The sequence below is a fragment of the Lynx canadensis genome, chromosome A3 (genome assembly GCF_007474595.2).
Source record: "Lynx canadensis isolate LIC74 chromosome A3, mLynCan4.pri.v2, whole genome shotgun sequence".
NCBI classification, from domain to species: domain Eukaryota; kingdom Metazoa; phylum Chordata; class Mammalia; order Carnivora; family Felidae; genus Lynx; species Lynx canadensis.
The window spans coordinates 59,279,791-59,340,738 of NC_044305.1; the positions used below are offsets into that span (position 1 = coordinate 59,279,791).

At 39.6% G+C, this 60,948-nt stretch overlaps 1 long non-coding RNA gene across 1 annotated transcript; it reads left to right on the plus strand.

The window, feature by feature from the left end:
* Positions 1-32,013: 32,013 nt before the first annotated feature.
* Positions 32,014-38,369, plus strand: LOC115510481. Its single transcript, XR_003967736.1, has 2 exons — positions 32,014-33,364; positions 33,598-38,369. It is a non-coding gene; the product is annotated as an uncharacterized LOC115510481 (long non-coding RNA).
* The last annotated feature ends 22,579 nt before the right edge of the window (positions 38,370-60,948 follow it).

A 60,948-nucleotide genomic window follows, 5' to 3' on the forward strand; every position in this document is an offset into this window, starting at 1 on the left:
ATCAGTAAAACAGGATTATGAAGACCAAATAAAATATGGTATGTGAATGTGCTCATAAGATATTATATAATGGTAAAATTCAATTATTTATATTTATATAACCAGGTAAATATAACTATTCAGCACCGGGCACAAATTCAAACAACTTCAAGGGCCAAACAGACCAAGTTAATGTTTGAAGCAGTTACATAATTGGATGTGATGGGGCCTGTGGCCAGTTGGAAACTTTGCAACTTTGCTTTAGTACATTCAAATTCAATGGAAAACAAACAAAATAGAATGAAGAAAGCAAACTCAAATTCCTACTGTCCTGGCTAGACATCACACATCTGCCTGCTCTGTGAGACCCTATTTGGTGACACCCTATTCAGGGATGGAATGTAAAGACCTGGGGTCTAGTTTCATTTCCACCATTGAGGAAATTCTTTTTATTTTATGTTTATTTTAGAGAGAGAGAGGGAGGGTGGGGAGGGGCAGACACAGCATCTGAAGCAGGCTCTAGGCTCTGAGCTGTCAGCACAGAGCCTGATCCAGGGCTTGAACTCATGAATTGTGAGATCATGACCTGAGTTGAAGTTGGATACTTAACCGAATGAGCCACCCAGGCGCCCCTTACCATTGAGGGAATTCTTAACCTCTCCTAGGCTTCATTTTCTCATTTGTAAAATGCAGATGATGTATGCCTTGCTGACCTCCAAGGGCTGCTGTGAGAGGCTTAAGTAGAATCAATGTGAAAGGGACTCAAAAATTATTCAAGCCTGTATAAATGTAAGGAAAATTGTTGTTTCTCAGTTTCTAGAAATCTTAACTTTCAGATGATGATACTTGTTAAGAAGGTTTCATAGATAAACGTTGGAAAAACTCCAAAAGGCCGGCTAGAAAAGTCCCCTTTCTATAGAATGAGCTTGGTAATAGATGTAAACCCATTTAATGTATTTTCTAGACTTGAATTGTTACCTGGATCTTGCCATTATCATTATAGTGAAAAGAACCATTGTCTTGTTTTTCTCACCATTACCTTCTATTAGATATGTGAATTATTATGACAGTAAAATAGGCCTCATAATTCTCACAAACCAGATATGTTATTTATAAGGGCTTTCTGTGGTTTCCTTAACAAATAGAGTCAAAACTGGTACCTTTTTTGGTGCCCTAAGATTAGAAAAAGTGATTTCTGCAGTTTTCTGGCTGAAGTCAATCAAATGCTAATATCTTGAAGTCTCTGTAAGAGGTTCTTTTGGAGCAAGATGTAAACCAGCATCTGTATAAAATTGCCAAATAGACCTTCAGCAGTATTTGTGGCTCAGCCTACCAGTTCTCAGTCAGCAGGATATAGTCCTAGAAACTCATGGTCCTAAGTTTATTGAGGTCCTATTAAGTGTGAAGCACTGTGCCAGCTTGGGAACACAGAAAAAGTAATGTGGTCCCTGTTCCAAAGAAGCATGAAGTCTGGTTGGAGAAGCAGTCTCCATGAAGTAGCTCTAGAATCTGGACTCATAGACTATTAGCTTGTCTCGAAGGAGCCCTGGAGTTCATCTCTTCAGCCATTTCCTTCAGTTTACAGCAGAAAAAAACTGATGCCTATAATTAAATGCTAATATCTGTGGGATAGTCCAGGTGTTCTCAACTCTAGCTGCTTCCCAGAATCACCTGGGTCTACAGACTCTGTGGGGTGGGGAACCAGGAGTTCACACTGAAGTGCAAAAATCCACAGTCCTGGGGGATTCTGGCAGAGCTAGTTTGCTTAGTGGATTTGGGAATGGTACCAGCCAGGTTGTTAGTGGTTTTGGAATTGAGAGTTTAGGGAGTTCATTGAGAGGCCAAGAAAGGGCCTGATGGGGAGTTTGCATGTTCCAGTAATGGGTGGGTAAGATTGAGGTGACCAAGATGTTGGGTGAGGGCATGGCGTTGGGGATTGCAATGACCAAGGTGATGAGCAAGATGTTTTACATCATGAGTCTCTCTTGGATAGCAAGGTGCTGTAGGAGATTTCATACATTTGCTTCGAAAAAGAGCTATGACACGTGCAAGACATCCTGAGTCACTTTTTTGTTTGTTTGTTTGTTTTGGTCAAGGTTTTAAGAACGTATTTGATTACATTACAGGTAACTACAATCCTAAATTCATTGTATTTGACTAAGCATTTTTTTCTAGTTTGTTACAAATATATGGTTAGTATCTTCATTGGCTTTCCCAAATTGTTTTGAGACAGACATTGATAATTTTGTAAGCTCAATTCCTATATTTTTTGGTAATAAAGTATTTAATATGCAGTGTGCTAATAAATATGTCTGGATAAAGAAGTGTACTATAGACAACCAGTAAAAACGCTAACACTTACAAACTATTCTTTGTTGAAAATAATTCTATTTTCTCGAGAAAGTGATATTTGTGATATGTTAAATATTATTAAGATACATGAAGTTGGACACAGTCTTCATAATAAATGTACTTAACCAGTATATATAAGATACCACACAATTTCCTTTTTATAAAATGTCCACTTTATATTTACATATATAGTAATTTCATAGTTATGCATTCTGTATGCATTTTATAATTATGTTGATTCCACTGTCAAAATGAAACAGTTTGTTTTTGTACTGGAACAGTTCTCCCTAGTCTGTGAGTTGGTTGAAGGCAGTAACCACATAGTAATGATTAAGAGCACCGACTCAGAATCAGATGACCTGGGTTCTTATCACCCCGCTTTGTTGCTTGCTAGCTATGGGTAACTATTTTGTCAACTGTGAACTCTGGGAAAAAATAATACCTATCACAAAGGATTGGTGTCAGGACTAAGTGAGTTAATCTGTGTAAAGTGCTTTAAAGTTATTTAGTTAATGCCTCTCATTTTATACATTGAGGAATCAAGGGTTATTCTAAGAACTTGCTCAAGATCATTAAAAAATGAAAACCCAGACCAGAACCCAGACCTACCTGATTCCCAGGCTAGGCAAGAAGGGAAGAAAGTTGCTTCTCTCTGAAGCACTTTCTTCAGTGTTTTGTCACTTGGTCTGGCTCTCTCTCAGTCCCTCTGGCCCTCCCCCCACCCCATGCCAAACTCTCATCTCTCTTAATCCCATTCTTCCTCTCTTAGCCCTGTAAAGCTGTATTCTTACCCTAGAGGTCAGGGAAACCCCAACATCATATGCACATTTTTCTTTTTGTCTTTTCTGAGAAGAGAGCCTACAGCTTTAATTAGGCTCCCCAAAGCATCTGTGACCCCACTTCCTTGAGAGTGGAAGTGGCTCTAGCAGCAGCAGGTTTCCATTATGAGCAGAAGCTGAGGTGGCTGGAGAAGTATAAGAACTGCATTCCTTTGTTAGTGTTTCCAGCTGCAGAGGAAGGAGTGGGTACTAATAGGGATGCTGGGCAGAGCCATTCTGCCAGGCTACAGGGATTTTATCATGAATACACTGTCAAATCTCTTCTTGGCTATGTGAACAAGTAGGAGGCTTGGAGCTCTACAGCCAGAGCATAAAGACAATGCAGGCCATGGTTTGGAAAGCAAGCCCGTAAGAACTCAGCCTACAGGGCCCTCTCTTCCTCTGTCACTTCCTTATGGCATCGTGGGAGTCCAGTGGCTTACATTTGCCTTCATTACAAATGAGCTGATTGACCTGAACTTTCTCACAGTGGTGCATAACTGCTAAAAGAAAAATTCTGCTGTTCTGTGTTTAAAATAAAATTAAGGGACTAATGTTGTGTATAAGGACTTAGGAGTTCAAATGCATTTTGATATTGTAAGAACCATTTTACAAGAATGCATATCACCTTACATGCCAAAGGCTTTTCAAGTTAATTGTAGTTTGAGTTACCCTACAGGTTACGACTCAGTGCTAAAATTGTGACCAAATAGCTTCAAATGTCCCTTTTGCTGTTACAAGGTAGCCCAACATTTTTTCCTTCATTATGCAATATTTAAATGTATCACACAGCAGCTTTACCATAACTGATGGCAACACACTTTTTATAGCAGTGGCAGGATCAAGGACTTTTTAATATAGTCTGGCCAGACACCAAGAGTACAGAAGTGATCCATTTCTTCCCTGGCAGCTAGGTGGAAAACAGGGTATGTTGGGGGCATTTAGTTAAGCATGGCCAGACAGGAGGGCTTTATCAGGATGAAAGTCTTTTGCCAAGTATGTGTGATAATGCCAGGGTTAGCTTGGGACTTTGGACCTGGTCTATATTTAGCATCCAGAAACCACCATGGGGCTGTCATTGGTTAGGAGTTTCCAGTCACAGTTCTTTGTTAAAGTTAGGTATTTAATTCATGTAGGACAGTGGTGCACTGTTTGTTCTAAAGTTTGTTAGTTCACTCATTAATTTATTGATATTTCAACATATCTGTTTTTCCTGACAATAGGTTTACTTCTAGGACATTTTTAGAAGGATCTGAATCATTTTTGATGAGAGAAACTCATAATGAAAACATAAGAGCAAGAAAACATTAGAGAGCTTATAAAGTTTCACAAACCTTCTTAAAGAGCTTTCCAAGGAAACAGTTATTAAACATTACTAAATCAAGGAAAGAAATGTCAATAGGAATTTCTTTATTTAAATGAATTTTCAAAAAACCCCTCACATACACAAGATCTTTCTGTTATGTTACATTTCGTTTCCCCCCCCCCCAGTAGACATATTTATGTCTTACACAAGTTGCCGGTTGACTGGTATGGGAGAGCTGCTGAGCACTGAAAGTCAAATGTGGGCTTAACTTCTGACCATGCCACTCACTACAATCTGTTTTTTTATTTCTGTATCCATAAAGTTGGGGTGATGATTCTGTCCTGTCTACCTCATGGGGTTGTGTAAATATTAAATGAATGAACAGTGCCTTACTCTCAGCACCCAATAAATTATAACTATTTTTCCCCCAAAGATTCTGTGCTTCTGAAGGTGAATCAAAGTTGACTGTGTGGAGGTCCTATTCCTAATCAAAGTTTTCTCTCCTCTCCTTTTGTCTGTGAATTTAGAACATGGGTGGGAGATGGGCCAACAGTAAGAGAGGTGAGAGAGGCAGTGGAGGCCAGTGGAAATTTAGGCAGGTGGAACGAAATGTGAGGACTCAACAGAACTTACCCGTTGGAGGAACTCACTAGGTAAGCAGGTGGTCACTGAAGTTGTGAGGATTTTTTTTTGTTTTTCTAGCTCTGTTTGATGTGGCCACCCAGGGACTTTCCTGTCTCTAGATCTGAATAAAGGGGAGAAAATTGCTTTTAGGCAGAATTTACTTGCTATAATATGGAGACCACCTCATGGCTAGAGAGAAAACAGGCCTCAGAATCAGGATCTTTTCTTGCATAGAAACCTAATCATGCCCCTTCCTGAAGCAGTTTACCTGATTGTACTTGTGGATTGTGGGCTTGACTCACTCTTTCGTTGGCTCTGCCTCCTGCAGTAAACTTAGGCGTATAAGGCCCATTCTTTCTGTGCTTTTGGACTGCCATTCAGGCTGCATTGCTGGTTTCTGCAGGTGTCTGCTGTTACCTGACTTTTTAGCTGTCTGCTCAATCCTCATTATAGCTTCTGGATAACCACTCAATCTGCTCCTAGCCCAGAAAAGGCCCCACCTTTGGTTCCCAGCCTTGTGTTGATCATCACCCTGGGTTTCTGTAGAGCTCTTCCCTTTTGGAGAAGTACAGACTTCAACGTCCAGGCCCTTTGGCAGCCTGGGGCAGGGAGCAGCATTTATGTGTTTTGCTAGAGGAGGAAGTGAGTGACCCAGCTGATAGGATATAGGTTAACCTGAATGATTATCATAGAAAGTTAGCTCTGTACAGTAGGCATTCTATGTCCCACTTGACAAATGGGGTCAGTGTGACTCTGAGGAGTCAAATACATGTGTAAGTGTTGTGGCCAATGAATGGTGGAGTCAGGGTTGCATCCTTGTTCTGTCTGATAGGCAGAGGGTTTTTCTTTTGTTTGTTCCCAGAAGAGGACAATGCCTGCGTGCTCGAAAGTAGAAATTGGCCTGAGAAGCCTCCAAAATGAACTGATTCTTTTTTTTTAAGTTATTTATTTTTAGAGAGAGAGAGGGAGAGAGCAAGAATCCCAAGTAGGCTCTGTGCTTGCAGCGCACAGCCTGATGTGGGACTTAAACTCACAAACCGTGAGATCATGACCTGAACCAAAATCAAGAGTCGGGCACTTAACCGACTGAGCCATCCACGCGCCACCCCCCCCCCCCCAAAATGAACTGGTTCTTAATCTCTATGTATAAATTGGTCATTTAGCCCACACAACACAAATTATTTCCTTCAAGGAGAACATCTGAAGCAAACTGGTTAGAACTTGGTGCGTGACTGTGCTTTTTTTTTTTTTTTTTTTTGCATCATCTTTCCTCCCTCCCTGCTTTCCTCTCTTCCTTTCTTAATTTATGTAGCCAAGATGGTGGGCTTTACTTTTGCCTCTAGTCTCTAGATTTCAGGACAAGAATTTATTGACAAATCTGCATATGGCTTTTTTTCCCCAGCTTTAGCCAAGGCCTTGGATAAAAATGTAAAGGAAAGCCTTCCAGATGAACTATATTAATGTTTTAATTAGAAGTAATATATTCTTCGACACAGCTAAGCAAAATTGTAATAAACATCCATGTAATAGTGTACAAATAGCGATAATGGTTAAGAGCTACTAATAATAATAAAATCCTATCTACATTCTCTCTAGTCATCACAATAACCTACCATAGCAGGGAGAACAGGTGAGGAAACCAAGGCACAGTTGGGCTTATGTGCAATTGTGACATTGGACATAATGTCATTGTACTATGCAATGCTGATTATAAAGCAAAGCAGGTACTCTGTCTCATTTTTCAAAGGATATTGCAGCTCTTGTAACCCTTTTTTTTTAATTGTGATCCTTATTCTTAGTCACTTTCCTGTGTATTAGCACAGAATGTTATATGCTACTTAAGTGATAATGACAAGAGTAACAGTGAAGTGTGTGGTTAGAGCAGGGAAAACTGAAACCAAGATGTTCTGTCTTCATGGCCAGGAACTCAGGAGCACCAGACTCGAGGGAGGCTGACTTCTTACTCTTACAGTGAATCTGGTAGCACCCCATTCACCCAGCACTCAGACACAGCACATGCATCTGTCAGACTAGCCTGATAAGCTTCAGATCAAGGTATGGCGACCACCAAAAGTTTAGATAGTGGTTATGAAGCTGGGGAACTTCAGTTTCTGTTGAAGGGCCAGAGAAAGTACAGTTCACATTGTGGAGTTCTCCCCATTTCTGAGAGTGAAGCAGGGACCAGTCAATTCCAGTTGAATTCAATGCACACTGATTGTGTGTCCATCATAAAGTAAGTGTGACAGGCAAGAAGAAGTGTGTCAGATGGTGGCTGCCCAGGGGAGTTGACAAGTTAGTTGAGAAACTTGAATTCTGCTAGTTTGCTTATTTCTAGTGGGCCTTTTTTTTTTTAGGTTAAGTATACTTTCCTATATACAGTACCTAATGCCATTTGACATAGTATTATTCTCAAGTTTTTATTCTTTCACTGGGAGGTGTTTAGAAGTCCATGTGACTCAGTTCTTTGTGCAGCCGAGTGAGCCTGTTCTCTGTGTTGTCATTTACACCACTGCTTAAAAGCAAGACTTAATGCTGCAGGTGGGAGCAGAGCCTCCTGAGACATTGTTTGATTTGTGCTTCTGGGTCAAGACCAAGTCATATATGTGTACTCTTGTGGACTGGATTCTTTGACTAAATGAAAGATTGAACTAGCAGTCTCTAAGTCTCTTCCCTCTCTTCCCTTTTGATTTTGATTCAAAATAATAAAAACAAACAAGCCTTATAAAAAGCTGTGAGTTTGAAGTGGCAAAAAATCTCTTCAGTGTTTCAGATGGTGTTTGTAGAATCCACAACTTGACATTATATGGGTATTATAGTATCTTCTGCGTTTCAGCGGAAGCTGAGTTCACCTGGCTCCAAGATGTCCATCTCTGGCAATCTAGCACTCCGTCTCAGTGTATGAGCTGACATGCTTTCAGTCGGTTTGGTTTGTCATGGATTTGCTGGCCAATCTGTACTGCTTCCTAGCTGGAATATGCAAAATATGTACATTTTACTAATTGACATTTATTTCAAGGAAAAAATTGCCAAAGGAATCGGGGTGGGGGAAAAGAATGTGTTTCTGTGGGATGGAATTGCTCACAATATAGGCATGAGACAGGAAATTTAGAGAACTGGGTTAGAAAGTCAGCAGAAGTCAGCAGTTGACTGGGTGTCCATGGGAGTTCCTTGAACCCTTCTGAATTCTAGAGGTTTAGCATATTAATTGACTTCTAGTCCAGCTAGCCTTAAGAATTCTGAAATTGTCCAAATAAAGGCAACTGTACCTGGTTAGTGTCTATTAATGGAACAGATAATCCAGAGTTGAAGTAGTAGAGAAAGAGTTTGGAGATTAGCTGGCTGTCCCTGCCAAGCCACTTACCCCAAAATTCCTGGAGTGGATTAGTCAGGAGGGAAGAAGTATATCCTATATTAGTTTCTATTGCTGCTGGAATGGATTACCACAAACTTACTGGTGTAAAACAACACACATTTATTATAGTGCTGAAGGTCTGAAGTCTAAAACAGATGTCAATGGCCTAAAATGAATGTGTCCTTCTGGGGGATCTAGGGGAGAATCTGTTTCCTTGATTTTTCCAACTTTTAGAGGCTTTCCACATTCCTTGACTTGTGGTCCCTTCCTCCATCTTCAAAGCCAGCAATCATCTCACATTGACCTCTGCTTCTCTGACTCTCCTGCCTCCCTCTTATAAGAATCTTTGTGATTAGATTGGGCTTTCTGGGATAATCCAGGATAATCTCCTCAGCTCAAGATCCTTAACTTAATCATACCTACAAAGCCCCTTTTGCCATGTAAGGTAACATATTCACAGGTTCTGGGGATTAGGAGGTGGACATCTTTGGGGGGCCATTATTCTACCTACCGCACATACATAATGTTGATAGCATTGCACTGGCCCAGGAGACCATGCTTCTCTCCCTTGAAAGAGATATTGCTAGCAGATTAAATCATTTTAGCATTCATGAGGGACCTTCAGCTGCACTGCTCCAGCCTCTTGTGCCTCAGCAGGAAGTTTATTAAAAGGAAAAAGGGGAGAAAATGGGAACAGAACTACACAGCTGGGAGGCAGTTTTATCAACTCAAATGGAGTCAACATCAAGGCCTTCATAAGGAGAGTGTGTGATATGCACTGATTCAGTTGTGCAGAGAAAAAGGCAAACAGGTTCCAAGGGTCAGAACCACAGGTATTTGCGACTTGCCTCTTAGGAAATTTGGTGAGATAGTTCAGTTTTAGGTTTGCATTCCACATGGAGGTAACATGTATTTGCTTTTCAGTGGTGAGGCTTTTTCTGGGAAGGTTTTTTTTTTTTTTTTTTTTCTGGGAAGATATCAAATCCTCAGTGGGAAAGAAGTTCCTGCATAGAGTCTGAATGTGACACCAACAGTGTTTATAGTTCTCTACAGCAGAAACCACGATGAATCTGTGTTCTTAGTGTCTCAGGGGTGACATTTTAATTGTCATTGCATTAGATAAGGAGTTATCTCAGTTTGTAGTTACAGACATAATTGAGGACAAGTTAGAGTGTGGGAGAACAAATGAGTGACACTGAAGTCACATCTTTTTCCTCATAAACTCCAGCTACGTTGCATTCATACTCTGATTTGACAGAGACATTCATGTCATCAGAAGGAAATTGTTTGGTTCCCAAAGAATTATATATTTCTCCAGTCCATTTTGACTTTCTGATTGCTTTGATAGAAGCATACTAACCTGCCTCCAAACACTACTTGGTAAGTGGTGAAGAAGCGCTGACTGATGTATTGAAGAAGAATCTGGGCTGTGTTCAGGTATTGGTATGGGCTCTGTAACGGGAGTCCCAGGGCATTCTGGCAGCACAGTGCCTTCAAGGCATAAAGTATCTTACAGAGGAGGGAGCCACAGAGACACTAGCAGCAGGAACAACTGGAATATGATATTCTGTTTCTGCCATCATTTGAAACATCATCAGGTAAATGTATGCTGGGAATTTAGCCAGAACCTCTAGGGAAAAGTGAAAGCTGGAAACATTTATAAAATACCATAGTTTTAGATTTTCCCTAATTATAGTGAAATTTCCTTAGTTATTTCCCAACTTAACAGGGTTTTTTTTTTTTTCATTATAGAAGTAAATGTAATCATTGAAACCACAACAAAAAGGTCTTTATTTTATTTCTTTTTGGTTTATTTATTTTCCTTTATTGAAGTATAACATACATTGTTATATTAGTTTCAGGTGTAGAATATAGTGATTCATCAGTTCTATACATTTCTCAGTGCTCATCACGATAAGTGTATTTTTAATCCCCTTCATCTATTTCACCATCCCCCCCCCCCCACCATTACAGTTTTTTGCTACTATTGTGGTGGTGTCTAGAAATAGGATTCTTCTGATCTGACAATTTCTAGGAAACAGAGGTGCTTATTTTTCAAGCTCTCTCTTGGTTGTGCTCTGTGAAAGGATGTTTTCAGTGAAAAATCTTGAACTGGGGATTCTGAGAAAGAGAAGCAAACATCCTTGGCCATCATTTGTTGCTGTGACTGTGTATTGTTTTCCTTCAGTTCTCAGAACTCTAGTATAAAGACGGAGTACCTGTTTGCTAGAGGGGCATAACTATTGCTCTAAACTTTCTTGTGCTTCTTGTGGACTTGTTTACTGAATGAAGCATTGATCATGGTGTTTCTTTTTTAATGTTTATTTTAGAGAGAGAGAGCACAAGCAGGGGAAGGGCAGAGAGAGAGGGAGACACAGAATCTGAAGCAGGCTTCAGGGTCTAAGCTGTTAGCACAGAGCCTGATGTGGGGCTCGAACCCATGAACTGTGAGATCATGACCTGAGCTGAAGTCAGATGCTCACCGACTGAGCCACGCAGGCACCCCGATCATGGTGTTTCTTAAGAGGGTTTTAGAAGAAGTGGCTTTAGATGTTTACCATATTTTACCTGGGAGCCTTGACATTTAAATTAATGCATGGCCAGCTTCTGTGTGTTTGCTGTTCCCCTAAATGGGTCTGCTGTAAACTTATCTGATCACCCACCAAGAAACATGAGCAGTTAGCTCAAGTTATTCTTTTGAAAGCAAAGGATACTCCCTGGAGCAGAGAACTCTATTCTGTGTTTCCTTTCTAGAGGGGTTGTATTTATAGCTCATTGTCATATAATTAAATGCTCTATTTACTGGCAGGAATTAAGATCCTATAATGGTCCTTTTGAACATTTAAATTAGAATATTTTTTTAACCTATCTAGGCTTCCTGCTGCCTCCCCTTACCTCCCTCTCTACTAGTCCTCCAAGGTGGACTTTAATTTGCCTCCAAGTGGCAGTGACTGTCTCCAAAATATTCCTTAATTTCCCAAGGTCAGAGTTTGTGTTCTCAGGATAAACAAGGCTAACGAGTCCTCCGCTGGGCCTCTGCCCTTTAGTTCTTCCCAGTCATTCCATCTCAGGGAGGATCTGCAGATCCTCATGTTGGACACTAGTAAAAAGCACGCTGCATTTTTCGTACTCTTCTGATTCAGAGTTCAGAGGCAAATTGGGCTTTAACTTTTCACCAGGTAAAGTGAGATAAAGCCATCTGCTACATAAAAGAATACTGTAAACAAGGTGCTGGGATGTGTTAGCCATCTTTGAGAGACTAATCTATTCACAGGCCATTTTCCAAGTCACCTTATCACTTTAGGTTGTGTTGATCCTGTGGTGGATCAGCTGTAAAAACACAGTGTTTAGCAAAAGTGCACATCTAAGTATATGTGGGTACTTGGGAGCTGTGAGCGGTTGGGAATGGGAATACGGGCATGGAGACAGCATGGCTACGGGGGTACAGGAAGGAGAGTGACAAGGATGCAAGAGAGTGAGAGGCAGATGAAGGAGGAACAGACACAGAGGCAGGAGGAGAGCCAGGAGGTGGCAAAGTCCAGAAGCCCAGGAAGTGGGAAATTTCAAGGGTGGGGGTCAACAGAGTCACCAGCTAAGTCAGATCTGGGAAGATTGCATTGGGTTCGGTGGCCATACCTGAAATATTTGAAACACAGGAAACCAGTGCTCAGAATGAGTAAGTGTCTGATCCCTGGCCTGGCCGTGACAGGACCTGGTAGGGGTCTTCCTTCTGGAACTTTCTACCCAGTCACTTTCATATTTACGGGACTGGTACCTCTGATTTGACTCGTTTACAGTGCCCCATTATAGGGGCCACATTTTCTCATGTTTCATAATTTAAGAATTTCTCATTTCATTAGTCTTCTTATTAGGTGTATATCATGGATGGAGTAAAGTGCTACTTGTTGCACAATAAGCTGCTTATTTACAATTTTAAACTTAGATGTAATACTTTAAGTGAGAAAAAAAAAAGATCTGATTTCCATGAAATAGCCATCTGAAAGCTCTTGACATCAACTTTTGAATTGTAGGTGGCAACAATTATTCTTTTAATTTTTAACTTCTGACTGTGATGTATGAACTTGCCTTCGTTTGAGAAAGAGGTCGGTGTCTTATTTATCTGGCTCTGTGTTATATTTTATTTGGCCAAAGAACACATTTTGTTGAGATGCTTGGGTGAACAGAAAATGTGTGGCATGTGTATTAGTTTGTGAGAGCTGTTTTAACAAAGCACCACAGACTGGAAGGCTTTACCAACAGAAATCTATTGTCTCACAGTTCTGCAGGCTGGAACTCTAGACCAAGGTGTTGGCAGAGTAAGTTCCTTCTGAAGACTGTGGAGGAGAAGCTCTTCCTGCCTCTCTCCTAGATTCTTGTGGCTTGCTGGCAATATTTGGTGTTCCTGGGCACGTGGAAAAAATCACACTGATCTCCACTTTCATGCCCACCTGGCAATTTTTCCTTTTCATGAGGCCATCACTCAAAATGGATCAGGGGCCCATTCTACTCCAGGATGACCTCATCTTAGCTAATTACATCTGCAGTGACCCTGTTTCCAAATAAGATTGCATTCTGCGGTACTAGGGTTAGGAACTTCAACCTACAATTTGGGGGGACATAGTTCAACTCGTAACAGACTATATACAGCAAGTAAGATTCTCTGAGTCTGAGGTTGGGGAATCTGTACTCAACATTGGCCTTCAGGTGTAGGACTTTGCCTTATACTTCATTGAAAAATGACATTTCAGAGAAGTCCGACAATAATTTTTTCATATTTAAATCTGCAAATTAATTAGTCAAATCAGTTAATATGCGAACAGAAATAGGGAACAAAAGGACTCAGGTAAAGTAAGAGGGATGGCAGGAAATAGGAAATGAAGACAAAAAGGCAAAGATAAAGAAAATACATACATTTATCTTGATGAGCAGTGAGAAATGTATAGAATTGTTGAATCATTATATTGTACACCTGAAACAGATATAACTAATTATACTTCAATAAGAAAATAAAGAAAATACAGATAAGAGACAGCAATGGTGGTTATGTTGGGAGCATATTTCAGATAAGGTGGGTTCTTAACATTTGTGATGTTAATCCCACACTTAATAAACAAGAAAAACAAAGGTACAGCTATCAGTATTACTTTAGAGTTGTTTTAGTTCATTAATACCTAGTCTGAGGCTACCACTTTCCTGGAGTTGGGGGTCCAGCCTTTACCAATAGGACAGGTCCAGACAGCAAGCCAGGCCTAGCCCAGCTCAGGACTCACCTCTCCACAGCTCCTGTGCTCCAGGGTCCACAGCATATTCCCTTAAAGTCTAAGGGGTCGGGGCGCCTGGGTGGCGCAGTCGGTTAAGCGTCCGACTTCAGCCAGGTCACGATCTCGCGGTCCGCGAGTTCGAGCCCCGCGTCAGGCTCTGGGCTGATGGCTCAGAGCCTGGAGCCTGTTTCCGATTCTGTGTCTCCCTCTCTCTCTGCCCCTCGCCCGCTCATGCTCTGTCTCTCTCTGTCCCAAAAATAAATAACATTGAAAAAAAAAAAAGGCTAAAGGGTCATTTAGAGGACAGCCCTGAGCACATGGACACACGGAGGCCAAAATATCTCATTTTGTGGTTAAAAGAGAGGTGATTTTTCTAGCCATCCTATCCCATAGATTAGAAATCTCCAGTTGTCAGTGACTCTTCCCTTGTTTATATTTAGTAACAGACGTCAGAAGGCATAAAAATACATGATAAATGCTGTTTAGTTGAGCAAGCTGGATTTACAGACTGTACTACCTGCAGATAACCACATCTGCTGTGCAGTATGTGCCTGGAATATATACTCACTGAGACTCTGAAAGGGGGAGGGTGTCTTCACAGGAAAGAGGCAGCTGATTCACAGGCAGAAAAAGGGAAAATAAGACACAATTATGGTTTCTTAAGGTAAGTGCCAACCTATTTACTCCATCATTTGTTATTTATTGACAGTTCTGCTCAAAGCATTTTTAGGGGTGTTCTTTTCAGTTCCTTCTAATGTGCATGCCAACACCAACCCCTTTAAAAGAAGACCCTAATATCGAGCCACCTCATTTGTCCAGTTTAGGCTGGAGTTGAAGATTGGAGGTTTCTTTATTCAGACGAGGGGCCTCGCAGAACCACATTTCCTCTGTCCAGATGTGTTTCAGGGGTGGATAAAGGATACGTGTGTTTTATTGCACTGTGACTGTTTCTTTCAAACCCAAATCCACATTTGTAGACTATGGCATCATGGAGTCACCTCATTCACACATGGTCTAGTGTATATTTCAAAATTCACATTTTGTATACTATTCACATAAAACTTGGAACTTTGAAACCCTCCTATATCTTTTATACTTTCATTACAGTTGACCCTTGAACTGCGCGGGTCTACTTATACATGGATTTCTTCCAATAAATACTGTACAGTACTGTAAATGTATTTTGTCTTCTTTATGATTTTTCAGTAACATTTTCTTTTCTCTAGCTTGATTTTTTTGGTAAGAATACTGTATATAGTACATATAACATACAAGATATGTGTCAATTGACTGTTTATGTTATTGGTGAGGCTTCTGGTCAAGAGTAGGTTATTAATGAAGTTTTGGGGGAATCCAACATAATATGTGGATTTTCAACTGTGTAGGGGACTGGTGCCCCAAACTCCTGTGTTATTCAAGTGTCAACTGTAAAAGATGCCCCAGGCCAGGCTTTTCTCCTGTCAGCCATTTTTATTTTTAAAAGGGTTCTCGGGGCGCCTGGGTGGCGCCGTCGGTTAAGCGTCTGACTTCAGCCAGGTCACGATCTCGCGGTCCGTGAGTTCGAGCCCCGCGTCGGGCTCTGGGCTGATGGCTCAGAGCCTGGAGCCTGTTTCCGATTCTGTGTCTCCCTCTCTCTCTGCCCCTCCCCCGTTCATGCTCTGTCTCTCTCTGTCGCAAAAATAAATAAAAACGTTGAAAAAAAATTAAAAAAAAATAAAATAAAAGGGTTCTCTATTTTATTTTATTTGTTTTTTTTTTAATTTTTTTTTTTTAATTTATTTTTTGAGACAGAGACAGAGCATGAACCGGGAGGGTCAGAGAGAGAGAGGACACAGAATCTGAAGCAGGCTCCAGGCTCTGAGCTGTCAGCACAGAGTCTGACACGGGGCTCGAACTCACGACTGTGAGATCATGATCTGAGCCGAAGTTGGACGCTCAACCGACTGAGCCACCCAGGTGCCCCAAGGGTTCTCTATTTTATATGACATTTCCAGAATTAAAAGCTTTTGCAAACACATGCTTTTTTTTTTCTTTTGGGAATAGGTCTTATACTATTAGACCATTCTTGATAAGAAATTTGTTATTAAATTGCAACATGTTTCAAGTCAAGTGTTTCAATGCTATAACTTAAACAATGTCAATCCTTTAAAAAAATTTTTTTGAACGTTTATTTAGTTTTGAGAAAGAGAGAGACAGAGACAGAGCACGAGAGAGAGAGAGGGAGACTCAGAATCCCAAGCAGGGCCCAGGCTCTGAGCTGTCAGCACAGAGCCTGACGCAGAGCTCATACCCACGAACCATGAAATCATGGCCTGAACCAAAGTTAGACGCCCAACTGACTGAGCCACCCAGGTACCCCAAAATGTCAATTCTTTTCAAAATACTTGAGCACCTATGTTGTGCTAGACAAGAATATGTACTTTCATATGTTACAAAATGTTCATTCTTACTAGTAACTTTAAAACCGAAAACCAGAAACAATATATTCCATTTAAAAAAAAAAAAAAAACCTCATTGGGGAGGCTGGGTGGCTCAGTCGGTTGGGCGTCTGACTTCAGCTCAGGTCATGATCTTGTGGTTCGTGAGTTCAAGCCCCATGTTAGGCTCTGTGCTGACAGCTCGGAGCCTGGAGCCTGCTTCAGATTCTGTGTCTCCCTCTCTCTGCTTCTCTGTCTCTCTCTCTCTCTCAAAAATAAATAAAGCTTAAAAATTAAAAAAAAAAAAAACAACCTCGTTTATTAAAATTAAAAACCATCAAACCCAGGTCATTAGAGATGGCGACTTCCAATACAAAAAGAGTTTACCAAAAACTGTCTTTTGGGAGTAGATCTTAGAGGTGTTATAGATAATTGCTTCATTCAACAAATCTTGATCAAGCATCTCCTATGAGCCTGACACTTGTAATTAAGTGGTGGAAGTGGGCACAGAGAAGTGGAAGGGAGCAGAGAATCCTAGTTGCTGAGGCCAATTAGGAGCAGTCCGAAATGAAGATAACGCATTTCCAAAATTATCATGTGTGGAACAATGTGAAAATATAACTGATGATTAGAATTCAATTGATAACTTTTCAAGAATACATCTGTAGAATAACAATGAACACCGTATAGTAATTCAGGGGAACCAGAGTATGAGCATTAATGAAAGGCAGTGATTCCGTCTCAGTCATGAACAGGAAAGTTGACCCGAGGCAGAAATGACTGCTCCAAAAGTGATATATCTTCTAAAAATGCTCAGATTTCTACTTATAACAATTACACAACAATGATTTCACATCTGTTAGTCAGAGGGTTTTAATCTGCAAAAGGTGAAGTGTTTGACAGTTCCTTGTTCTCACATACAGATGAGCTGCCTGAAGTTTAACCTTTGGATGTGCTTAAGCAACCACGCTTACAGTTTTTTGTACAAAATCACCCAAACAGAAACAGTCCAGTAACTTGCAAACAGGAATACAGAAATCTGGAGACATTTTTTTAATTTGATATAAATGGCTTCAATTACCTCCTTTTTTCTGTCTGGGGGTTATTTTTAACACCTCACCCTAGTGTCTAGAAGCAACTTTACAATTAAAGAATTGAAGCTATTTGTGCAGATATAAATGTCAGAACAGGATAATTCTTCCATTTCAGTGCCTTACAGGTATTTTAAATGGGTGAGTGTGGCTTTTTGATATGGGAGGATAAGAAATGCGGTCTTCTATCTTTACCTGAGTATGCTGGAATAATATGAGTTTTAAACTCCTATATGTAGAGAATTTATATCTTGAGCTTCTAATTGTTGTAAATGAGCAAAATTCATTGGCTTTATATAGTACTGCATCAGTTTTTTAAATTGTAACTTTATGTTAAAATTGATTTTAAGGTGATTTTTGCAAAGGTAAGATGTTTTATTCAACTAATTCAAATTATATTGCATTAGGTTTTGTTCATGTTTGCCTGAAGAACACAGGATGAAAAAACAGACAAGAAAATAGGAGATGGTCAAACACTAACTGTACATAAACCACATGTCCTTATTTTTAATCAGTGAATGCTCTTAAGCTTGATCATGTACTGTGGAGAACACATTTTTTAAAATTTTTTTCAACGTTTATTTAATTGGGGACAGAGAGAGACAGAGCATGAACGGGGGAGGGGCAGAGAGAGAGGGAGACACAGAATCGGAAACAGGCTCCAGGCTCCGAGCCATCAGCCCAGAGCCCGACGCGGGGCTCGAACTCACGGACCGCGAGATCGTGACCTGGCTGAAGTCGGACGCTTAACCGACTGCGCCACCCCTGGCGCCCCCGAGAACACATTTTTTAAAGAGACTCTGGGCATTTACTAGAGATGGGCACCATACTAAGTATTTTACATATGTTATCTTACTAACTATTTCTATGACTCATTTAGACTCATTTAGTCTATTTTACAAATGAAGATGTAGCCTGAAAAGATTTAACAGTGGTCCACAAATTGGTCTGCCAGCAAGTCATGTGGGAACTTTTTAAAAATAGAGATTCCTGGGGGCACCTGGGTGGCTCAGTTGGCTAAGCATCCGACTTTAGCTCAGGTTGTGATCTCGCAGTCTGTGAATTCGAGCCCCGCATCAGGCTCTGTGCTGACAGCTCGGAGCTTGGAGCCTGCTTTGGATTCTGTGTCTCCCTCTCTCTCTACCCTTCCCCCACTTGTGCTCTGTCTCTCTCTGTCTCTTAAAAACAAATGTTAAAAAAAAAATAGATGGCACAAAAACAGACACACAGACCAATGGAATAGAATAGAAACCCCAGAACTAGACCCACAAACGTATGGCCAACTCATCTTTGACAAAGCAGGAAAGAACATCCAATGGAAAAAAGACAGCCTCTTTAACAAATGGTGCTGGGAGAACTGGACAGCAACATGCAGAAGGTTGAAACTAGACCACTTTCTCACACCATTTACAAAAATAAACTCAAAATGGATAAAGGACCTAAATGTGAGACAGGAAACCATCGAACCTTAGAGGAGAAAGCAGGAAAGGACCGCTCTGACCTCAGCCGTAGCAATCTCTTACTCGACACATCCCCAAAGGCAAGGGAATTAAAAGCAAAAGTGAATTACTGGGACCTTATGAAGATAAAAAGCTTCTGCACAGCAAAGGAAACAGCCAACAAAACTAAAAGGCAACCAACGGAATGGGAAAAGATATTTGCAAATGACATATCGGACAAAGGGCTAGTATCTAAAATCTATAAAGAGCTCACCAAACTCCACACCCGAAAAACAAATAACCCAGTGAAGAAATGGGCAGAAAACATGAATAGACACTTCTCTAAAGAAGACATCCAGATGGCCAACAGGCACATGAAAAGATGTTCAGCGTCGCTCCTTATCAGGGAAATACAAATCAAAACCACACTCAGGTATCACCTCACGCCAGTCAGAGTGGCCAAAATGAACCAATCAGGAGACTATAGATGCTGGAGAGGATGTGGAGAAACGGGAACCCTCTTGCACTGTTGGTGGGAATGCAAATTGGTGCAGCCGCTCTGGAAAGCAGTGTGGAGGTTCCTCAGAAAATTAAAAATAGACCTACCCTATGACCCAGCAATAGCACTGCTAGGAATTTATCCAAGGGATACAGGAGTACTGATGCATAGGGGCACTTGTACCCCAATGTTCATAGCAGCACTCTCAACAATAGCCAAATTATGGAAAGAGCCTAAATGTCCATCAACTGATGAATGGATAAAGAAATTGTGGTATATATACACAATGGAATACTACGTGCAATGAGAAAAATGAAATATGGCCTTTTGTAGCAACGTGGATGGAACTGGAGAGTGTGATGCTAAGTGAAATAAGCCATACAGAGAAAGGACCGATACCATATGGTTTCACTCTTATGTGGATCCTGAGAAACTTAGCAGGAACCCATGGGGGAGGGGAAGGAAAAAAAAAAAAAAAAGAGGTTAGAGTGGGAGAGAGCCAAAGCATAAGAGACTGTTGAAAACTGAGAACAACTGAGGGTTGATGGGGGGTGGGAGGGAGGGGAGGGTGGGTGATGGGTATGAGGAGGGCCCCTTTTGTGATGAGCACTGGGTGTTGTTTGGAAACCAATTTGTCAATAAATTTCATATATATAAAAAAAAATAAAGAGTTAATGCTTAAAAAAAAAAAATAGATTCCTAGACCGACTTCTGGTGGGTAGGATTTAGAAGTTCTAGAGTATAGATCTGAGTGTCTTTATGGTTAAACAGTTTCTCCAGTTGATTGTTATGAGCCCCTGCCAGGTTTGGAGGCCATACTTGGTTGGAAGAGCCACCTTGTGTCACACAGTTGTGAAATGATAGTGCTGAGACTGGCACTCAGGTCTGTGTGATTCCAGAGTTGACATAATCTGGAAGTGACCATAATAGGGACCTGAGCAGAGACATTTAAAAACCACTGTTGAGTCCTAAGCATTTGAAAGAACCCTAACTTTCATTTTGTCTGACATCTTACCCAGTATGGAATTCCCCTCCCAACATCCTCTGATGGTGGGCTTCTGAGCCTCTGCGGCAGGCATTTCAGAGATGAGGCTCCAGTTTTTCCAGGCAGGCCCTGCTGTTGCTGGGCAGTTCTGATTATTCTCAAGTTCCACTGAGTTCTGGGCACATATGTTCCTGCCTTTCACTTACTGGATTTGCCCTCTGGAGCTCTCTAGAATAAATCCAGTCCTTCTTTTGCATGAGAGCCTTTGTGCTATTCAAAGAAACACAGCTTCTCCATACTGTGGCTTTCCTACTCCAGGCTCCTGTGTCATGTGCCAAATTCAGATCCCCTCTGAAAAGAGACCACCGCAGCCTCCATCAACAACCATGATATCAACCGTGGAATCTCCGCAGCTCTTGAGGAAGCATGTGCTATGCTGTTGCTCCTAAGTATCACATAATTTTGTAGCTTCCCTAGATTCCAGTTCATTTTCTTTTCCTTTTTTAATACTTAGCTCTTGTCAGAATTAGGAGACTGGGTCATGGTTTATAACACAAATCTAAGTTTTGCTTGTTGAAAAAGATCACTTGCATTCCAAATCAAAGATGTAGAGGAATTAGAAGCATGGGAATTTGGGACAGTAAGAGAGGAGTTAGTTGTGCTGTAGCAGCAGGTGTCTCCATTCCTTGTAGCCCGTGAGCCTGTGGCCCCTCTGCAGCACCAGCCAGCCTTTGCCGGAGGACAGGCTGTTCCTGAACAGCTCCTCCACTGTAGTAAAAGCAAACATATTTTTCTCCTATACTGAACCCTTCAGCCCTTTGTGTTTAAACTATTTCCCATCTTGTTTGAACTATTTTTTCTGGAACAAATATTTACTGTAGGCAGTGTAAATAACAGCTGACACTGTTTGTGTTTGACTTTTCTATGACTCTTCTGGGGCCTTTATTTAGTTAGCAGAGAGTTTGGAGACCTGAATTCATGTCTCTACCTTGTCACCAGTTTATGGCTTGCATGAGTCTTTTAATTTTCTGTGCCAAAGTTCTTTTGTGAAATAGAGTTAATAAGTACCTTTGACCTATCTTGTGGAGAGAGGTGTTAAATGTTGTAGCCATCTAGAGACCTGAGATGTCCAGAGAAATGAGTTCCATAAAACGATGCAATGCTATTGTGAATATTTATTTGCCATTAATATAAATGAAATTATCAGCTTATCAGTGGAATTTAGATTATTTTTCAAGCACGCTGTTTAGTTTTTTTTTTTTTTGTTTTTTTTTTTTTTTTAATTTTTGCTGTTGCTGTTAGTTTAGGACAGGGTGGGTTATCAAAAATATTTACCAGAAAATTTGGCCTTTCAGGGAACAGACTGATCACTCCGAAACAACTCCCTTAATGATCTCAGATGCGCTTGGAGAGGGGTGTGCGAATGTGCATGCATGCACACTCAGATTTTGTGTGCTTGCTCCATTTGTTCTCAGGAAGGAAACAGATGAGAGGTGCTTCCCCCTGCTCATCATCTAGCTCTTTCCTTTTTTTCCCCCCAGCTCTTTCCTAACTGTAGGTTGGACTGGAAGAAGTAAACTTTTTACATCTCCCTTGGGGGCAGGGGATTTAAGGTTATCTGTCTGGCCTTTTGAGCAACACCTTTTTTTTAGCATGTGTGAAAGTATGAGCAGATCTTCAAGTTTGCTAGTTAAGAAGAATAATTATGAGTAGGATGGTTTAGATGAAGATACAAGTCAGTGAATTGCAGTTGCCCAGGATCACGAGTAGTATTTCCTTCAGGGCATAACACTGGAGTTGAAGATGTGAATAAAAGTGGTATCTTCTCCTTTTGTAGAAGCCCTCAGTCTCTTGTCAACTTTTCTGAATATCTGTCCCCAGTTTTCCCCTCTGTAAATGTCAGTTTCGAACCATATTTCCTCTGGCTTTCCTTGCAGAGATACTTGTGGGGGTTAATAGGGACACTAGCAAATGCTTTGAAAATCAGATGGTACTTCAGAAATGATAAACATTGTTTGGTTCTCATTTGGAGTGGGCAGAAAAGATATCTCATTTCTTCAAAGTAATGTAAAGAAGATGGAAGAGAGGATGTTCCTCTTTTGTAGTGATACAAACCACTTTGTTTCGATGCACTAAGGTTGATTTATCATGTGCAAGCTCTATAAGAAATAAAGGGGACCTCACTGGGTCTGCCAGAACCCTTATACCACAGGCATTACAAACACATTCAAGTGTGGCTGACATCTAGTAGCTGTAGGTCTACCATGTGCCAATTAGAATATTTCACTATGCAATAAAAGAGAAGTTATAAAACACATCTAAGAAATGAAAAGTAAGATTAGAAGTGGTGTTTTGGCCCCTTACTCAAGTGGCACAGAGCAGAAGAGAGTATGGAAATCATGCTCAGTCGCTTCTTGTGTTTTTATTCACCACCGGCTTATGCATACTAAGTGTCTGTAGATATTAGATATCACCCCCTCACCCCCAACACTCTGCTCTTGGTTTTAATTCAGTACTATTTTACTGTTAGCAACATATGGAAATTTTAGAATTTAAATTCAAATAATAAAATGAATTAAAATCATAATCAATTGGTGTCTTTGTTGGCTTTTCTGCTATAAGACAGATTGCAGAGATTTTTCTATTTTGTTCCTCTCAAGAGATACTATGGACCCCCCGAAATACCTGGAGGTGGTTTAAAAAATTTTTTTTAACCACAAGTGAACTGCTGTTTGGCAACATTGACTACAACTGTGCTTCTTGGGAATTTCGCCACTCTATAATGGCTTCTTCATTTCTTTTCTTGCTTAACTAGTGTATATAATCACTGATTATAAGTGTGAGCTATAATAATGTCAGCTGTCTGCTGGTATGATTGGAGAGCGTATTATGAAATGAAGTTAATTTTCTATCTTCTTTTCTTGGAAACTCTTTTACACTTAATTTGAGCAGATAAGTGACATAAAAGACCAAGCCACTTGAAGATAATGCATTTAGAAATTGCTGATTGATGAGCTTATGCTTATCTAATTTTGTTTTTAAAAAGATCCTAATATATCTTTTGAGAATAGATTTTTTGAATGGAAGAACAAAAGTACTCTAGCATAGGTGGATAACATACCAGTAAAAGGAACATTGAAGGGCTCGACTGTGTTTTTCTCTGTCCAAAAATTATCTTAATATTAATCCTGGAAAATTCATGTTTTAGTTATGGTTGTCAGTGGTGGAAAATATTATTTAGCTTAATAATTTTAATTAAAATAAATGTTTGTGTTTTAAGCAAAACAGTCTACGTTGTAATAGGATAATAGCAACATTTTATGCATCTCTTTCTTTGTGGATTTTCTTTTGGAGATAATGATCTTTTGGGCTGTTTTCCATAAATATGCATATCATACTTGTGTTTCCCTTTAATGCATGCATGAGTAAGAAGCACTGAATTTGATTAACTTTATTAACCATAAATAATGAAGTGTACTCTTTTATGTTAACCCTTATTTATTGTGTATCAGCCTTTAGACATTTGGCTATCTGGACAAGCAATCATTTATATCCTTTTAAAAAATATTTATTGCTTCTTTGACTAATTGCTTCTTATGCGACTTAAGCCTTTGCAGTGGTACCATTTGTTAAAACACAGCCAGAAGCAGGCAGAGCAGTGTCATTTTTCAAAATTTAGTGTCATTTTTATAGACAAATAACACTTGTAAATGATGGATAATAGCTAGCAGGATGCTGCATGGTATAAAATGTGCAATGAATTATATTTTTCTGGGAGCTAGAAGGTTAACTTGCCTATGAACTAATTGAAGAGCTTTATGGTAAATGCAAAATGCTGTATGCACATTATCGGCAAGACTTAAACCAGCTGAAAAAGGGATTTCCTTCCTTGGGTGTTATTCATTATCTCATCCCCTTTCCTGGCTAGCTGGGTGTAGGAGAACATCTAATCATAAGGCATCTATAGAATTTATAAAAGAGCATAGCATAGATACTTTTCAGAGCGATTGGCAGATTAATACTTTGCACATTAGAAATGGGAGTGGAGGTGAGTGTGGGCACTGAAATTATCACTGCATAATGATATATCTTTGTGTTTACACAGACCATGTTTATCAGGCCAAACTGTGGTTTCTGGCCCTCAGAAAACAAATGGTGGAAGATACTCCTGGTCTCTTTGGCAGCTTGCAGTATAGAAGTAACAGGAAGTTATCACCTACTTTTTGTTGAGGAAGGCTAACTCCCCGTTCTGTTTTTTATACTCTTTACACTGGACAGTTTGAAAACACACTGTCTCACTTTGCTAGCAATCAGAATGCTCAATAAACTATAGTATTATGTTAATGAAAACCTCAGAAACTTCACTCATTCAGAGGTGACACTTTCCCTGCCTATCTTGGTTGTAGGCATCCATCCATCCTGACCATGGGAGAAGAGGTACGTTTGGTGTCTTTTTCATTTTCTTCTGCATTTTAACTGCTCTTTCTCTTTGGGTTCATGTTGGGGAAGAAAAGAAGTTGAGGGAAGGAAGGTAATTGTAAGAAATAGGATTTCTTACTTGACTGGTTCTGGTCACAAGCTGGCTTTGTGTTTTCTGGGCTAAGTTGCCTTTTAGCATCTCTTGTCTTTGGGGCTTTTCGTTCACTACAATAGTGAAAACAGTCTAGGCTGTATTTCCTTTCATTTACCCTGATTAGTATATCCATGGATTCATGTCTTACCACTTCGGGAAAGTCGTCAGTTATTATTAGCCTTAAATATTCCCTGTCCTCCATTCTTTCTCTTCTTTTCTTCTAAGACTGTGATTAGACTTATTTTAGACCTTCTCATTGTATTCTCCATGTAGCTTAACATCTCTTCTATATTTTTCATTGCATTGTCTCCCTGGATTGCCTTTTAGGCGATTTCTTTAGCTCTTCCTTCCAGCTCATTATTCCCTTTTCAGCTTGGATTAATATCCTGTGTAATCTTGCTAGTGAATTTTTTTTTCCAAAAATTATCATTTTTATTTGTAAATGTCTTATTTGGTTCTTAAATCTGGTTATTAAAAAAAAAACTATGGTCATATACATATAAGATTTACCATCTTAACATTGTTAAGTGGTACCGTTCAGTTAAGTTCAGTTAAGATTAAGTACATTCACATTGTTGTGCAACCAATCTCCAGGTCTCTTTTCATCTTGCAGAACTGAAACTGCCTGGTCATTTTTGATAGTCACTTTCTCTGTTTATTATCTCTTTAATGTTGCATATGTAATATTTTATAGGCTCTCTCTGGTAATTGAAACTTCTGAAGTCCATGGCAGTCTAAATCTGTTGTTTGTTATCTCTTCTGACTCTCATGCATGGTGTTTTGTTTCCATGTGTGTTAGTAAACCTTGATTGCTAGTTCCTATTTGATTTTGATTGATCTTAATTCTGCAGATGAAGCCTTGGGACCTAAATCAAGGAAGCTTTTCTGGGAGAGTGTTTGCTTTTCCTTCTGCAAGTAGTCATGGGATGCTGCTGTCCTGAGACAATTTCACCACCTTCCAGATGTCCCAGAGCTTTAGTTTATTGCGCCCACCCAACCACACATATAAAGCCCTCCCAAATGTCACTTTGAAAACAGCACTGTCCCTCATAAGGACCCTCTCCTTCTTGTGCTCATTGCCTAGGGTTTCGTTTGTTTGCTTTTTCCTTTGTGCCTGTGGTGAGTTTTCTGCTTCCTCTGAACCTAAGAAAACAAGAATGATTGCTTTTTTACTTAGGATCGGATTGCTTTACTGGTATACCCCAGGGTATCTGGTCTGCCATACTTGTGGGAAGCCTTAGCTGATTTTAAAGCACCTTTCCATGGGCCTCTTTTAGCTCCTGTGCTGGCCCCTCAAACTGTAGTGCCCTTGTTAGGGAAAGCTTCTCCTGCAGTTGCATCCGAGCTTCTGATTTTATAGAGCGTTCTGCTCTATCTAGACCCTGTCAGGATCACCTTATCCCCTGGAAGAAGAAGTCTGTTGCGCAGGATGACCTCTGGTCATCCCACCATAAATTCTACATTTGGCTCCCTAGGTTGAGTCACCTTTGTTCCACTTCAGGGTGGATAATGGGATGCAGGTATTTCCCTCTGCAATTTTTTATTTTTATTTTTTTGCTAGCCTGGGTCCCTCTAGGTATGTTGTCAGCTGCAAGTCTACTATGCCTTCCAGATTCTAGGGAAACCTTCTCAAGTGCTGGTTCTTTTCTATTCTGGAGCCTCTCTCAGTAAACTTGAAGTGAGAGTAGGCACCCAACCCCACCATGTACCTCTGGTTTTTTTGTTTTTTTTTTTTTGTTTGTTTGTTTTTTTTTCACTCTCAGTGGGCCAAAGGGTTATACAAATAATGAAATCAGTTTGACCACATTAACCTTAAAAAGTTCCTTTAAAAAGCCTGATACCTCACTTTGTAAATTTATATCTGGCTTTGTAGCTCATTTGAAACTTCCAATTACTATCTGCCCATACAAACACGTATAGCATGTTTCATCTCTTCTATCACAGGGTATTTTTCCCCTTCCTTGCCCTATTGTTCGTTAAACATCTTCTAGAATGGACTGTATTTCCTACTTCGTCTGTAAGTTAGTGGTTCACTTTTTTTATTACCTTGCAGAAAGTGTATTTTACCCCCCTGTGCTTTTGGGACATAAGAGTATAAGACACAGAAGAGCTGTGAGCCCCCAGAACCACAACAGGGTCACTAAAAATAGGGCAGGGCAGTACGTTTTCATTTGGAATCTTTTATTATTTTTTTTAATGTCATGACAGATTAACTCCATTAAAAATAAGATTATGTTTATATAGCCTCCCACTGCCTCCCTAGGAAGTGGAGCTTAACTCCCCATCCCTGGAGTAGGGCTTCATTTTGTGTGGAGACACCTGACAAACACTTCCTCAGCCAGGTGATCAGGGTTGTGATATCAACAAGGGCAAGTCACGCTGATAGTATGTACCCTTGATAAGATGTGATGACAATGACACTTCACCTCTGTGGTCTTCTCCTAAAAACCCATAATCACAGTATAATGATGAGAGAACAACCCAGCAAAATCCAAAGTGAGGGACATTCTACACAGTGCCTAACCAGCACTCCTCAAACTGTCAAGATCATCAAAAACAAGGAAAGTGTGAGAAACTGTCACAGATGAGAGGAGGCAAAGGAACCATGACTATTAACTGTAATGTTATGGGATCTGGGAGCAGAGGAAGGATATCAGGAAAAAAAAAGCTGTGAAATCCAAAGAAAGTATGGCATTTAGTTAATAGTGTACTAATGTTGGTTCCTTAGTTATAACAGATGCACAGAGTAATGTGAGATGTTAACAATAGGGTAGACTGGGTGATGGAGTATGTAGAGATTCTTTGCACTGTCTTTGCAACTTTCTGTACATCTAAATGATTGTAAAGTAAAAATGTTATTCAAATTAAAATCTAAATTTAATTTTAGGTATTTAAACACCTTTTCCTTATGCACTGGGAAATATTATGTATATGTGGTGTTATCTGTACTTCAGCAGAACCTTTGACCGTTTTCCAGAAGAGGTGAGAAATTGTGGTGGCAAGGCACATAGCACAGTTGAGCAGACAGCAGTTAGCATAGTGATGAAGAGCATCTCTGGAGCCAGACTGACTGGGTTTGAAGCCCAATTTCATTCCTCCTAGTTGGGTGACCTTAGGCAAGTTAACATTTCCATGCCTCAGTATACCCACACATAATATCATTATCCCACATTGGGTGGTTGAGGACTAATGATGTAACACACATAAAGCTCCCTGGCATAATCCACATCCCTGCTGAATGCCAGGACTTTCACTCATTTTTCCAGCATCTTTACACCTACTCAAATGACTCAGGCACGTTGGTGGATAACCTGATGCCAGGCAAGTTAATGTGAAAATGTCTGTTCTCAGAGGCCAGTGTTGAACTGAATGAGGATAGAGGGTGTGTTTCCCACATTGTTTAGTAATAACATCATCACTTGTGTATCCTGGATCATCCTTTGGGTACTCTCTAAATGTTAAGGAATGGATCAGATTAATACATGTAGTCCTATGCGTTTTGTGGTTGTGGTTTTGCAGAACTTAATTTATTTATGATTTTGAGGGAAACACATCATATGGCTGGGATCGTAAAGCTTGTTCTGTGGATAGTGCTGTGTTTCATGCCAGATAAGCTTTCATTGTCTGCTTTCAAAGGCACTTGCAAGGCATCAGTGCCAGATTCTGGGTTATCTTCTTCTAGTCCTGACATCTGGCTTCTTGGCTGACTCTTTAGCCAGATGGAAGCACTGATGTGGCCTCTGGATCAGAATTAGCCCTCTTTTCTCATTGTCCTTTTGCTAATTTGTCATCGATTAGAAGAAATGAGGACATAGAATTTTCTTAAAAAAAATAGCTTTATTGAGATATAATTCACATACCATAAAATTTATCCACATAGAATGTACAATTCATTGGTTTCAGTGTATTCACAGAGTTGTGCAACCCTCATTGCACTCAATTTTGGAACATCTTCATGACCCCCAAAGAAATCACATACCCAATAGTTCCCATGCCCGGACTCCCCACCACTCCTGGCCCTAGAAAATCAATCTACTTTCTATCTCTATAGATTTTCCTGTTCTGGACCTTTCATATAAATGGGATCATATAATATGTGGCCTCTGTATCTGGCTTATTTTGCGTAGCATAACATTTTTAGGGTTTATCGTATTCTGGTATATATATCAGTACTTCTTTACTTTTTATTGCTGAATAGTGTTCCATTGAATATATAGACAACATCTTATGTATCTGCTCATGAATTGATGAACATTTGAGTTGTTTTTACACTTTTTGGCTGCTACAGTAATGCTGCTTTGAACATTTGTATACAAGTTGTTGTGTGGATGAGTGTTTTCAGTTTTCTTGGGTACATACCTAGGAGTGGAATTGCTGGTTTATATGTTGTAACTGTATGTTTCATTGGTTGAGGAACCACTAGACTGTTTTCCATCATCTTATATTTTCATCAGTAGCAAATGAGCGTTTCTAATTTTTCTACATCCTTGTCACTACTTGTTATCTGTCTTTTTGGTTATATACATGCCAATACTTGTGCAGTAGTATCTCATTGTGGTTTTGATTGGCATTTCCCTACTGATTAAGGATGATAACCACCTTTTCATATGCTTATTGGCTATTTGTTTATCTTGTTTGAATAAATGTCTATTCATATCCTTTCCCCATTTTTAAATAGGTTATTTTCTTCTTCTTATTGAGTTGTAAGAGTTCTTCATATATTCTAGGTCAAACTCCCTTATCAGAAATATGATTTGCACATACTTTGTACCATTCTGTGTGTAGAATGATAGTCTTTGAAACACAAAAGGTTTTGATGTGATGAAATCCACTTTATTTTTTGCTGTTGTACTTGTGCTTTGGGTCATATCTAAGAAAGGTTTGCTAATCAAAGTCATGAATATTTATTCCTATATTTTCCAAGATTTTTATAGTTTTAGATCTTATGTTTAGGCCTATGATCTATTTAAAATTAATTTTTGTGTATGGTATGAGGAAGGGATCTCTTGCCTTTTTTTTTTCAGTGGATCTGTAATTTTGGTATGGGCTTGCAAAAGGTGCCTACAGGCCCAGCTTCCAATAAAAATTCTTGGGTGCCTAGTCTCTAATGGACTTCCCTGGGTACAAACATGTACACATGTTGTTGCATTTTTTAAAACGTGTATTTACTATTTTGAGAGAGAGTGTGTGTGTGTGAGCAAGCAGGGGAGGGCAGGGAGAGAGGGAGGAGAGAGAATCCAAGCAGGCTCTGCACCGTCAGCGTAGGAGCCCAATGTGAGGCTTGAACTCATGAACCGTGAGATCCTGAGCTGAGATCAAAAGCGGATGTTTAACTGACTGAGCCACCCAGGCACCCCACGTGTTGTATTTTTATTGCTGGGAGAAAAGTGTGCTCTGTGTGACCCCTCCTGGGAGGGAGAGAACATAGGAAGTTTGCACATAGGTCCCTCCAGACTAGTGTCTTTCCCCTTATGATCTAGCTTTGTATATCTACTACATAGCTATAACAAATCTTAGTTATGAGTGTAAGTATGTACTGAATCTGTGTCCTTCTAGCAACCATCTGAACATGGTGGTGGTCTTAGGGCTGCATAAAACAGGGTCCAAATTCATTCTTTTGCATTTAGGTATCAGGTTGTCCTAGCATTATTTAGTGAAAGAGGATGTACATTTTCAAAGAGAGATTTAACTCCTGAAAGCTTAGGAGCACCACCTGTCTTACACAAGGTCATACAAGTAGCAAGTATATGGACTGGGATAGGAGCCTATCTTATTTTTTTTTTTTTTTAATTTTTTTCAACGTTTATTTATTTTTGGGACAGAGAGAGACAGAGCATGAACGGGGGAGGGACAGAGAGAGAGGGAGACACAGAATCGGAAACAGGCTCCAGGCTCTGAGCCATCAGCCCAGAGCCTGACGCGGGGCTCGAACTCCCGGACCGTGAGATCGTGACCTGGCTGAAGTCGGACGCTTAACCGACTGCGCCACCCAGGCGCCCCAGGAGCCTATCTTATTTTAGGCTGCTATAACAAAAGTATCCATAGACTGGGTAGCTTAAACAACAGACATCTGTTCCTCACCGTCCTAGGTCTAGGAAGTCTGAGATCAAGTGGCAGCTGATTCATTTCGTGAGGAGGCCCCTCTTCCTGTTTTGTGAACAGACACCTTCTTGCTGTATCCTCCTATGGTGTAGAGAGGGAGAGGTTCGGACTCTTCTTTCCTCTTCTTGTAGGGGCATGAATCAAAATGATACCTTTCTTGAGTCTGCTGGAATTTTACTTCATTGTAGTTATCTGCTTCAAACTACTGGCCCTATGTGTATATGTAAGCCTTATGTAAAAAGCACCCTTGGGATACCTGACTTTCATCATCCACAATTGTTGATTAAAGGTCAGCTACCCACTTCATCAACAAGGTTTATATATTTCTCTTAAATATATGTAAGTCTTATTAATTTTGCTTTTCTCATGGCGGCTTTTTGGTTTTTAACTGTGTCTAAAAACAAGTTTGGATTGTCTTCATAAAGACATCCTAGTGTATCAGAGAAAGCATGAACTTTGGGTGCAGAGGACCTGGGGTGAATGCTGTTCCTGCCATTTACCAGTTATACACCTTGGGTGACTGAGTCCTATGAGCCTCATTTTCCTGCAGAGCTGTTGAGAGGAATACATAAGGTAACATTTATAAAATGCCTAGGATATTATGTCTTGGCATCTAGTAGTCACTCAATAAATGGTTGCTATTCTTGTAGTTGACACTGAAACCCCCAGCTATCACCAACTTTTGTCTGTGTGGTCCTTTTGCTAATACCCTTATTTGAATATGGCTTAGGTCAGTCTTTTTCTCAGAAAGTTAATGTAGTCATTTTATTTTCTAGCTTTTGTGATTTACTCTAGCTATTTGAGAGTTGAAATCTCTCAAGTTTTCAGGGTGTGTTCCCAGGGAACCATGAAGGATCGTAGTTTATCTTGTTCCAGGAAATATAGATGCTGAGGTATTCATGGAATATGTGTTTGCATTCCTGCTAGAGCAGCTCACGAACTATGTAGGTTAGAGGATGCAGGGTGCTTCTTTGCCAGAGGAGAAACGTTCTCTGAGTATTGTGATTTTCTAGTGGAGACAAAGATTTCTTCAACAAGGTGGGAGGGATTTTACAACGCTGAGGAGGTAGAGTTCATTTTTTAAAAATATTTTTGTAAATGTTTTACTTATTTTGAGAGAGGAGAAAGAGAGCGCGCAAGGGAGGGGCAGAAAGACAGGGATAGAGCATCTGAAGCAGGTTCTCTGGCTCTGCACTGATGGCAGAGAGCCTGAAGCAGGGCTCAACTTACAAACTGTGAGATCGTGACCTGAGCGAAGTCAGACTGAGCCACCCAGGTGCCCCAAGGAGGCAGAGTTTAAATGAGTAGCAAGAGGTTGGTGAGAAGAAAAAATATGAATAATTGAAAAGGAAAGACAAACCACCAATAGAGAGCTACACATACTGTGACCCCGTTGAGAGAGTAATAACATTGGTAGTGATACTAGTATTAATAATAGGTAACATGTATGGAGTATTTACTCCATGACATGTGTACAGTGCTAAGTGCCTTGATCATGTATTTCGTTGTATAATAGATAAAAGGTTCTACAGAGTCCAGTCGGGAGTTAAAGAGAGTACAGAACTTATTCTGAGATCACACAGCTAGGAAATGGCAGATCCAGGAAATGAATCCAGTGTGGCTAGGGACAACAGAGATTTTTTTTTTTTTTTTTTCTTGAGTGTGTGAGTGACCTGAGACCTCATCAAGCCTGTGAAATGCTGTCTACCTCCATTTCCGCAGCTTTTCCTATGGAGCCAGCTGCTCAGACTGGATCCTTTTCAGAGTAAAGAGGGCTCTATTAACATTTACCTCAGGGCAAAAGATATGTACCAGACTGTCCCAAGCATATGGTCACCTGAGTGTAGGGGTTTTAGACAATTCTATTTGAAGCCAAAAAGAAAAATAAAAAGACATAGCCTTATTTAGAACAGATGATGGTATAGTATAAACAGATGATATGGAGAAAGCAGAACTGCTTGACTCCTATTTTGATTATATCGTATTTATCAGGAAAAATGATCTTGAAATTGCTATGGGTAGAATAAAGATGGTTACGAGAAATTAAAGCCCAGATAGAAGAGATAATGAGAGCTGCTAAAAATGCATTTAGGTCTCCTGGGCACTGAAAGAACTTGCAGATGTGATTGTGGAACCACTTTAGATAATATTTTGTGAATCAAGGCAAATAGGATGCCAGAAGATTGTAAATGATTTCAGTGAACATGTACCAGTTTTCAAGGGCGGGGGGGAAAGCATAGTTTAGAAACCTACAGATGGGTGAGCTTAAGTCAGTTTCTGATGAAATTCTAAAAGCAATATTAAACAGATGTTTGTGAAGATATAAAAAGGCAGCAGTGATTACTGGGAGACACAAAGGATTCTCTAAGAACAAGTTTGTTCCTGTTTGGATGGGATCATTACTGTGACACAGGAAGAGGATGCCAGATAGTGAATATTGATTTTAACAAGACATTTGAGAGTCTCTTGTGACATGGCTAACATGGAGAAATGTGAGGTGGGTGATAATACAGTTCGGTGAATTTCTGTTTGGTGCAAGAGGGAACAACAGCCATTTTAAAAGTAGGTGATAGGGGCGCCTGGGTGGCGCAGTCGGTTAAGCGTCCGACTTCAGCCAGGTCACGATCTCGCGGTCCGTGAGTTTCGAGCCCCGCGTCAGGCTCTGGGCTGATGGCCGGAGCCTGGAGCCTGTTTTCCGAATTCTGTGTCTCCCTCTCTCTCTGCCCCTCCCCCGTTCATGCTCTGTCTCTCTCTGTCCCCAAAATAAATAAAAACATTGAAAAAAAAATTTAAAAGTAGGTGATAAATGGATGACTTGACAAACTCTGGCCAATGGGCCAGAATGGCCCCCTGCTTGTTTTTGTAAATAAAGTTTTATTGGAACACAGTGAAGCCATTCATTTCTATGGCTGCTTTTCTGCTAACTGGAATGATTGAGCAGTTGTGATACAGATCATATGGCTTACATAGCCTAAATATTTGCTCTCTGGCTCTTTATGGAAAAAATTTGCTGGCCCTGTACATAATGCTGGTTTTCAGACAAGCTGCATATTAGAATTGCATAGTTTCTCATTAATGCCCTAGCTTGTGTTCCCCACACTCCCTAGCTGAATAAGAATCTCTGAGGCTAGATCTAGCTTTTTTTTTTTTTTAAGATTCCTGGGTGATTGTAATGTGTAGTCAGTCAGGCCTGGAGACCTCTGACCCAGAGGTAGGGTGCTAATGAGAAGTGCTGCAGGGGGCCAGGAACCATCTCATGTTTTCTATTAGAGCTAATGATATATAATTAATCTCTGGATGACACAGAAGGGAGAGGAAGAGATAGTTCTCTAGATGACAGGATAAGAATTACAAACTTTCTGTCCCTAGGGTAACAAAATGATGGTGGTTATAGTAATAAATGCAAGACTTTGCATTTATGTACTATATGTCCCTGTGTAAGTATTGGGTGATGATTTAACATCATTGAAATTCATATGAAAATAACTAAGGGTTAACTGCCAACATTATGATATAACCAGGAAAACCAAAATGAAACAAAAGTAACAATAACAACCAAGGCAGCCTCAGCCTGTGTTAACCTAATTATAATGAAAAGCAAAGATACTATACTCTGTTCAGGTCAGATCACATCTGTTAGATCTAAGGTCCTTATGGCTGAAAATATGGCTGATTCTGCTTTCGATTCTCCCCAGGAGTGGGACTTACAGGGCCCACCCTCCTTAAAGCAGGATGAGCTGCCATGGGAGGCAAGGAGGTCTCATCTCTGGGCAGTGTTCACGGAGAGATTGTATGACCATTTGGCATGGGTTAGAATTGAACATATTCTTGGTGATTATGTTGGGGGGTCTCCAGAGAAACAGAACCAATAGAATTTATGTGTGTGTCTGTGTGTTAATACATTTATAAAGAGATTTATTGCTCATGTGATTATGGAAGCCAGTAAGCCCAAGATCTGCAGGGTCAGTCAGCAAACTGGAGACCTAGAAGAACCAAAGATGTTTATTCTAGTCTGAATCCTTAAGGCCTGTGGGCAAGAAGAGCCAATAGTGTAAGTTCCAGTCAGAAGGCCTGCAGGTTTCAAAACCCAGGAAGAGGTGATGTTTCAGTTCCATCTGAAGGCAGAAAGGAGTCCTTGTCCCAGTTTGAAGGTGGTTGGGCAGAAAGAATTCTCTCTTCCTCAGAGGAAGTCTGCTTTTGTTCTGCTTGGGCTTTCATTGGATTGTAGGAGGCTCACCCACACTGGAAGAGCAATCTGCTTTACTCAGTCTACTGATTCAAATGCTAATCAATGTAGAAACACCCTCAGACACACGCAGAAGGCTGTTTCACCTAATGTCTGTGCACCCATAGCCTAGTCAGAGACACATAAAATTAGCCACTATCACAGGGACCATCTAATGCAATGTCTTCATTTAGTGCGAGAGGAAACAGTCTCAGAGGATGTGGCTTGCTCAAGGTGCTCCAGTGGCCAAAGCAGCTGTAGGATTTGGGTCTCCTGCATCCACAGACCTGTGCTTTTCTGGGCAGACTGTTCAGTACATGTGGATGGTGTGCCAGTGACCTCTAGGGTCCTCTCCAATCCTCAGGGTTAAACCGACTCTGTTAAAAGAAATGAAGAAGTGATGCCTCGGGGTGAGAAAGCTTAACCAGAGCAGAGCACTGCAGCCATCGGAAAGTAGTGTGCAATTTTGAGGCGCAGACCTGCCCACGAGATACAGAGGTGGTCAGCGCATACCCAGGTGACAGCCACAGGCTTATTTACTTGGATTTTATACATAAACACCCTTCAGGCCTCTCTGGGAGCCCCAAGGCTAGTTAATCTTCTAATGCTCTGAAGAGCAGGAGGAAGAGGGATCTGCAGGTAGGATTTCAGGCTGGCGTGCATAATTAGGTGAGTGGCAGGCCACCTTGGGGAGTTCCCTGGTCCTCTCAGCATCTGACCTCCTTGTGTAGAACCAGCAGATAATTGGCCAGAAAGATGCAGGGCACCCAAAGGGAAGCTCTTCCTCTAGGATATTGCTCCTGACAGCCATCAAAATAGGCTAAGCATCTACTGGTATCAAATACTAGGTCCTTCACATCCATTATTTTCCTAGTTCAGAAATGGCTCTTCAAGTTACACATTATTATCCCCATGCCACAGATAAGAAGACTGAGCTCCAGATGCATTTTCTTCATTTTGGAGGAAGATTATTTGAATTGACAGCATAGATTCAAGCTTCTAATGGAATGTCCCTGCATGTTCCACGCTGCTGGCACTGAGCCCATCTGATTTTAGGGAATGATAATAATGCAGTTATTCAGAAGATTGCTCTCAGAATCATCTCTCAGTTACTGTCAAACAGCAGAATTTGAATTCCGTGGCGACTAACATGCTGACACCCAACACAGTTCAGGTGTTGTATAAATAAAGTCAACAGGCTGACTTTTCAGTAAAACATAATTTTTCAACTGCTGCCAAGAGGAAGATAATTGATGATAAAAGGCAAATAGAAATGACTTTTTGATTACCTGTTGTTTTAGATTACCTCAGCTTCTCTTCATCATTGCTACAGAGACTTAAAAGCTATGCAAAAAGCCTCTTAGTATAAATTTCTCCTCTTCCACTTCCCCTCCTATTACATTTCCCCATACCTTTTAATAGAAGCCCTCCTCTTGGGGAAGTCAGGAATTAGTTGCTTAACTTTCTAATTATTACAAGTGGTTAAACAAATCACTGTAAGAGGCTTGCGTGTTGCAGGTGTCCATGCCTAAGTAGATAGTCAAGAGGGCTGCTGGAGAGAGTACTAGCGGGTGCTGCTGCCCCGTTCCCTCCAGGAAATCTAATTTAGGATGATAGTGGATGGACTTAGACGGCTTTGAGGAGTGTTCTGTCTAAATGCACAAATAATTATTTTAGGCTCTAAACCATATGAATTGGTAAGTGGACCCACCAAGCTCAAGGAGTCTCTAAACCCAGCTCTTGTACATGAGTAGGCAGTTGGAAAGTTTGGTGGTAACATGAGGCTCTTCTGGACCTGTTCTCATCAAGAATATTCCTAGAAGGCATTTCTAGGTAGTCCCCAAACAAATTGGGCACGACAGCCCATTGCCCTTTCCTATACTCATTTGTGGGGGGGGGGGGGAGATGCGGGGAGGTAGGAGATCTGGGTTGCTTCTGCATTTACTTCAAAACTTCACAATTCAAGTTTTTTCAGTTTCGTAAACCATAAATAGAAATCTTACTCTTCTTGTTTCCCCATCATGTTAGATTCAAGGCTGAAATTTTAAACAGAAACTGAATGGCATGGCTGCTCATCCCTGGATTAAGGCTTTATGGTAAAACAAACTTAATTGATATAAACTACAAGACAAACAAACATGAACAAAGCACACAAAGGAGGGAAGGAAAGGAAGACTGCATATAGCAAGCTTAAAACTTGGTTCCTTCCTTCTCCCCACCCGCTCCAGTCCCCTTCCTCAGTCTGTGATTGAACATCCTAAGGCCCCTTTGAAAATCCATTTGTGTTTTTGTTGAATGCATCTCAGGTCTTGAGGACTCACAGCCTGGAGAAGTATTGATTGCATTTAAGGGTCCCATTACTTAGGTAAACCAAATAATGTAACTGATCTTGGCTCTAATTGATCAAATCTCTCCCACAGTGTTGGAAAGATTGTAATCTAATCACTCCAGTTCCTGGTTTCTAAGGGGAAGGTTACATTTTGCTGAAATTTACCCTGCTTTGGCAACCTCTCCTTATCCGGGTTCCACTTCTTGAAACACACAGTGTAGGTTGTAGATCTATAAACTGGGAGGTACGGACACACACAGATAATCTATGCCTGTAAAACTCCCTCAGTTTCAATTTCAACTCTCCATATAATGGTAGACAAGAAATGTTAAGCCATGTTAGTTTTTCCCTTTAACTTTTCACAGCTTGGTAAAGGGGAGTTGGAAGATACTTGTACCTAATCTGGGTCACTATTGGCCTCTCATTTCTCCTAATGAGCTTTGCCTCATCCCCATACTTCCCATGCTGTGTTTTCAGTTTCAGAACATGTAAATGCAGTGTGTTTGAAGACTGTTGTTAAAAGCTGCTGAGATGCCGATTTATCCGTGGATTGGCTTCCCTGGCTTTAACTTGTTCTTCACTAGCAGCCCCCTGCACCTTCCTGAGAGGCATTACATTGGCTCAGCTTGGATTTTCCAGGTCTTTTTACTTCCTTAGTTAGGCCTGGTCTATCCCACAGGTGAAACCCAGGGCTGAGCTGGGAGTAGACAGAAACTTAGCAAAGCAGCTTGTATTTACCCTAACCAGCAGGATAACCATATTTAATGAAGAATGCCAGAATGACTGAGTTGGAAGAAAAAGGCCCTGCCATGGAGAGAAATCAGAAATTTAATTAAAAGGTAACTTCCCTAGCATTCCTAAAGATGCCATAGGTTATTGGTCTCCCTCCCTTTCTCTCTGCCCTGCTCATGCTCTCTCTCTCTTAAAAAAAAAAAAAAAAAAAGTGTTTCTACAAATGTAGAAACTGTGGTTAGGAACTATAGTAACTCTCTTAAAATTAATAAAACATACTCTAAATATACCTCTTTTCTAACAAAACTAAGTACAATACTAGACTTCTCACTGGAGCTGGTGGGATGGACATCTTTAATGAGAAGTGCTTGGCTGCTCCATAGCATGGATTCTTTCTGGCATCTAAAAATGTAAGGTGACTAGAATGTGCTTCACAGCAATGTTTGAGTCAATATATATTGAGACATGGCTGTGAAGCCATTTCCAAGTGTAATTCTTGCCATTTTAATGCGTTTAATATTCATGCTAACAGCTTAAATTCGAGTAGCACAATAACGTTTCTTGCAAGTTTGTATCTAAGAAGTTGTATAGAGAGTATTTCTAGTTTGACCTCTCATTCTGCCTGTTGGAGTACTCCTATTTTCTGAGCTTTTGATTTCAAGTTTATAGAAAATTTGAAACAAGGGTAATGAACATGGGGAATTCATTACCCCTCTACCCCCACCTCTCTGCCATCTACTTTGCTACACTTGTTCTCTGAACATTCGAAAGAATGTTGCAGACCATGACAATTCATCCCCACAGATTTCAGGGTATCTCCTAAGAATTAGGTTTTCTTTATACAATCTGTTACCATTATAACACCAAAAAAATTTAACTTCAATATAGATATATAATATTATCTAGTATAAGTTCATATTTAAATTAACCCAGTTGTTATTTTCCTTATAGCTATGTTTTTAATGTTTATTTATTTTTGAGAGAGAGAGAGAGTGCGAGTGGGGGAGAGCCAGAGAGAAAGGGAGACATAGAATCCCAAGCAGGCTCCGGGCTCTGAGCTGTCAGCACAGAGCCCAATGAGAGGCTTGAACTCAGGAACAATAAGATCATGACCTGAGGCAAAGTTAGACACTTAACCGACTGAGCCACACAGGTGTCTCTGCTTAAAGCTATTTTTTTTTTTTTTTAAATCCAGGATTGAATCAAGGATCACATATTGTACTTAGTTGTCATTATCTCCTTAGTCTCTTTTCAATAAGTCCCTCAGTTTTTTCAAACTCTATTGTGACATTGACAGTTTTGAAAAGTCAATGCCAGTTCTTATGGACTGTCTCACAGTCTGTATCTGCTCCGTTGTTTCCTCTTATAAGATTAAAAAATGCCACCTTGCGGGGCGCCTGGGTGGCGCAGTCGGTTAAGCGTCCGACTTCAGCCAGGTCACGATCTCGCGGTCCGTGAGTTCGAGCCCCGCGTCAGGCTCTGGGCTGATGGCTCAGAGCCTGGAGCCTGTTTCCGATTCTGTGTCTCCCTCTCTCTCTGCCCCTCCCCCGTTCATGCTCTGTCTCTCTCTGTCCCAAAAATAAATAAAAAACGTTGAAAAAAATTAAAAAAAAAAATGCCACCTTGGGAGGGTTGCCTTCCTGTGGCAGGGCCTCAGGAAGCACAGAAAGTCAATCTGTTCCCTTGGTGGTACTGTTGGCTTGATCATGTGGTCAAAGTGGTGTCCACCAGATCTCTCCCCTGTAAAGGCACCTTCTTCTTCCTGTGATTAAGTAGCTGTTGGGGGTGTTTTGAGACCAGGTGAATGAATATCCCATTCTCCAACAATCTTTACTGGGAGTTTTAACATCTACTGATGGTCTTTGCCTAAATCAGTTATTGAATTGGTGGTTACCATACCCAGTTTGGGGAAAGAAGAAGTCAATTGTACTTTGGGTACCAGAGAAATGGCTCTAGGGAGAAAAAAAAATGCATGTCCCTTTTATTAAAAACAAAGAATTTGTTTTGTCCGTATTTAAAATAAAGTTTTAAATGAAATTTTGAGTGTGAATATCAATAAATAAAACCTGTGTTAATTTGAGTGCAGATCATAAAATTGTGAGCTTATAAATTTCTAAAAGTTTTTACACCAAATCTTAAAATTTGCATCAAAAATTATAGGGTTGAATCTTGTTATTGCAGTTTTTGGAACAAAAGTGGGAAGTGTTCTGTGTGCATGAGTGAAAGATCTCCATATAGCTCTGTCACTGTAGAAATATCATCTAAGGAATCTATGAAACTCTGAACGAATCTGTTGTATTTTTTAAGCAGTACTCATTTGAGAAATGCTTGTGATAAATAGGTTCACTAATTAAATCATGCACTTCCATAGTACATTACATATAAAACTAGACTAGAAAATAAATATAATTAAGTAAACATGCCCTTCTAATTAGTAATTGTTTCTGCCATTTTAAGCAAATTTCAGAGTCACAGAGAGCTTCTCCACTATAAACCTAATAATGAAGCTTGTGATAACAGGTGTAATTAACACAATGGAAAACATTTACACTGTAACATGCTAAATTAAAAATGACATTAACAAGTCTCATTTTCCAAATTCTGTATAATTAACATTTGTTCAACCCAGAGATGAATAAGTGCACTACAATGGTAGATGTCTTTATTTATAGCTTATAATATTTGTCATAGCTTATCTTTGTTAAATTGTAAACAACAGAGTTGCATTCCTTCTTAAAATATATCATGTTTATGTAATCTTAGACAGTTCTGACAAGGGTAAAATGTGGTATTTACTGGTGTCATTACTGTGGGTAATATGCAGGTGTGCCACCAGAACAGCTTTGGTCCAGGATACAGATAGACATGAAATACTGAGAGTGCTTGAGTATGGAGATATGCAGGTACAGCGGTAATAATATACACGACATGATAAAATATAGGATTCCCTCGAGTGTTTCCGTCAATGCACATATGTGCTTCTAAGTGCTTGAATCGATGTTTGTTTCTGCAAATAAATATTATCTTAAAGGCTTTCTTTTATGGCACTCGTTAATACAGGCTAGAAACCAGAGAACAGAGGAAACGGCTTTGTAGCTTAATTTGTCACAAAGGACATGATGTTTTACTCCTTACAGAGAGTTTCATCAGTACACTAATGATTTGAACGAAGAATTAAGCATTATTGCATTACAGTGGCTTAGATCTTGTCATTGACTTCTTTGTTTTTTTATAGTTGACATTAAAAAAACTTAATATTTTAATTACTGCAACTGAATTAAAAAATTGTCAAGGACATGTACTCTGAATTATTTTTTTGAGATTTAAAAAAAATTTTCTGTTTATTTAGGTTGCTTTGGGTTTATTCTAGAGAATAGGGGATGGAAAGGTTTATAAGGGCAGGGTCTGTGTTGTGTCATTAAGCCTGCTTCATAGGGATACTCGCTAATACTTGGAGAATTCTAAGATTCAGTACCTACAAGTTCTGGAACTTACTGTCTTGTCGAGGAGATGGAAAAGTGAAGACAGTGATTGCTTTACACCATCTGCTCTCCTGGTCCTCAGGTCTTCAGACTCAGACTGGAATGAAACCATTGGCTTCTCTGGATCTCCATCTTGCCAGCTCACCCTGCAGATCTGGAGACTTGTCAGCCTTCATAATTGCATGAGCCAAATCCTTAAAATAAATCTGTTTACACACACACACACACACACACACACGCACGCACGCACGCACACACACACACATACACTCCTTGTTGGTTCTATTTCTCTGGAGAAACCTAATAACCAATATAACATTATAAAGTAGGTTAGGTATTATATTATATATATGTGTGTGTGTGTGTGTGTGTGTTGTGTGTGTTGTGTGTGTGTGTATAAAAGTGTGTATGGCAGAATAGTAAATATTTGTTGGTACCCTTAAAGGGAAGATTTAAGGCAGTTCCTAGCAGAGTACCGATATACAGTGAGAACTCAGTAATGATAGCTGTTCTTCTTATTAAGAAGTAAATTTGTCTGCAATTGCTTGGCCATTTTCTGTGCTTCTTAGAGGCAGAACAAGAACACTGGTGAAAATGTGATTGCTGCTGGTCGGTAGTAGCTGCTCCAGAACTCATCAATTGCTTGCTTTTCTGAGGTGATTTCAGTCTTCTCTGTCTACCACTGGCCACTTGGTTAAAGAAAATAGCCAATTTCCCACCTCCTCCCATTCTTGCCCCACCCCCATTACCATGGCTTGTTCCTTCCCTTCCCTTTTCTCTCTATTCAGACCAGATTATTATAGCCCTATTTTATGAGATGGCTGGTTAGGCTGCAGAGGTGCTTAGCCCCCGTGCGAGGCTCTTTCTCCCACAGCAGATTACCATCCTGTACGTGTTGCCTTCCACCTACCTTGCCCCTATCCATCTCTTCAGGTTTGCTTCACTGCTTAATGTTGTCTGACCTGCAGGACAGAGAGACAGCAATGGGATAGAAGGGTTCATCGGGCCCCTGAATGGACAGTCCTGTTTTCTTTATTCCTGTTTGGCACATCTACAGATTATCTTTTTAATGTTTATTTTTTGTTTTTTAGAGAGAGGGAGAGAGAAAACAGGGGGAAAGGCAGAGAGAGAGAGAGGGGAAGAAAGAATCCCAAGCAGGGCAGAGCCGAATGTGGGACTTGAACTCATAATCCACGAGATCGTGACCTGAGCCGAAATCAAGAGTCAGACACTTAACCAACGGAGCCACCCAGGTGCTCCATTTATAGATTATTTTTGAAGGAATATAAACATATCAACTTTCCCCAAACTAAATCTCAGAGATCGACTCAAACTGTATACCATGTCAAACATGTATCATCCAGGAAACTGGCAAACAGTAGGCCAACCCACAGAGAAAAAAAGATGAGATAGTATGCATTTGTTTGTTACTTAGGGGATTCTCTTTAGTTGTGGGCTACTGCATTGGGTCAGCAAAGTGAACTTATGTTGGGTGTTGTGAAAATGTTGAGCTGTTACGCTCAAAACATGTAACAGTCTAGAATACTTAGATATTACTGCTGGGAAGTGAATGTTTATAAACTGTCTTCCTTGAGAGAGGATTCTGCTAGGTGCCAAGAGAGAGCAGAAATGGAAGATGCATTCCTGCCCTCCAGGCACTGACCATGTAATTGAGAACCCAGCCATCTTGAGACAGAGGAGGGTTGGGAGAAAAGGCAAGACAGCAATGCTGCCCACAGTCACAGCTCTTAAATATGTTCAGTCCTGGCCCAGTGGCCGGATGGGAAGGAAAGTGCCGCCCTGAGATCTAATTACCAGAGACAGAGATGCTCAGGTGTGAGCTGCCTAATTATGAAAGCCCAGGGCACAGAAGCTCTCATGAGACCGACCAGTGTTAAAGATACTGAAAAAATAATTTTGACAGCAAATTTAAACTCAGATGAACTCCACTAGGAGCTGCAAATGTAGGAATGGAGCCTAGGTTCTCTTAAAAGCAAAAAATCCTCAGCAACAACTACAAAAACTTTGGATTCATTTTTTTCAAGCCAGATCATCATGCTAGTTTCACAGAAGTGTGTGAAAAATGAATGCACATGAATAGGGCCTTTTAAATGCTCATAATTAAGGCAAAAGATCACATAGTTGATAGTTTGGTTGGTGACGGTAGTAAAAACAGTTGCTCTTTGTGGAATGTATTGGTTGAAAAGAAAAGTTGTATTTTCTAGTATCCTGCATCGTGAAACTTTTTTTGAATGCAGCTATTTTTTTCTTCAACTATGTTCAATTTCTCTGAAAATAAAAATCTACAGTGCAGTGAAGCTACTTTGCATCTTTTTCAATATGACATTCTCCCCATGTGATTGTACAGAATTCATTTTGCATGGCCCCATACCAAATCCCTCCAATTCCTGTCCTCATATACAGCAGAGCCATGTGGTTCACACATGACGCCAAGCCTGGTAGGCACATAGTGTTGCTGTCAGGAGAAGATGCTTGCTGAGGGGGCTGGGATGCACATTGCACACCATGTCATCCCACCTGCCCTTCCTGTTTGGGGCTAAGGCCACAGGTTCTTTCAGAGCCAAATTGATACTCTTTTGAGAGAAGCATCTGGCTTTTTGGCAGCTCTGTGGAAGTTACCTTGGTCATGTGAGAGTTTCTTCTGCAGTTATCACATGTTTTAGATATTAAAAGGATTCCTGGCATTTTAATGTCCCAATTTCCAGGCATGAGGAACATGAAAAAGCTGAAGTCGTTTGTACTTGCAAGGCCTCTTTGAAATTTGTAGGGAAACGACAACAACAACAACAACAACAAAAACTTCCAAGTTGTACCTTACCTACATTCATGGATGGCTTTCGACTGCCTAATTTTACACTTGATCTTAGCCAAAAGGCTGAGAAGCAATGTACTGCCTAATTTTAATATCCCCAAATCTGGTATTTATGCTGGCGAGAAACATCAGTAGGGATTAGAGAGAAGTGGTCTTTAAAAATACTCACCGAGAAAACTAAAATGACATTTTTTCTTAGTTTAAATGTTTCAGAATTCACTAATATTTATTGAACAGCTATGATGTTCCATGCAGTAGGTACCATACCAGACACAATGTGTATTAGCTTGAGCTGCTATAACAAATAGACCATGGACTGGGGTATTTCAACAAGAGACAGTATTTCTCACAGTTCTAACGGCTGAAGTCCAAGATCAAGGTATCAGGAGATTTGATATCTGGTGAGGTCCCTCTTCCTGGCTCACAGAAGGCTGCCTTCTGGCTGTCTTTACATGGACAGGTGGGAGACAGGGGAGGAGGAGAGGGAGATGTGTCTGGTCTCTCTTCTTATTCTTAAAAGGACACTACAGGAGCTTCACTCTCATGACCTCTTCTAAGCCTAATTACTTCCCAAAGGCCCTACCTACAGACACCATCACGTTGGAGGTTAAGTCTTCAACATAGAATTTGGGGAAGACACAGATATTCAACCCATAAGATCATGTTAGAAAGTTCATCAAGTTTTTCGTTATCAAATTTCAGAAAGCCTTCCCAGTCTATACTGCTCACATTTCCATGTGACCTTTCTTTATTTTGTTGAATAATTTATTCATGTTGCTTATTTTATTAAATGTTGTATATTCATGTTGTATACCTTCAGCTAACTTTGATTACTTAATCATAATTTAGTATCCAACTGCTAAATATTTTTCTATGTTTCCATTCATTTCTCAGTCATTAGATAGTTTTTCAGGGGTGTGGATTGTCACATCTGTAACTTGCTTTATCCTGCTCCCAGCCCAGCATTTCTTTATGTTACAAACACCTATTGTGGACCTATTTGTGCCAAGCACAGATTCCAGACACTGCACTGAAAGAGAATTGCTTGCCTACTGGAGCTCACATTTTAGTGGGCCAAATAGCAGCTTTCAGATTGAAATATATTTGTGCTATAGAGAAAATAAAATGGGTGATAAGGGACATGGCAGAGGGCGCTTGCAGGTGGAGGGCAGCAGTCATTAGGATGGCCAAGGAAGCCCCACTGATGAGGTGACATTTGACCTGAGATCCGAGAAGTTAACCACATAGAGGTCTTGGCAAAAAGATTTTCAAACAAAGGAAACAGCAGGGATAGGGGCTTTTCTCTTAGCTCATTCATGGGACAAAAAAACAAAGAAAGGCCACGTGCCAGGGGTGGGATGAATGATGGTGAGACAGGGCCGAGGGGTTGGCAAGGTTGTGGGATGGTGTGGGGGTGGCATGAGGTGGGCTCATGGGTTGGAGCTTTAGAGGCAATGGTGAGGAATTGGCCATTTATTCCAAATGCAGAGGGAAGCTGTGGGAGAGTTGGAAGCAGGAGAAAAATAGGATTTTATTAATGCTGCAGGCTTATTCAGTAAATACCATGATGATAGTAGTATTCATAGTTAGTATATAATTACATGTAATAACATGTGTACTTCCTATGATGTGAACACTCCTTCTGTGTTTGGTTGAAAACTAAAATGAATGAATAAGTGAATTATATCCCTCTGTGTTTCTAACAGTTTAATATTCATTATTTGGAGAAGATACAGTTTTATCCATGTGTAAGCATAAATTGTTCATTCGAGTAGGGCATGCCAATTTTAGCTAGGGTCTCCTCTTAATTTTGATTGTGTATCCCTTGTGGCTACATGTCAAAATATGACATATCAACATAAGCCAACCTGGATTTAATGAATAGGAAACCATGGAATTTATATGATTTGGGGGCACATGGGTGCTTTTTTAATGCCAATTCCAAGGATAAGTGGCATGGAGGTTATTTGATTAATTGGGCAAGCATAAACTCTAGGTTTGACTGCCTGCCTGTCATCTGAACACAAAACATTGAATATTAGTTGACTTAGCACTCCAGAATTAAAATCATGATACTTCTTTTACTGTGAACAGAATATTTTGCTTAGCTTTACACTGTCCTTTAAATTAGCACTGACAGTACCCTGAATATATAGTTTTTACTTACTAGTGAGATATTTTCCAAGGTGTATTTCAAGAATACTCTGCTCCCTGAAGTTCAAGGGTAGTCATAGTACATAGTACATAGTACATAGGTTGAACCTATGTACTGCTTTTGTGGAACTGGAGAATACCATATGTTCTGGAGGCGCTTCCTGAATTTCTTTGCTGACATCTTGCTTGGTAGAGCCATCAATCACATATGACTTTTATCCTCATTTGCATTTTGTGCACATTTGCACATAGTTTTAGCTCTGTGTTGGCCTTATTTTGGAAGACCCAGAAACCTGAATTGGTTTAACCATCAAGGTGATAAAGAGGGAGGCAGTAACCCTGATTAGAACCTGACCGGGCTGATGTGATCCTGAATGCTACCCAGATCCCCTGGGATGATGCAGCTCTTGACCTGATGAGCTGGTGTTGGGTCTGTCCACTTCTCACCTCTAGGGACTAAAAGAAAGACTCTGAGACTTTCCCAATTGGTAATCCAGACCCTTTCACCACCATTAGGAAGGTACACCATTAAGACACTCCTAACACATTCAGACTTAATTCCTATGTGTTTTTAAATTCTGAAAGTTCGTGACTTTTTTTTTTAAAGTAAACTCTACCCCCAGTGTGGGACTCGAACTCACAACCACAAGATCGAGATTTGCATGCTCTATCAACTGAGCCAGTCAGGTGCCCCCATGAAAGTTGGTGACTTTTTGGGGCGCCTGGGTGGCTCAGTTGGTTAAGCGTCCGACTTCGGCTCAGGTCATGATCTTGAGGTCCCTGAGTTCAAGCCCCGCATCAGGCTCTGTGCTGACAGCTCAGAGCCTGGAGCCTATTTCAGATTCTGTGTCTCCCTCTCTCTCTGACCCTCCCCCGTTCATGCTTTGTCTCTCTCTGTCTCAAAAATAAAAATAAACGTTAAAAAAAATAAAAATAAATAAAAAAAAGAAAGTTGGTGACTTTCTAAGAAGCTCAAAAATAAAATTTAGTAGCTGTGACAAATACTCATAGCCCTTGATAGAACCTATCCTGCAGATTTTAATGTTTTGTTATTAATACCAGTTTTTCTTTCCTTGCTTGATTGTATTCTCTTATTTGAATAATGTTTTACAGTGCAGGAGCAATTTCTTATTTTGTCTTTTCAAAAATACAAAAAGCATACAGAGTATAGCATTATTATGGCCACCTGTAGATAAAGACACTGATAGTATTTCTGAGGTAGATATCCAGCAGGCTGTGGGACTAGGTGCCATCCCAGATGTGCAGCCATTGAGCATTGTGTTCCTACCACCATCCCATGCTGCCTTTGCTAAAGGCCAAAGTCAATGAAGTTTAACTCTTTCCAGTTTAGAAGAAGGCATAGGATAGTAAATATTAATCTGTAGTGTTTTAAGATTTCTTTTAGAGTGCTTTATTAGGAAATTCATGAGATCGGAAGGATACAGTCCTCTTCAGGATCAGGAACTATTTTTGTTGAGTTTGAAGTTTGTCTTTTTTAGAATTCATAGACTAGAATTTGATCCGATTTGGTTCTTGCTGTATTCTGTTAAATTGAGGCCACATAGAAAGATTGTTGAATCAGATGGAATAGTAGTAGGAGGAAAAGGTAAAGAGAGGTTGAACACTTTTTTTCTTACACATCTTTATTTTGTATTTCTCACTGAGAGCTCCCCACTTTTCTATTTACAAATCGTAATAACAGGGGGAAAAAGACAAGGTTAAGAAACTTGCCACAGTATGAGACAGACTGCAATCAGAACACAGTTCTGACTCCATCATAAAGCATATTTCCCAACTGATTGAGGTTTTCACCCGTTAGTACTCCTTGTTCTCCTTCGAGGGTTTATCCAAGTGGGGCTCTTTCATCTGAGGGGATCTGTCCCATCATCACTCAGTCCAGCTTCCCAGCTGGCCTGGCAAAACACTTTCCCAAGCCCTGAAACTGTGTTTTCTAACACTGCTTTCACTTGTGATTGTCCATGAGAAAATCCTTTGAAGACAAGGCAGGCCTGTAAGTACCAGGTGAATGAAGCAGGTGCTTCAGCACCCCAGCTCTGCGTGCTCTTGCCAGGCAGGTGTGTCAGACCTGGTGATGCTGACACCAGTTTTAAGCACTGCCTCAACATCCTGCTCTCATCAGGGGTTCATGGTGGTCCTCTGGTGTAACTGATAAAGATGTAAAACTAGGACATTTTCTCCTGCTGTGACTAGAAAAGGGACTGTAATATATTGTTTTCCCTTACTGGTAAGAGGGAGGTCTCCAAGAGCATTTGGAGCATTTGCAACTCAGTGATGTAAATTGTCCGAATTAGGAAAGTGATTGCATCTCAGCTAGATTGGAGTCTTTCTCGGAGCAAAGGAATGCTGTGATCATTGGGGTGGAGCTCTTTGTGTGGAGTACAGTATCAGGGACACAGGGAAAATGGCACTCCAAGTAATTTGTTGAGTTTTCTTTCTTTGAGGACGTTATAGTTAATGAAAGAGGTTGAAAGCAACAATTGTCATAGTGCTTAATGACACTGGCACACAGGGTCCAAATGGCTACAGATTTAGAAAAGTTCAGCAGAGAAAATGAGGACAGAGGAGCATGTAGGGGAGGTCAAGAGAGTGTGGTCAGGGAACGGAAGGTTTCTGTGAAAGAATGACAGAGTTGTGAGGAAAGGGGAAGGTTATGGGTCATGCAGGTAGATGGTCAGTAGCACTGAGGCAGATGTTTGCTAGGCTGAAGTATTATAAATCTCCATGTTTGAGATTTCTGTGAAATAGAACAGTTGAAATGAAAACTGAATTTAACAAACATTTATTCAGTGCCCCTTTGAGCTAGGTATCGAGGCAGATTCTGGGGAGAACAAAGAGGAGTACCTGCCCCAGAATTCACACTCTCCTGGGGGAGAGAGAAAATGAAAACTAATCTGTGCTGGATGTGAGCCCAAGGCACCTGGAACAAGGAGGAGGCAGCAGTCAGCCATGTTAGAGACTGCTTCCTAGAGTAGGGGAATCTTCCAGCAGAACTAACAGCGAATAGGATGTGGGGAGAGACAGAAGAGGAATTTTAAGTTAAGCAAGAAGGTTAGCAAAGGTATGTGTGTGAAAAGGAACATGATGCATTGGGGCGCAGTCCCAGGTATCTACAGTGTGGACACACACAGGTAACTTACGTAGAGCTAAGGAGGGAGGCAGGTAGGTCATCACCAATGGGGAGAGCCTTTTATGTCATGCTAAGGCTTCTGGACATCCTCAGGTCTCATAGATAATATTTGAAGGAGTGTGAATTTGATAGGATAACTACTGGTTGCTAGGAAGCCATTGTGGATTTTTGAGCAAGAAAGTGATGTAATGAAGGTGGTGTTTCATTTAGTTAATTTAAAATGTAAACACTGTTATAATAGTTTTCTCTCATAAAAGTAAGATAGATTAATTTCAGAAAAATTCAAATGTAGAAAAGCTATAAAGTAGACATGTTGCATAATCCCATGACCCATTGATAAAAATTAAACTATTTGAATGCTTTGTTACATTGCAGTCTTTTCTATGCATAGATGTGGCATTGGTAAAATCATGGGAAGAGTTTAGACCGGTATCTAGCCTCCTTTTCCCCCAACCGCAAGCCGCATGATGTCTTTCACTTGCTCTTTCCAATGCTTATAAAATACATGAGAAATAACATCAAAGCTCCCTTTGTATTAATAATCCACAAAATGGTTGAGATTGTTTACTCTTTTGTGCCTTTCTGTAAGTCACTTTCTGCTTTTTGCAGCTCTTCTCCTTTTGATGTGTACACACTTGTAAATTGTTTTTGTGGGGGTGTTTTTGATATATCCAGATTGTTTTCAATTCAAGGAAAATTTAAGTCAATTTGATTGATGCTGGAAGGCTGGAATCCTGGAAGGAATGAAATAAGGGGCTACATTGTCTCTTTGGCTGAAACCTGTGAGAATAAGTCTATATGACACCCCTAGTGTGGTGGGAGAGCAGGCAGGGCGTAGGTAGCCTCACCCAGCCGAGGTGTCCATGGGTGGGTCTGCTGTGTCCTGTGTCCTCTGGAGGCTGGTGATCCTTCTCCACTTCAGTCTTGGACTTCACTGCAGAAGAATTATTCCTGTCTTGTATTTGCCTTTCTCTCTCTCTCTCTTTCATTTTTCTCTTCCCTTAATGACTTGATGAAGAACTTTTTGGGGTGAGGAGAAATATAGCCTAGAGTTTTATCATTGAAATGCTGACTTTGAAAGTATTTCTTCTGCCCAAGCCATTTCAGGGTCTACAGAGGCCCAGATCAAACAATTACAAAACAAAACAAAAAACCGAAAACACTCAGAGTTGAAGTTGAGAATGCCGTTCTTTTTTTTTTTTTTTTTTTTCAACGTTTATTTATTTTTGGGACAGAGACAGAGCATGAATGGGGGAGGGGCAGAGAGAGAGGGAGACACAGAATCGGAAACAGGCTCCAGGCTCCGAGCCATCCGCCCAGAGCCCGACGCGGGGCTCGAACTCACGGACCGCGAGATCGTGACCTGGCTGAAGTCGGACGCTCAACCGACTGTGCCACCCAGGCGCCCCGAGAATGCCGTTCTTGACTTTCTCACCAAGTTATATTTATAAAATGTGTACATTCAATATATTTGCCCCTTCCCCTCATCTTTGAATCATAGTGAGTAGAGTTTTGAATCTTCCATTTTTGCTAATATTGTAAGCATTTATCATGATATATCTTTATATTTTCCTTGAAAATAGATGCATAATATCCAGTTACATGAATGAACCATAACTTGTGTAAACATCCTTCTATTGGACATATAGGGTTTTTTTTTTCCTCTTAACATTTTCTCTTAATTTAGAAGTGTTCACTATTGATACTAATATTTCTGTTAACATGAACATGTGCAATGGTGAACATTCTTGTATAGAAGTCACTGTACATATTGCCAATAATTCCTGATTGGAGGATGTGAGCTTTAATATAGTTCTTGATATCTTGCCAAATTTCCCGTTAGAGAGATTTGACCTGTTTTGCTAGCAGCAGGAACATACGAAACCTCCTGCTGTCCTGTACAGTTGTCTGCATTGAGGGTTATACTTTTTAGTTCTTTGCCTCTTTGGTAGGAAAAAATCGTATTTCTTTATTGTTTATTTTTTTCTTTTCTTTTTTCCTTTTTAAAAATTACTGACAATTTTCAATTTTTTTTACATGTTTAGTTATTTTTATTTCTCACCATCTTTTATATTTTTTGGCCACTTATTGTTCATGCCCTAACTCACTTTTATCTGATTTTTAAGAAACCATTTCCTATATTTATAAAAAATCTTTGTCTATAGGCTAAAACTATTACCCCCTTTTCTTATATGTTTTATATCTTTTCCCAGTTTATCTTTAATCTTTTGCAGATAAATTTGTGGAGATTTTATGATGTGTAGAAGTGTATAATTCTACATGATCAAATCTGTCCTTTTTTTTTTTTTTTTTGCATTCTCTTTCATTGCTTTAATGATTAGGAATGCCAGCCCCTTCTAAGATCACATAAATGTTTATATTTTCTTTTTGTTTTATTGTTGCTTCATTTTATTTTTATTTATTTATTTAGTTAGTTAGTTAGTTAGTTAGTTTAAGAGAGAGAGAGCTCGCATGTGCAAGAGTGCGTGAGCAGGGGAGAGGCAGAGAGAGAGGGAGAAAGAGAATCCCAAGCAGGCTCCACGCTGTCAGTGGAGAGTTGGACATGGGGCTTGATCTCACAACCTGTGAGATCTGACCTGAGCTGAAATCAAGAGTCTGACACTTAACTGACTAAGCCACCCAGCTGCCACTATCGTTGATTCATTTTAAAACAATTATTCTTCAAACTGTTAAAAATTTATTTTTGAATATGTTATGAGTAAGATAAAAACACTTTCTTTCCCAAATACTGTCCTTGTTATCCTCAAACCCCAAAGTGGATCTATAATGATACATTGTTAAGTTTTTACAAAGCTGGTAAGATCATAATGGCCTAGGGCAATATGTGGGAAAATCCTGGAATTATTAAATAGAAGGAATTGAATGTAGCTGGTGAACAGCAGGCACTTCAAGCCTAAGGCATTGTAAGAATGGAGGCGCCATCCGTGTTAGTGGGGAATTCATGGTGGGGGAGACCATCGTCAGGAAAGAGTTTGATAAATTTTCTTCAGCACTTTATTTTTCAGAGCCCTCATACACACATTCATTTTTTTTAATGTTTATTTATTTTGAGAGAGAGAGAGAGAGAGAGAGAGAGAGAGCGTGAGTAGAGGAGGAGCAGGGAGAGAAGGAGAGAGAGAGAATCCTAAGCAGACTTGGTTCTGTCAGCACAGAGCCCCGTGCAGGACTTGATCTCACGAACCATGAGATCGTGACCTGAGTGGAAACCAAGAGTCAGATGCTTAACCAACTGAGCCAACCAGGCACCTTATACATATGTTCAGTTTTGATTAGAACCATATCAGTGGTCTCTTTCAGTGGACTGAACATCTTCTTGAGCAAAGATGTAGTAGATTAAGTGGATCAAGGGACAGAGGAAAAATCTGGGTTTTTAAAACTGTGTGCCTTGAAGTTCCCTCCACATTCCAAGTATGCTTTACTCACAACTCACCTTTGTAACATACTTTATGAGTAACAGATAACTTTCATACCTATTAGTTCACTTGGTTCTCAGAACAACCCAGTGTCGAAGGCATGCATATTATGTCTTTGTTTCTAAAGATCTGAAAACTTATTAGACATTAGGTGCCTAAGGTCACACAAAGAATATATGTTTTCCTGCTCTTTCAGTGAGTAAATGCTCATCAAGCGCCCGTGGTATGCCAAGCATTGTCAGGTACTGAGGATACATAGAAAGAAGAGTTCTTAATTGAAACAAGGAAGAATCAGACTGTTTTCCTTAGACTTCATTTTTTTAGAGCCAGGACTTGGTGCTTGGCAATACCCATCCATTAAAGTAAAAGAAAACTCACATAAGACAATTAATGTGACTGACACTGAATACTTCATACGTGGTGAGCTTGAGTGATCTGGATGGAATGGGGGAACTTGAGTGATAATTAGATCAACGTATTATGTTGTTTTCTGCTGTGGTATGCAATGTATACCTTTTTGAAGCTCTTTTTATTGGTACTAGATCAAAAGCCAGATAATTTGTTGGTTATTTATTATGTAAAGTGTAATTCAGAGTCACTCAGGCTCTTCCTTTAAAGAGAAATGTTTTTTTCTTCGTTGATATTCATGATATAAGTGTCCAGCACTACCATCTCTAGAAAGTTTAGTGTTTGCAGTGTAAAAAATAAAAAGAAAATGGGGCGCCTGGGTGGCTCAGTCGGTTGAGTGTCCGACTTCGGCTCAGGTCATGATCTTGTGATCTGTGAGTTCGAGCCCCGTGTCGGGCTCTGTGCTGACAGCTCAGAGCCTGGAGCCTGCTTCAGATTCTGTGTCTCCCTCTCTCTCTCTGCCCCTCCCCTGCTCATGCTCTGTCTCTCTCTCTGTCAAAAATAAATAAACATTAAAAAAATTTTTAAAAGAAAAAGAAATAAGAAAAACTGGATTTCTGTGGCCTTTCATTGTAAGAGGAAAAACTAGTTACTCTAATGATTTTATTTTTTTGAATTCTAAATTGAAAAAAAAAATATTGCTGTATTGGAAAACCAAAGGTGGGAATGAGTTTGTTCAGCTGATGTTTCTCAGTTTAAATTTCTATATTTAATTCTTTTTTTTGCATTTAAGTCTATATATGTATATTAATTCTATTGTTACATATGTATATTTTGTATGTAATGCCACTTTATATTTCCATTTCATCTCACATTGTTATTCTTGTTCTTTTATGTGCTCCAATAAAGTCATTGTTTCTATATGTTTTCTGATTGACAAGTTGAATAAAGAAATTGATTTTCTTTGGCGTAAAACTAAGTATCGAGTCACGCAGGAAAGCCTTTGGAAAACAAATAGAGCAATCCTTTTGTCAATGCTAATATTTCAGTTTTTCAAGCTACTTGCATGACTAGAGTGATAACCGATCTTAGAACAAGCATTTGATATTGATTTGCCAGTCTAAAGTAACAAGTTACTGCTTCACTTCTTATCAAGAATTAAATCAAAAATAATTCGGTGCCTTATATAATATGTACCTTGAGAATTCTCTTGCATGATTTATGTGCTGCAGTGTAGCAAGGATAAATGTTGAAGAATCATATGACTTTAGATAAAGGTTGTATATTATTACTACATAACTTTATTATATAGTAAATCTTAATTTGATATAAACAAAAAGCTTTGGACAAATTGCTCCAGCTATTGCATCTTTTTTTATTAATCCTGATGAATTCATAGCCCATAAGGCTTTTATTGTCCAATAAAAATCCCAAATGGGAAATACTGATTTGCTTACAAAACATAGACCTTTTTGCAAATCAGAATTGATTATCATTCAAAGCTGATATTAGAAATAAAAATTCTATATTGTTTCCTCTTCTCAAAATTAAAAAATGAGGTTATAATTAGGTACTCTGTGTTTCATATGAAAGTCAGATAGTATTTTTTTTTTTGCATATTTTAAATTTATTTCCAGAATTTACCATCTGGTAAAATGGTTTGAGTTAATTTCAGATAGTTGCAAGTAACTCAGATGTTTCATACAGAATTAACAATTCATGTATCCCATATTTGCGTGTGTGAGTATATATGCAGTATGCTTGTTGTATCTCAGATATTTAAAATAAATCCAGAGTTAATATTGGATCTTTTTATTCTAACTCCTCTTCCTACCCCAAGGCCATAGAATTTTTTTTTTGATAAATTAGGTCTGTTTTTTGCTTATGTTTCATGTTCATAATGTGTAAATGGGAATGGGGGCTTTTTGTGACAATGACCCCACTCAAGCACCCAAGTGAAGGAAAACTACATCTTTATGCTTCCAGATTTGGTAGGGAAGGAGATATGGATATGTTATATGTGAGGATATGCATACCTGTTCCTAAACGAACTCCTACCAATTGTGTGTGGATTTGGCAAGTTGGTTCCAAAATATGTCTGACAAATACAGAAGGTCAAGAATATCAAGACAATCTTGAAAAAGAGTAAGGTTGTAGGACTTACAGAGCTGTAGCAATTAAGACATACAGTGTTGGCACAGGGATAGGCAAATAGACAAGTGAAATTGAAAAAGGAGTCCCAGGAACAGAACCACACCTGTGTGAAGACCTGATTTATGGCAAAAGTTGGCACTGCATAGCAATGGGAAAATAATGGTCTTTTCAACTAATAGAGCTGGGTCATTTGGCTTGCTGTATGGAACCAAAATGAAACTGATCACTACGTTACATCAAAATCAATTTCAAGTATTTTTCCCCCTGAATTGACATTGGTTTCATGCATAGTATGAGGTAGTGGTCAAGTTTTAATTAATTGAGTTGATTAAATCATTGACAGAACAAAGATCATTAAAAGCTTAATAGAATATTGCCAGAATCTCAGAAATCTCTCCTGGGCATCCTTCTGCACATTATTCTTTCCCTTTTTTCCAGAGAAAACTATTGTCCTGAATTCTAACACTAAAGTTTATGCTTACTTGTTTTTGTATATCATACAAATAGAATTATATAGTAAGATATTCTTCTCTGTATTGCTTCTTTCAGTCAATATTGTGTTCATGAGGTTTATTTATGTTGCTGGATATAGCTGTAGTTCTTAAGAAGTGTGGAATTATGCTGTACCTTCCTAAAGGTAGAGTTGCTATATAAAATATTTGGATTTATTTATTTATTTAGATTAGACTCATAAGTATTTCTTTTATACTTTGGGTTATACTCCAATACTGTTTTATTTATTTTCTCATTCAAATTGCTCCAGCTTTGGCTAATGGAAACTCTTTCAGTTGGCTCCTATATCTCTTTGACATGTGTCCATTATTGGTGGTAGTGTTCTTGCTTTCTAGTGATACAAGTTGGTTCTGCCCTATCTTGTGTATTTTGTGTGCTAGTCCAAAAACGAGCCATTTCTTCAAGTAGCCCTGGTTCCTTTCTTTGGACAATGGTGTTGGAAACCACGATCTGAATACTAGCCATGCTTGTTGCCACTGGGGTATTGATGTTTCTGGGCCCACTCAGCTGACAGAGCAAGGTACGCATGCACACACACACACACACATATATACATATATATACACACATATTTATAAATATCTCTATATGTTTCCATTTGCATATATATTAATTTGAAGCTAAGTTCAGTCTGTTGCCTCCAGCTCTAACCCATCATCACATGGATTGCATAGGTCATTCTAGCTTCCTCCCCTTTCTTATATGAGGGAGATTCCAAGGGTTTTTGGCCAATTGGAAGAATGCAGTTGCTATTTACTGCAGATGGGAAGGACTGCATGGGAGCAAGATTAGGGTGAACTTCTAAAATACTGTTATTCTACTATCAATAACTGGTGACGTGAATTAAATAGATAATATTTTATCTTAAATGTTAATAAAATATGTATAATATCTATAATTGTGAAATAATTTTTAAAAGTCAGATTGCTACTTTCTTTTGTCTTAGATTATGTAGTAAAATACATGTAACATAAATCTACCATTTTTACCATTTTTAAGTGTACAGTTCGGTAATGTTAAGTGCAGCAGATCTCCAGAACTGTTTCTATCTTGCAAAACTGAAACTATATCCATTGAACAGTTCACCATTTGTCCCTCCCCCAGCCTTTGGCAACTACCCTCTGCTTTCTATCTCTGAATTTGACTACTCTAGGTACTTCATACAAGTGGAATCATACAGTATTTGTCTTTTTGTGATTGGCTCATTCACTTAGCATAACATCCTCAAGGGCTTCCATGTTGTATGTATTACTTTGCTAGGATCATGTAACAGAACACCACAGACTGGGTGGCTTAGCAGAAATTTGTTTTCTCACAGTCCTGAAGGCTGGAATTCCAAGATCAAAACGTCAGCAGGTTGGTTTGTTCTGAGGCCTCTCTCCTCAGCTTGCAAATGGTTTCTGTCTTATGGCCTCTTCACGTGGTCTTTTCCCTATGCACAGTCATCCCTGGTGTCCCTCTTGTGAATCCAAATTTCCTTCTCTTATAAGAACACGAGTCAAATTGAATTAGGACCCATGCTAATGACTCATTTTAATTGAATCACCTCCTTAAAGGCCCTGCCTTCAAATATAGTCACATTTTGAGGTACTAGACATTAGGGCTTCAGTGTATGAATTTAGGAGGGACACAGTTTAGATGATAACATTGTTGTATATGTCGAGTGTCAGAATTGCTTCCTTATAAGGCTGGATAAACTCCATGATATGTATACACCACATCGTTTATCCAGTCATTTGTCATTTGGGTTGTTTCCACCTCTCGGGTGTTATGACTAATGCTGCTATGAACATGGGTATACAGATACCTCTTTGAGACCTTGCTTTCAATTACAAAATATTGTAATTCTATTTTCAACTTTTTGAGGAACTGCCATACTATTTTTTTTCAGTATCACAACTGTGTACCTTCATTTTAAAAATTTTTTTATTTTTTAATATAATTTATCGTCAGACTGGCTTCCATACAACATCCAGTGCTCATCCCAACAAGTGCCCTTCTCAATGCCCATCACCCACTTTCCCCTCTCCCCCACCCTCCCATCAGCCATCACCTTTTTCTCTGTATTTAAGAGGCCCTTATGGTTTGCCTCCCTCCCTCTCTGTTTGTAACTTTTTTTTCCCCCATCCCTTCCCCCATGGTCTTCTGTTAAGTTTCTCAAGATCCACTGGGGGGTAAAATGCCATACTGTTTTCTAATGAAGCTGTACCCATTTTACATTCCCATCAACAACATGCACGGGGTTCCAGTTTCTCCACACCCTCACCAACATTTGTTATTTTCTTTTTTTTAGAGTAGCCATCCTAATGTGTATGAAGAGTGTGAAGAGTCAAACATACCAACTAAAAACAAAGGAAAAAGAACATTTTATTTCTTCTGTTTCTCAGGAATAACCAACATTAACATCTTGGTATTCTTTTAGATTTTTTTCTATGTATATATGTATGTGTGTTCGTGTACACACACACACTTTTGTATAATTTAAGAAAACTTTGATCATTTGCTTATGTAATTTTTATCCTGTTTTTTTTCCCATTTAACATTACATTATGAGTATTTCCTGCATCACTAAGTATTATTGAAATACAGGAGTTTTAATGGCTGCAGTAAATTATGATTTAATTATTTTCTGACTTTTGCACATCAGGTTGTTTCTAGTTCCCCATCTTGTATACAATTCTCTGATGAAAATTCATCTACGTAAATCTCTGCGTTTCTGACAGTTTCCTTTGGACATATTCCTAGGGAGATATTAGCAAGGTTCTGAATATGTGTTACAAAATGCAGAATTGTTTTCTGGAACTTGGTTCTGATCTAGGCTTCCTCCAGCCACATGTCACCCAACACTTACCAGAATTGAATATTAATTTTTAACTCACTTAAAATTATTTTTCTAATTGGATAGGTGAAATTTGTTTCACTTTGGCTTTCTTTGCATTTCTTTAATTATTAACGATGATGTGCAATTGTTATGTATTTATTATTTATCCTCTTGTGAGTTTAATGAGCCTGATAAAATAATTGACAGTGATAGAAAATGGCACATTGAATTTGCAGAATTACCAATATTTTCCTAGTATAAGAAGATGCTATTAGTCATAGCCTTTAATGTTTAAGAATACATAATATGCCTAATATTAATATTAAGAGATATTACATTTATTAATGATAATTTCCTTGTTTTATAAGATGTAAATACTAGCCAGAGATGACTGCTTAAAATATAAATGCTTGAAAGAAATGAGTATTATAATCTGAAGAACAATTCGTTTTTATCTAAAATTCCAACGTTATTACTAGCTTGAAAAAAATAGTTAATAAATACTATTTCTCAAACAGCAAGCAAAGTTAGACTAGATGAGAGATGAGGAGACAGTTCTGACACAAAAAGTCAAGAGAGTGCTATTGCAAGTATAAGAGAGGAGAGATTTGGAGGGGAATGGAGTGGACAAGGGAGCAGGATGGACAATTAATCAATTTGTAGCCAGGAGAGTGGAATTCAGAGTTCTTGGGAGGGCTTTGGCAATTCAGCAGATTGCCTCTACCTTTTTTTTATTTTTATTTTTATTTATTTTTATTTTTATTTATTTTTTTTAATGTTTATTTATTTTTGAGACAGAGAGAGACGGAGCATGAATGGGGGAGGGGCAGAGAGAGAGAGGGAGACACAGAATCAGAAGCAGGCTCCAGGCTCTGAGCCATCAGCCCAGAGCCTGACGCAGGGCTCGAACTCACGAACTGTGAGATCGTGACCTGAGCTGAAGTCGGACGCTCAACCGACTGAGCCACCCAGGCACCCCTATTGCCTCTACCTTTGAGGTAAATTGTTATTCTCCTATAAATTGAAAGTCTCAGACACCTCTGTACTCAGATTTGTCATATTGAGGTTCTGTATCTCTCTGGAGCTGTGGGCAAGTTGAGTTCATAAAGAAATGTTTCCATACCTGGTATAAAATGACCTGGTGTTTCTGAGTTATCCCTGGGGATTATGCAGATTATTTGTCTGAAACTGTAAATGCAGGTAGATGCTAGCAGGATGACTATGGTGATTTGTTTGTCTGTTTGTTTGGTATGTGTAAGTCCAGGGTAATTGTTGACAGATTCAGAAAGTCCTTGATCAATGTGGAGTTTGGTTGAATTAAAGTCTACAGGTTAGGTTTGTGGAGAGATCTGTTTAGTTCATCCTTGGGGAGGAGGTGTGGGGGGGCTGTGTGGAGAAAATACGCTTGGACTGGTAAGGGGGCCCGGATCCTTGGAGAGAGTCGCATATAAACCTGTGCTATATTTACTAATCATTGCCTTAACTTTACATTTTGCATGTTTATAGATCAGAAAGGGAAGCAAATTAAAACTGTCAATATTTTAAAAATATAATGCTTTGTATTAAAAAAGTAATATGCTTGTAAAACATCCAAACTATACAGAAGACTTCCCACCCCCTGCCACTTCATTCACTTCAGAGATAACTATTTTAAGATTTTCAAATGTCTTTAAAAGCACACATGTTATTTTATGTAAAAGAGATTATATCATCCATGTTCTTCTACAGCTTATTCTTTTCACTTAATATGTATGTCTTAGATATTTTTCCATGTCTTTACATTAGATCCCCTCCATCCAATGGTGGCATAGTCTTCCATTGTATGAAATACCATAAATTTTAACCAGTCTCTAAAGAATGATACTTAATTGACTTTAAATTTGTTTTGCAGTTTAAATAATGCTGCAGTGACATCCTAAATATGAATGGTATATTCCTAAATATGAAATCCTTGGGTCAAAGTCAACATTTAATGAC